General features: G+C 37.4%; 1 protein-coding gene across 2 annotated transcripts; it reads right to left on the bottom strand.

Moving 5' to 3' along the window:
- Positions 1-27448: 27448 nt before the first annotated feature.
- Positions 27449-54467, bottom strand: LOC149165585 (uncharacterized). Of its 2 annotated transcripts, XR_016260758.1 has the most exons (3): positions 52380-54467; positions 28319-28544; positions 27449-27804 (listed from the first exon to the last, which is right to left on the bottom strand). XR_016260758.1 is itself a non-coding variant. In XM_089432320.1 (2 exons), the coding sequence occupies exons 1-2, from the start codon at positions 54152-54154 to the stop codon at positions 28436-28438; spliced, it is 1884 nt and encodes a 627-aa protein (XP_089288446.1). In that variant the 5' UTR covers positions 54155-54467; the 3' UTR covers positions 27936-28435. The 2 variants fall into 2 exon arrangements, 1 of the variants encoding a protein (XP_089288446.1); XM_089432320.1 differs by lacking the exon at positions 27449-27804 and having other exon boundaries at positions 27936-28544.
- Positions 54468-64373: the final 9906 nt, after the last annotated feature.

Genomic DNA, 64373 nt, shown 5'->3' with positions numbered 1-64373 from the left:
AAACAACCTGAAAAGAAGAAGAACATTCAAAGTTATTTTACACCTTCCCAACCTCTACTAATGGCTCTCAACCAAGTCAAATCTGGCACACCTTAGATAACCATTACAAGAAGCAATACAAATATGTTGCTTTCGAATACAAAGCTCATTGGTGGTATGATGCAAATATCTCCTTCAATGTTGCCCATTCACCTTATTACAAATTTATGTGGGATTATGTTATTGTTGTAGGAAAGGGTTTCTAAGGCTCTAGTATGCATGACTTGAGTGGATCTATTTTGCAAAAGGGGCTTTGTCCATAGATGAATACTTGAATAACTTTAAAGATCCATATGCCAAAACAAGTACCATTTTTGAGAAATCTTTTTCGGTGAAATATTTGTGATTTTCACTGAAAAAAAGATTTCATAGAAATTAGACATGGATCACATAAGCCTAAATTCGATCAAGTACCATCTTGTAAGATGGATGGATTGACATAAAAAAATTCTTAGTCATAAATTTCTGTGTTTTGCCCTCAAGGAACCATGTTTTTGAAATTGGTTGATAGCATTGATAAGGTGAAAGATGCAAACTTGTTAGTTCAAATCTTGGATAAATATTTTTATGTCACTGGGGACCATCGTGGATAATGCCTCTATGTTCTTGTTGGTAAGATCTTAGAGTCCAAATACAAGACCATATTTAGAATCTCATGTATTGCACATTGCATAGACCTCATGCTTGAGAACATAGGAAAACAAGATTGGATCAAAAACACTATAGAGCATGCCAAGGGCATCACAAAATAAATCTACAATGACTCATGGGTATTAAACGTAACGAGGAAAAAAATTGGAGGCAAGGACCTTGTTGGGCCAGCCATCACGAGATTTACAACTCAACTTCCTCACATTGTAATCTCTTCTTCCCCAATCACAAAACTTGAAAAAAAAAATTCAAGTGTTGAATGGGATGGATCATAGTGTGTAGATCGCTAGGAATTAGGTTTAATTATTTTATTTTATTTTAAATTGATTTTTCATGACAAGTATGTTGTTGTGGGGTCCTTGACCAACTTGACCAAATAGGTATGAACTCAATCAAATTACAATGGTTTGGTACAGAACTGACCAAGTCATGTCTTGACTCAGTGGCTTGGTACCAAACTGATTCCCAAACTAAGCAGAGGGTTGTAGTTGATTCGATAAAAAGTCAAGTCAGTCAACTCGGCTGAGTCCAAGTAAATATAAACCAATTTTTAAAACCTTGCTTGGGCTTTCTATATCAAATATCTGAACTTGAACAAAAATACCAAGTATGGTCACGTCATAAACAAAGTATTCTAATGCAATACTGAAGAATGGAAATACAGAATGTATGTTTACTAATTATTCTCGTAAACAGTCAGTAAAATGCAGCAGGAAAATCAGATTCAAGAATCAACAAAACAAGAGACAACATTTTCATTAAAGCTACAATACTTCTGTTTCAATAATTTTCACAACCAAGTTCCGAACTCAGGTTTGAGTAACCTCACCCCACTGCAACACCCTTTTCAATCACTTGAAACGCGTGCCAACTAAAATATATGAAAAATCTGTCAGATTTACACTTCCACATAACCGTGGAAAAATAAGTTCATAAAACATATATCTACATGAAGTTATGTTGAGCATAGAGATAACAATAATACCAAAGGTCTAACCATATTTTCAAAGATTGCTTCATAACATCCTTGTCCATAAATTTGAATTGGTAGATCCAAGCCGTCAATGGAGGTAACATGTCAAATCTTAAGTAATTAGCAAAAACCTTTAACAAATCAACCTTAAAAAGCTGTTAGAAAGAAAGCTCCGATAACAACAGGAGGGCCCAGAACAACGCACATCATCAGCATTTCCCCATTTGAAAATTACTCCGACATCTTTAATCAGTAGCCTATTCTGGAAGATTTCGAAAAGAGATCATTTTTGTGTTTCCGGCCATCCCCTTTTAAAATTTTGTAGATGTGCGTTAGTCTGGACAATATTTGAGTCCCGGTTGGCAGAGATCATCATTTCATGGCCACTGGGCATTATTCAAGCCCGCCGGCCCTTGTCAAATGAAGTAAATTGTGTCAGATTTATTTTCATCCAATAAGTTGTCCAAGTGAGCATTTTCACAGCACATAATGCCATCATTTCATCTATTACGTGACCATCTTCCAGCTTCATTGCAAAGTTTGTCCAAGTGAGCATTTTCACAGCACATAATGCCATCATTTCATCTATTACGTGACCATCTTCCAGCTTCATTGCAAAGTCTCCCCAATTTGTCAGCTTACCTTTTATCCGGAAATTCCTTACAAATACCGGAGAACGTTGCTGAAAAATGGTCTTCATCAAATGTAGAGTATCCAATATCTGTTTAATGATCCTGCAAGCATAACCTATCAAATTCATCATAACCGCCGAGAATGCAAAGGCTTGCACTCCACGCACAGCATAAGAATCCATAGAAAGCAAAAGTTTCATTGAGTTCAATGCCCTAAAGGCTGAACTTGACCTAGTAAGGCCTAAAACAGCTTGACCTAATAAGGCCTAAAACAGCTGCATTTCAGGATAAATCGTAAAACCATAGCAAGAGGCACAGCTCCACCATGCAAAATAGTTATACCTACCTCATATGGATCTCTTCCCACAATATTACATGCAAAAGGTGTTATCACATGAAACCCCAATGTACGCTTAGTTGCAGGGATAGCAGCAAAAGCGCTCCGTCACAGGGATAACAAGCAAAAGCACAGTCGAAACCCACACAACATACTTGAAAGAATATGAGATAAATTGCCTCCTTAAAAAGACTCTTGCAAGCTCTGAAATGGATGTAACCATGTGAACACATAAACTCCTATTTACCGCTGACATTACTCTTAAGGATGCCAAGGCTATAATTACCCCACCACAACCGCAAAAAGAAAACACGCAATGGAAGGAGAAGCAAAACGAAAACAAGCAATGGAAGGAGACAGAAAGGATAATCAATTTTGAACAAGGGAACCAATACCAGATATGTAAGCAACCAAAAGAACATAATTCAATATTGCCTAATTTACGGTAGCAACATTTCCCATGTTGTCACACAATTTATATATCGCTGAGCTTGTAAAACTCGCCTCAACCAATCCTCTTTCATAGCTGCAGAATCAAGCTCTGTAACAAGCAAAATAGATGCAATGGCATAGACCCGTGAGGCTAAATGCATGAAAGTTGATGGCATTAATTGTTATTGCAGGTAAACCCAATATTCCAGGTCCAATAGTGCCCACCATTAATCCCACTGTAACCCAGAAATTCCCCAGATGTCCTAAATCTATTTTGAGTTCTTCCTATCAGTCTCTACACCTATTGCATGGGATTCAACCCTGATTCACAGACGGGTTGACAAGCTAAGTATCTTCAATTTTGTCTTGAGCAATGGTCGACATAATTTTTTTCTACTCTACAATTGACAACAGAAAATCCAAAGGTAAGCCCAAATCAAATCTGAAATACCCAGATGGTATAAAGTCCCTACAGAATGCTTCAGTATGTGTTTAAGTTTAGGTATGTTCTATGCTTAGAGCAAATTATTTCAATTTTCACAGTTAGCTCAATATCTTTTCCAGATTAGCAATCACATCAGCATTAAAGTAAACTGCACATCAGCATTAAAGTAAACTGCAGATAAAACATAAACATAAATCGTAGAAGACAAGCCAAGACAAAAGGACACAAGATGTGGTGCTAGCCAGGGACAAACCCCAATGTGGGGAAACCCTTGATCAATTCTTCTTATATGTTCTTCAATAGTTCAGCAGAGAGAGATAGTACATTTACAACAGAAGTCAACACTTTGACTTGACAAGATAAGAACATTATCTTCTCTAAGAAGATGTCTCAATGAAGCTCAACCAAATATGAGCTCACCATGTTAGCTGCAAAACATATATCCGAATGGAAGTTCACCAAGAACATCAATGCAAATGAGTTTATGAAACTCAGAGGCATTTCCCAAATCTGGTCCGGCAGCACCATCATATAATTTCTGAAAGTTAAGATCCTTGAGGTAGTCACGGGCATGCAGTTTACCATTCCATATCCGGAATCCAACTCCCTCTTACTTCTGCAAGTGAGAGGGTCTGCACCTGTCAGAAATAGGTCATTCTCAGAAAGTGTCGGTATGAGAGGTTTATCATCCACAACCTTCAAACAATGGTTTGGATCGGCTTCACTCTTAGTGAGTCTCAGCTTCATCTAACAGCTATCAATTCTCTCATATCAAACCCGGGTTGATTTGCTTCAAGCCATAGAGGGCTTTATTTCACCTGCACACATGAGATTCCCGATCATGAATCTCAAACCTCCTCGCGTTGTTCCAAACCTATGGACCTGCTATATGAGAGGAATGGTTCGTTTGTAAGATTTTCCTTCGGTACCTCTCAGACATGTACCTTCATGCTCCTTTTGAATTCAGGGATCTATGTCATCATCTGACTCACAAACCTTCGGTGCTATGTGTCAACTAACATGGTCTCGAATGGACTTTCTACAATTTGATACAAATTGCCAACCCTGAACCCATGAGTAAAAGCATCTTTGAAAATTTCATTTTCAAACACGTACCTTTCCATCGATAAATGCCACCCTGAAACCTTTGTCTTCCATTGCCGAAATGGACACCAGGTTCTTCTTGCGATCATGTACATAAAAGAGATTATGTAAATGAATCAAGTTACCCTCATTCAATTGAGGGGTAACACCCTTTCCGGGATAGGTGGCATCGGCTCCAAGTATGATCCCAAAAATGTTTCCATCTATACCAAATTAGCGAGAGAGCACCCTTCTATCCAATGGAGTGCCTTGAAGTACTACAATCAATAAGCCAGATCCCAAAGAATCTGAAGGAGAGGGCCAATACAAGATAACACTTCTTTATCTTATCAGAAACAACATTTGATTCTTCATACCTAAGGTTCCTTGCTTTCTCTGAAGAGTCGGACGTTTCCTTGATGACCAACACTGTCATTCCTCTGATCATTGAAGATGTCCCTGGAATGATTGTTATCATCATCAAGTGATGTGTCCCTGCCATTCAAACACTCCTTTGCATAATGGCCGAACTTATTTCAACCAAGGCATCTGCCTTTTCTTCCTCCCTTAGATCCGAACTTCCCATAGAAGTGATCTTCAGGTAGGCCATTAGAAACTTCCGTTGCGGCATTTTGATAATATTCACTGCTTAGACTTCACCCTTGGTGAATTAGAAGAGGGATGAGGAATCCATTGATCCTTTTGTCCTTTCCCAATTGACTTTGGTGATTGCTCTTTCACTCTTGCTTGGGCTTTGTCTTCACCTCAGCTCCGATACCATGTTAAGTTTAGGTATGTTCTATGCTTAGAGAAATTTATTTCAATTTTCACAGTTAGCTCATTATCTTTCCCAGATTAGCAATCACATCAGCATTAAAGTAAACTGCAGATAGAACATAAATCGCAGAAGACAAGCCAAGACAAGAGGACACAAGATGTGGCGCTAGCCAGGGACAAACCCCAATGTGGAGAAACCCTTGATCAATTCTTCTTATATGTTCTTCAATAGTTCAGCAGAGAGAGAGAGAGAGAGTACATTTACAACAGAAGTCAACACTTTGACTTGACAAGATAAGAACATAGATCTTCTCTAAGAAGATGTCTCGTGAGGTAACTGATATGGACTCATGTGATTCCATCACCCTATCATAGTGTTGCACCATCATACCATGTCCATCATCACAGAGCTGCACCATGTTGCATCATTGTTGAGTTGTACCTCATCATGTTGTACCCATTTTGCTATTCTTCGTCATCATGTTGCACACATCACGCTATTGCACCGTATCATCATGCTGCAGCTCCTTGTGCTGCATCTTCAAACTGTACCTTATTGTGCCCATCATGTTGCATCCCCTTGTGCTGCGTCTTGATACACTTATGTTGCACCTTGACTTATGTTGCACCTTGATACACCATGTTTTACCTTGAAACACTTGTGTTGCACCATAAATTTTGTCATGCTGCCATACTGCCTTAGTCATGCTGCCACACAGTCTTAGTAACTAGATAGACTATGATCCCACAGTCATAGGAAACACACAATGCTTGTGTGTTGTAGGAGCTAGGTATGGGTAGCAGTTCCTTTATCTAAATTGTTGATAAGAACCTTTTGTGACAGCACATAGGATCTCCTCATCGGAAGAGACCTCTCTCTTTATTTCACTGGTCTTTTGGGACAGCAGACAAGATGTGCACCTAAAACACAACAACGTCTCTTTCTTACAGCAGATAGGAGGTGTAGAAGATTGCGTTTGTTGTTGTTCCTTACTGTGACTGGTTAGGGCACCCATGTGCTACAACAACCCTCAAACAGTCACCTAAAACATCCCTCAAAAATTGCGGCCTTGTCAAGGGAGGGTCTCCTCTATTTGTGTCATTGTTCTGGGTACTTTTCAGCCCAAGGAGCCTCCACGTTATCCCTATTTAGTTAGGCAAGGCCTGCAGCCTGCCACAAGGATTGTTATCACCTATTAGCCAACCAAACAGTGTCACCCTTACCTTAAAGCTTCCCACAAACAATCCGCAATTCTCCTTACCTAACTTGGCCTCTTTGTAGCATGGAAAAAACCTCCACACAGTCACCAAGAGGTTCTAACAGCCCTAAACCACCCACATTGTCCCTACCTTCTTTGCTTGTTAGGGCAACGAGTTTACTGCCTCTTTTCCAGTGTCTAAGGGTTGTCTCAAACAGCATATAGATTAGGGCATCTAGGGTATGATAAGACTGTGTTTAGGGTTAGTTGTTAGGCCTCCTTCACCGTGCTAGATCTCCCTTTGAACTGCAGCCAAACCTTCACAAGACCTGCAGCTAGGGCATCCTTTTTTTACAGCGAATAGGGTCTCCTTCTAGACCTGCGTTTAGGGCTTCCTCCTCTTAGATTTCTCTTCCACTAAAACCCAAAACAAGTGGAGAGAAATCAAGAGTGAAGTGTGTGTACAAATGACAATCAAGTCACCTCTTTTCATACTAAAACGTTGAAGACATGTGGGGTTTATTTGGTTGTTCGCTAACCTTGACGAATTGTCTTATAACACAAATAAATTCATAACTCCATGAATACTTATGGGGATCGGATGATCTTTAGATCAATCCTACACCTCTCGATGAGAGGGATCCAAGAAAAATATCAGTGGCCACAAATAAGATGACCCGGAGTTTGGCCCTAGTTGCCAATTTTAACAGTATGGCTGCCACCTGACCTAGATGGGAGAATCGCAGCTCTGGCCATGGTTTTGTTAGGATATTCCGACACATAGGAAATAGTTAAGTACAACTTGGTCTAGTATAGAGTTAGGTATAGAGTTAGGTAAAGTGTGTTTCTTTACCGTTGTACATTTTGTAACTTACAATCCGACGGTCACGATATGTAGTGATCCGACGGTTCATTCTCTCCTTGGTATTACCGACACTTGATCCGTGGCTTAACACTCGATTGGTCCATGATTTCTATTTAAAGCGCATGGAGGGTCATTTGTAAGGTAATCCGTGCATGAGAAAAGCTTATGTAAATTTTCATTCTTTTATTAATAAATTGCCTGAAGTGGCCGCGTTGGCTCAGGCCGTGGACTGTTTTCCTCTTTGAGGGTTTTAACCACATCAAAAATACTGGTGTATTGATCTGCGATCTGGTTGTGAGCGGTGTCCTTTGGTGTTCTGTCTGAGGAACTTACCCTGTAAATTCCTACATGGTATCAGAGCTATTTGAGGGCCGCGTCCGTTAGTGATCCAAATCTGAAGCCGGTAGAACTGCATCCGACTGCTGTTTCCTAAATCTGTTGTTTCTGACTGCTTTCGGGCCGAGAGGACTGCTCTATTGTGTTGGGAGCATCTGTTCCAGTGAGGAACCCCTTTCATTTCACGCAAAAAGGTTTCCGATAGCCCTAGCTGCGTCATTTTTAAGATCTGGAGGTATACAGTGTTTATTTGCAGTTTACTGTTATTTTCTCTCTGTTTATTTCGGTTTCGGTTTATTTAGCTTTTTTATTACCGGATCTATACATTTCATTTCTGCGTATGCTCTTTGCCCTGCGACTCTGTGCGATCTGGGCAAATCAGAAACAGAAAGGAAGTGGGTGCGGGGACGGGGACAGGTGCGGGGACGGGGACGGCATTTTTGGAAACAGGGTGCGTGGTTTCGTCGGGTAATATAATAATATTAAATTTTAATAATTATATTTTATAAATTAATAATTAATAATTAATAATATATATGAAATTTGAATTTGTATATTTTTTCAACTTTAAACAAGAAAACTTTAATGATAATCATTTAAACATGCACATCATTGAACATTCAACATTGACATTGAAATTTCAAAATTTATCACCAAAAAACTGTTCTTTTGAATCTTTTCCGTGTAACCATGACACTGTGACAGCTATGTGAGAGAGCTCAAGGCTACTACTAAAACTGAAAATTCAAAATACATACTAGGATAAATGCTAGACTCAGCTATTTTGGAGAAACTTGGGACAGATTTTGTCACACACAGGTTTTAAAATAACTATGCAGCTTAGGTTCATTTGCAAGGATGCCTATCAATGAATCAGGTTGTGGTCGTACAGACCCTTCCTCCTACACAACCAAGGAGTGTTAGCATTTCTGCCTCCTGCTCTAATTTCAAGACAGCTTCTCTCCTTATTGAAATTGCTCATTCTGGCTGGAGCTTGAGCTTGTAACTTTGCTTTGAATGTTTAGTCTCTCCCATATAAAAACACAATTTTTTCATAGGAGATTCTTCTCAACCTGATAGTGGTCTAGAATTTTCTTGATGTCTAATCATCCACCTGCCCCATTCATGGTGTGCTCTGTGGTAAAGCAATCCCAAAAACAGTGGCAACCTTACCCTTCCACAAAACACGCTTATCAGTCTTTGTTTCCCAATAAAATGCACAACAACGATCTGATGGCTTGAGGGATAGTTTGTCTTTGAGTGCGAAGCTCTGCCTGAATATTAATTATCTAAACATAAAACATCTTCGCAGTTTTTAGAGATTACTTGGTGTACAAGTCTATAGAGACCATATATGATTTAGGCATATTTTCCTAGTTTTAATCTTAACATGATGTTATCAGAATGCTGTGAGAAATTGGCAGATTTTGATACTTAATTTAGCCATTGTCCAAAATAGCCCTTCGTCATTTAACAGCATCTGCTGATTACAGCTTATGGCTGGTCTCAATCCTACTTTCTATTTGACCGAAAATGTCTGAACCTGTATGTGTGCATTTACAGTTTATAATTTGATGGTTATTTGGCTCGGGAATGAATGTTTCATTCCAAATTGATTTACAAGAATTCTTAAAAAACAAGACTTGTAAAAAACTTAAAAAACCGGGTGCGGGTACCCGTGCAACACAGGTTTTGATGGTAAGGACCGTGGAAGAATGTTTCATTCCAAATTGATTTACAAGAATTGATTTAGGGTTTTTTGGGTTTTGACATTTGTTATAAGTTTTACCTTTGTTATAAGTTATTTTTTAAATTTCAATAAAAAAAAATTATTTGAAAATTAAATTTGTAATATAGTTTTTTTATGAAGAACCCAACCCGAAGAACCCGAAGAACCCAAGAACCCAAGCACCCGAAGAACCCAAGAACCCATTAAAGGAAAAGAACCCAATTTTTTTTTTGAAGAACCCGGTTCTTCTGGGTTCATCTGGGAAGAACCCGTACCCGAATCCGGTACTTGGGTGCGGGAACCCGGGACGGGTTCGAGAACCCCAGCCCTGGGTGCGGGTACCCATGCAACACAGATTTTTCTCATGCGTATGCTCTTTTCCCTGCGCCTTAGGGTGATCTCGGAAAAGCAGAAACATTGAGGAAAATATTTAGTTTCCGGCCAAAGCTAACTTTGAGCCGCAAGGTTCATTTTTGAAAATATTTAGTTTTTCGGCTAAAGCTAACTTCGAGCCGTAAGGTTCATTTTCTTTGCATGTCCGTGTTGGGTTTTGTGTTTTTTGTTTTGTAGGGAAAAAGAGCCTTCTCAAAGCAAGCACGCAACCCAAAGCATCAACCCCCTCTCTCTCTCTCTCTCTCTCAAATTTTTTGTATAGCTCAATTGGTTCAAAGCTATTCTAAGAGAGTAGAGGTCTTGGGTTCAAGTCTCCATTTTGTGGGGGCGGACTTTTTCATTTCCGCACATTCCTGCACCTCGTCGGCAACTTCAACAACTTTTTTTCAAAAAGCCATAACTTCTTCATCCGGAAGCCGTTTTCAGAGCCGTTTTTTTTAAACCAGCCTAATTTTTCGAGATCTATCCATTGGAACACTTAGTTTCAGCATCTTTAGCTTCAGTTTCCGTTGAAATGGAAAGTCAATACCAAGTTACCCTTGACAGCACCAACTACTTCCAATGGTTGGCCTACATTGAGGATTTACTTAGAAGTAAAGGTCTCTACAGAATAGCCTCAGGCCAAGAAAAGAAACCGAAGGATGAAGATAAGGCTGCTAAATGGGAAAATAGGCAAGATCAAGCACGTGGATTGATAGGGATGTCTATTTCTCCAGATCTTAGATTCCATATTGCAGAACTTGATACTCTTGATGAAGCAATGAAACAAATCAATAAAGTTTTTGGGATTAAAAATGAACTTAGAGCCCATCAACTTGAAAATGAGTTGCTTACATTAGACCCTAATAATTTTTCTTGCATTGAAGATTTCTTGTCCAAGTTCAAGACCTTTAGATATCTCTTGGAAGGTGTTAAAGTTAAGAAAGAAGATAGTAACCTTATCTATTCCATTCTTACAAAGTTGGGACCAGCCTACTCTGTGTTTGTTTCCACCTTCCATTCTACAAGAGAAGCCTTCATTTCTCAAGGAACAGACTACAAGTCCCCTTCCTTTGACTCTTTTTGTGATTCTTTAATAAGAGAACAAGAAAAACTCTTACACCTTGGTCTTCTTAATCTTGGAAACTCTTCCAAGAAAGCGTTAGCCGCCCAGCAGCAACCAAATTGAAAGAATCCTAAGAAGTCATATCCTAAAAAGAATGGTCCTAAACCAAACAAAGGTCCTAAGCAATGTCAGCCCCAAAATGAAAAATCATTTCAACAAAATGATAAGACAAATAAAAACAAAGGGAAGAAGACTGATAGACATTGCAATTTTTGTAATCGAGATGGCCACTTAGAATCAAAATGCTTTAAAAAGATGGAAGCCTTGGAAGCAACAATGAAGAAGCATAACATCCATTTGGGGCAATCTTCAACTTCAACTTCATCTTCAGGAATGGCACTTTCTGCATGTGGTTGTCAAGCATCTCGGTCTGGCTATGCATTAAATGTATCTTCTTCTTCTCATTCTCATGAGTGGCTCATTGATTCTGGAGCTTCTTATCACATGGCCAAAAACAAAGCCATGTTTTCTTCTTTAAATGATTGTAACACCAAAAATATATATGTTGGTGATGATAGATCTCTTAATGTTGTAGGGACTGGAACTGTTCATCTAGACAATGGTCAGTTTAATGATGTATTCCTACAACCTTCTATCTGTATATCAGATAACTCATTCAGGTGAAGGTAAAATCGTTGAATTTTCACCTCATGATGTTGTAATCAAGGACTTAAGAGATCCTAAACAGATTTTGGCTACTTCCATTGCTGATGATTCTACAAGGTTGTATAAGTTTCACAACTTTGGGTCATCAAATCTTCCCTCAGTATTTGTTGCTCATAACGATGAAGTGAGCAAACTTTGGCATGAGCGATTTGGTCACTTAAACTATCGCTCCCTTCAGCATCTATGTAAAGAAAATATGGTGACAGGTCTTCCTATGGTATCTTGCAGAGATGGTGTTTGTTCCGAATCTGTACTCGGAAAACATCATCGGGACAGTTTTGAAAAATGTGCCTCTTGGCACGCCTCAGCCCCTTTATAGCGTGTGCATAGTGATTTATGTGTTCCACTTCCAGTTGTGTCATTCTCTGGCTGCAAGTATTTCTTAACTTTCATTGATGATTTCTCCAGACGCACTTGGGTATACTTCTTAAAACTCAAGAGTGAAGTATTTAACACTTTTTTGGCCTTCAAGGCCTTTGTTGAAAAACAATCTGGACATCAAATTCTTAAGTTAAGATCTGATAATGGCGGAGAATATGTTAAAAACACATTCATCAACTATTGCACTGAGAATGGAATTCAAATGCAACATACTGTTCCATATACTCCACAACAAAATGGTGTAGCTGAAAGGAAGAATCGCACCTTAAAGGAAATAGCTAATTGTATGCTACAATCTAAAGGACTTGGTCTTAGTTTTTGGGCAGAAGCAATTAACTGTGCAAATTACATAATAAATCGCACTCCTACTAAGGCTTTAAAGAATATCACTCCAGAAGAAGCATGGAGCTCAATCAAACCAGATGTAAGTCACTTTCGTGTTTTTGGAAGTGAAGCGTGGGCCCATATTCCAGATGAAAAGCATAAAGCTTTAGAACCTAAGAGTGAAAAATGTACTTTTGTTGGATATTCTGAAGATGTCAAAGGCTATAGACTTATTCCATTTAAGTCCAAAAATGTTATCATTAGAAGAGATGTAAAATTTGATGAAAATATATCGGCCTGTGAGCCTAGTCCGGCGGATGTGCCACCTCTCCCTATCTCTTCTACCTTTGAAAACATTTCTTCTTCAGATGATGAAAGTGAGGATGACAATCCTCCCCCACCATCTCAAGATCCTCCTTCAGCTCCTGAGCTTCCAAAATGGGTTCATGCTACTCGAGATGCAGCAGGTGATCTTGTCGGTGATCCTACAGATCAGCGACGCACACGTTCTCAGTTCAAGAGAGCCTCTTCTTTACTGGCTCAAGCTCCAGTAAATTATGATCCTGACACCTTTGCAGAAGCTTCAGGCCATCCAGATTGGGAAGCAGCGATGAATGAAGAATATCATTCATTATTGGCAAATGATACATGGGATCTTGTTCCTCTACCAAAGGGACGAAAACTTGTTAGATGCAAATGGGTTTACAGAACCAAGTATGGACCAGATGGGAAAGTTGATAAACATAAAGCTCGTCTTGTTGCTAAGGGTTTTTCACAGGTTGAAGGCATTGACTACACTGAAGCCTTCTCCCCTGTTGCCAAAATGAACTCTATCCGCCTTGTTCTTTCCCTTGCTGCCTCTTTCAAATGGGAAGTCCATCAAATAGATGTTAAATCTGCCTTCTTGCATGGAGACTTGCATGAAGAAATCTATATGGAACAACCCATTGGCTTCATACAAACAGACTCCAGCCTTGTATGTCGACTTAAGAAATCCCTTTATGGTCTCAAGCAAGCTCCTCGGGCTTGGTATGCCAAAATGGATAGCTTTCTTTTAGAATCTGGCTTTTCTAGGTGTCATTCTGACAATACTGTCTACACCAAGAAAGTGGGAAACTCTCTTATCATCCTTGTTCTTTATGTTGATGATCTTATCCTTACTGGTAGTGATCCCAACCTTATAAACCATGTGAAGTCTAGCCTTAAAAGGAAATTTGAAATGACAGACTTAGGACACTTACACTATTTTCTCGGTCTTTAAGTCTTGCAATCCAAGGAAGGTATTTCCCTTTCCCAGTCCAAGTATGCTTGTGATATTCTACGTCATTTTCACATGGAAGACTGTAAGCCAGCCCCTTCTCCCTCTCAGTCTGGAGTCAAACTTTCAGTCACTTGTACTTCTCCTGAAGTTGATGCTACCTTATACCATCAACTTGTAGGAAAACTCTTGTATCTAACTCATACTCGTCCTGACCTTTCCTTTGATGTTGGTCTTGTTGCTCGGTTTATGCAAAACCCACATGAAAGTCATTGGAAAGCAGCTAAAAGAATACTTCGTTATGTTCGAGGTACAGTTCAGTTTGGGATTCATTACAGTGCCGAAGCAGCTCCTCTATTGGTTGGTTTCACTGATTCTGATTGGGCTGGTGACCCTGATGATCAGAAGTCTATTGCCGGTTATGTGTTCAATCTTGGTTCAGGACCTATTACATGGGCTTGTAAGAAACAAGCTGCCATTTCTCTTTCATCAGCAGAAGCAGAGTATCGTGGTGCCGTAGAAGCTAGTAAGGAAGCCTTGTGGCTTCGTCAGATCCTGTCAGAGTTTGGCTTTCAGCAGCAGCATCCGACTACACTTTGGTGTGATAATCAAAGTGCCATTCAGCTATGCAAAGATCCAGTCCAACATCAACGCAGCAAACACATTGAACTGCACATGCACTTCATCAGAAAGCTCATCCATGACCATGTTCTTGAAGTGCAATATTGTTCTACAGATGATCAAGTTGCAGACATCTTTACAAAGGCTCTCACAGAGGCGAAGTTCACTAAACTTCAATTTATGGTTGGAGTTCAGGAAGTTGTCACTAAGGGGGGATAGGCTCTAGTGCCTCCTTCCTTCTCCTATTGTGTCATATTTGTAAATCCTTCAATCCTATCCCAAGTTGTTCTTAAGGGGGGATGTTAGGATATTCCGACACATAGGAAATAGTTAAGTACAACTTGGTCTAGTATAGAGTTAGGTATAGAGTTAGGTAAAGTGTGTTTCTTTACCGTTGTACATTTTGTAACTTACAATCCGACGGTCACGATATGTAGTGATCCGACGATTCATTCTCTCCTCGGTATTACCGACACTTGATCCGTGGCTTGACACCCGATTGGTCCATGATTTCTATTTAAAGCGCATGGAGGGTCATTTGTAGGGTAATCCGTGCATGAGAGAAGCTTATGTAAATTTTCATTCTTTTATTAATAAATTGCCTGAAGTGGCCGCGTTGGCTCAGGCCGTGGACTGTTTCCCTCTTTGAGGGTTTTAACCACGTCAAAAATACTAGTGTATTGATCTGCGATCTGGTTGTGAGTGGTGTCCTTTGGTGTTCTGTCTGAAGAACTTACCCTGTAAATTCCTACAGGTTTCATCTATGGTACTCTTATGTTTCATATAAGAATTCGATAAAATGTTGTTCCGGATGTTTAGAACTTTACATTAGCCAGAATTCAAATATACACCACTATATTGTAAGCCTGAGTGTGACCAATTTTCTGGGCCAAGTAAGTGGCAATAACTTGACTAAAATTGAGAGGTTTGCAAGAAAAGGTGGGTGGGAACATGTTGCTAGACAAGTGATGCATTGACTGGGATGGAATCTATGAAAGGAATTTTACACCAAACATGTGGTTTAACTGAGAGATGTTTGTAAAAAAAGGTTGTTGGAAACATCTTGCCAGACAACTGATGCATTAACTAGGATGGAATCTATGAAAGGATTTTTACACCAAACGTGTGACTTAAAATAACAGGTTGTCCTAGGGTTACAAGATGGAAACAAATCTCAATCTAATAGAAAGCGGATTTTCTTGGTGAATATGTGGAACCATGGAACCCTTCGGCTTTGTTCTTAGCTTACTCTTACACGGAACCCTTCAGCTTTGTGCTTAGCTTACTCTTACATTATTTTGTAAGTTTCTAATCCTGCCAACGTATGTTTCTATATAAAAATGGATTCATTTTGATTTTGAGATACTGGAAATTTTGTGTTAAAAATAAAAATAATTGTATGTCTATTAAATATTCATGTTTCCCTTTTTTAAGGTTTTCGAGATCATTATAGATCATCATTGACTAATCATGCTTATAATTTCTCTCATCACAATCCTGATAATCCGGGCCACTCTTCTAATCACCGTCATCTTTACCAGAATTATTTCAAACAACTTGAAAAAGAGGGTAAATGGTAAATTCCCTTTAATTCATTGTTGGGTGCCTTGAAGAGAGCAGACCCTTTTATCAGCATTGGCTGTGTATCGGATCCATGCTAATGTGTTTGCATCCAATTCATGGGGTAACTCCTGTTCCATGATTCCATCACATTAAAACTACTCAACTGAATTTTGCAAGGATGAAAAGGTCATTACGCAGTCATAGCTTTACGTGTAGGTGTTTTCTTTAGTGTTTTGAGAGACCTAGCACCCATTCCAAGAATTAAACCTAAAAGTGTTTATTTCAAGGCGTTATGAAAATAGATGTTGATAATCATATGAGATACCAGTGACTTGAATAGTTAGAATATGAAAATAGTCAAAGCACATTTTAGGTCTTATAAACGCTTGGTTTTTATAACAATTTTGCCAACATTTGCCTGAGATACAAACAAGCTTAAAAATTGAGAACCATACGCATGTTATATTTTTGACAACTATCTGCAAGTGTTTTGCAACTTTCGTTATTGACACTAAGAACGCATTTTTAACCTGATATTGTAACGTACCCGCACTTCCGCTTATCGAAGGTTTTCCGTATAATCTGACACTGATATCATTCCCCTTTTACCCAAAACTCAAATCGTCAATGCCATCATTCACATGACATGTTGACATTGCGAAAGTTATACAACAATTTGGATCCCATCCAAGCAGAGCATATTCTGATATATTCTTCATACAGATAATGCTATCATGCCGGGCCTATTTCTCTCCTTTCATTTATTAGTAAAGAATGTATTCAATAAAGAAATTTCATAATATATTATCATTATCACTTAATCGAGAGGATCAATGAAACCGACTGCCCCAAGAAAGGATTCACTACCCAGTGATTGTGTTGAAAAGCACATTATGCAGTTTAGCATGAGGGTGATGTGTGATTCTATCTATGTCCGATGTGGAGTTATTGCATGTCTCTTCTAAAACAACTTTAAAAAAAAAATGTCAATAATAATAAAAACAGAAATGATTATACATATTTGGTTAGTTTTAATTAAAAGCATTATAAAACCTCAATAACCACATTCTCATTTTGTTCAATTGATTCGTTGTTGTTGCACTGAGAGGCTCTTTGTTACGAACAAAATTCATAAACGTAGCAGAATACTCAAAAGATCTTGAATATATAAATATCCATGATAATACAATAGTATATTACATGAGAATGTATAAAAGATGAGAAATTATTGTTACAAATGAGGGTTCCCTATGTATACCCAAAGAGATACCTTTTCACAAATGGTCATGTCCTTAGAGATATGTCTCTTCAGCACTAATTAATCATTATTTATGATTATTATCATTTATATTATTTTTATATATAATTTATTCATAACATTGTCTTCCTCCTCATAAGAGCTTTGTCCTCAAAGCTTATTGCTGACAAGGCGTGTCATATGTTTCGTGTTTTGTAATCTATGCGCGTCTTTTACGAATTCTTGGAGTTGTCATCTTTGTTGATACAAAATTATAGGATCATCTATGTGATAAATAAAATTGTTGAACCGAGAAGGGATCTAACCATCTTAAAGTAATCTTCTATGCAATTTTGCAGTTATTGTATACTTCATGTGAATTGTTATCACAAGGCTGAATCGCAATGAAATTAGTAGTCTTCAGAAAATAAGTTTGTTGTTTTTGTTTTGAGTGATACAAATATGGGGACTGATTGAGTTATCTTCTATTGTGATTCAGATGTCGATAAGGAGTTATTGTGGTTTGATTTTCCTTTATTTTGCGTGTGGCGATTTCCTGATTTACATCAAACACTGATGTTGTTGAGTTGGTTACCAAATCTTCATTTGAATTTTTCATTGTTTAAATTGTTTTATTATCTTCTTCAGTTGCAATATTCACTGGATCAGTATTCATTCTTTTTTCTTCAACTTGGACAGTTATGTCTGGCGACTTTGATACATCTTTCATGATGAGTTCTTCTATTTTGTTTTTCAATGATTTCATGTCATTTTTAAGTTTCTTAATTTGAGTGAGTATACTTTGGTTATGATTTATGAAACGTAAGAGTTCTTCAATTTCTAATTCATCAGCGTTATTCCCAATGTTTTGACGTTCATGCTTTTCATTTTTTAAATCTCTTATTTGCTCTATTAACTTTTGATTAAGGGATTTTAAGCGCAAATTTTTTCTTCCTTTTCCAATAGATTCTTATTGAAATTTTTCTTGAGACATTTATTTTCTTCTTCTAATTATTTCTTTTGCATCTTTGAACTTCTTCACCTTTTGCAAGTAATTTTTTACTATTGTCCACTAGACGCAAAATTTCTTCGTCCTATGTTTTTGACACATTATATAACATATCTTCAAAGTATTTATATTTATTTTTTTTATACTTCAGTTTTTTGTTCAAGTTTTCCAAATTCTTCCCGAAACAACTCATTACTTTGACATTCTTTTGCAATAAATAATTTCTCACACACTAGACAACATATTTCACAATTTGTATGAATTCACATATACATAATTTATGTTTCACAAAACAAACATATACATAATTTACGTTTCACAAAACAAACATATGGTACAAAATGTTAGCTTATATATGGAACTCACCTTTAATAATCTTCTTCTTTTCACTTCTTCTTTTTCCTTTTATTTCACTTTATATAAAATTTGAGAATATAGAAATATATTCTTTTTGCTCACTCTCTTTTTTTTGTGTGTTTTTTTTAATTAAAGCTTCACACTTCAATTAACTTAACTTCTAAAAAATAACCTGTAAATAAATTTAACCTCTTCTTTTAAAATACCTTTTACTTCCTTGATGAAAATTTCTAAATACTTTTAATCACTTGACTTTTGTCATAATCCAATTGTAATATGTTATGGCAAATATTAAATAACTTCCTTGACCTCGTGTAACTATGGAGAATGACATCGTTTCATTGATGGTCAGGACGTTTGCCAATACATCCATTCAATTTCTCTCCCACGACAGCTAGAAGGATTTTGAACGCTAGTAGGACCACGCGTCTTTGTATAATTTCCGTCAAGTCCGCAATACCCCACGTGATCGCTGCGTATGGAAACCTAGTCGATGTGTATGATATAACAACGAATGACTAACGTTGTGGGTGATACAACAACGGCCCGGTTGTTGAATACGAATCCAACTAGTGGTGGTAGACTATACAGTAGCGGTTGCACATTCGTTGGTGGCTGGTATGTTGGAAGTCATGGCCACTTGCAGCGAGAGAATTTTGCAACAGCAGTTGCTATTGAGCGCGTTGGTTGTGCGGCTGGGCAATTATGGAAGTGCAATCACTGCACAGGCTGCGTGCAAAATAGGTAACACACTTGTTTTTTCTTTTAAGTATTTTTTTAATATGTTTTCTTGTTTTTTTCTGTGTTTTTATGATATTTTTTAAATATAATCATTCTTATATATATTATTTTATTTTATTTTTATAATCTTTATTTTTTTTAAATAAATTGTATATATATGTAATATATATATTTTTTATTTTTTTTTCTAATGGCCAAACATCTAATTGTAAAATGGAGAATTTTCAAAATTATATAGTCAATTGTGACCACAACAAAGTTGACAAAGGATTATTAGTCAAAAGTCAGATCTCACTAGCCTTGATATTAGTTTGAGTGGTCAAAGGATCAAACAACAACAAAGTTGACAAAGGGTTGGTAGTCAAAAGTCAGATCACACTAGCCTTGTCAATAGTTTGAGTAATCAAAGCATCAAACAACACTATACTAAATGTTACAAACAAAATTCATAAACTTCACACATAATAAAATATATAAATATATATGATAGAACAATAATATATTATATATATTATATATTATATAAGAATATATAGAAGATGAGATATAATTGTTACAAATGAGGGTCTTGTATGTACTCAAGGAATTACCCTTGTATATAGTCAGGGAGTTACCCATCACGAATGGCCATGGTCTTAAAAGAGACATGCATTTTCAATATTAATTATTAGTTAATTAATCATTAATTATGACTATTATCATATATATATATTATATATATATATATATATATATAACATTCCTTCCAAAGTCTTAGGGACGTCCATTTTCAATATTAATTATTAGACAATTAATCATTATTTATGAATATTATTATTTATATTATATATATATAACAATGTCTCCACGGAGTGTGGAATAAATGTTGTAATGTCTTGTATTGTTACATTAAGTACACATTTTCACTCAAACACATTAAATAAAAATAAAAATAAAATCAATATTTATAATTATAATTAATTATAACTAATAATCTTAACTAGCCTAGATCTACCAAGTGCTCAAAGACATCAAATTTCTTGAGGTGCAAACTTCTTTCAAAGTGAAAAAAGTACTCTTGTATATACTCAAGGAGTTACCCTTTCACAAATGGTCATAAGGAGTTACCCTTTCACAAATGGTCATGGTCTTAGAGACATGCATTTTCAATATTAATTATTAATTAATTAATCATTATTTATCACTATTATCATTTATATATATATATATATATATATATATATATATATATATATATATTATTCATAATAGTCTCTCCAGGGTCTTAGAGACGTGTTTTCAATATTAATTATTAGTTAATTAATCATTAATTATGACTATTATTATTTATATATATATATGGAATAAGTGTTATAATGTCTTGTATTGTTATGTTCAGTAAACATTTTGACCCAACAAATTAAATAAAAATAAAAATAAAAGCAATATTTATAATTATAACTAACCTAGTTCCCAGATCTACCAAGTGCTCAAAGACATCAAATCTCTTGAAGTGCAAACCTCTGTCAAAGTGAAAAAAGATTTGAACTCTCTCGGTGCCTGGTAGATCTAAAATTAAGATGGAAGATCTGGAATTATCTAGGCTGCTTGATATTACAATCCAGTATGAAAGAGATGTGATAAAAATATTTCACTTTCAATGTTACAGTGATAATAAAATATTTCAATGTTTATGTTAAATAATATAATTTTATATCATCTTTATAGACTTTAAGTAATAAAAAGTTAATATTAATTAGGAAAAAAAAAAAAAGGTGACCTTCAATATTAATTAATATATTTTAATATGTATTAATATTGACCCTTCTAAAATATTTCAATGCTAAAAAGGAATACGTAATTAAAAGGTAAAATAATTTAATTATTTGGTAAATGTGTAATTCATTCCATTTTTATAAAATATTAATAATAATAAAATATTCAAAAATACAAACATGTTATATATATATAGGCATCATCTAACTAATAGACTAAACTACTTTTTGGCTAGAATCCAACAATACAATTTCTAGCAAGATCGTGATTTCTTATTGTTTAAAATACACTTTTGAATGCATAAATGAATTCAACGCTCTGAAAAACCCTAAAATCCTAAGGCACTGGATCTTTGCAAATTAAACATATAAATTTTAAAAAAATTGTACCAAATTTTGAACAAGATTGGCCAAAACAAATACTCACAAAAAGGTCATTTCGTGTATTGGTTAGACTAAGCGCATATATATAGAGAGATCATGTATTTATCAAACACTAAAAGGGGTTAAATCTTTAAAAAAAAAAATTCATGTTTTGCATTTTAAAAAGAGGTATCCATATCAAGATATTTGATACCTCACTATATTTGCTAGATCACATGGATCTAGGCTGGTATATATTATATAGAGTAACCAAAAAAATTAAATATTTGTGGTTTTAATATTTCAAATATCTCTATTTTTACATTTTTGCCATTTTTTAAGGGTTAATTTTGAATCAAACAAATATTTGTTGAAATTGCATATTTAAAATATGTACTTTACACAATCCAAGTATACAAGGGGATTTTCAAGGCTTTTAATCCATTTATGCATTCAAAAATGCAATCGCATGATATAGATATATATATATATATATATATATATATATATATATATATATATATATATATATGATGATCTATTAAGTGATGAGAGAGATCAATTCTTTGTTAGATAGAGTAACCAAAAAAATTAAATATTTGTGGTTTTAATAATTCAAATATCTCTATTTTACATTTTTGTCATTTTTTACGGGTTAATTTTGAATCAAACAAATATTTGTTGGAATTGCATAATTAAAATATGTACTTTACACAATCCAAGTATGCAAGGGGATTTTCAAGGTTTTTAATCCATTTATGCATTCAAAAATGCAATCGCATGATATATATATATATATATATATATATATATATATATATATATATATATGATATGATGATGATGATGATGATGATCTATTAAGTGATGAGAGATCAATTCTTTGTTAGTGTATTTTTTTTCAATTTTGCAAGGTTTTCGCCTAAAAATATTTGGTTCCTATTGGCCCTTGCTAGATTCACCACTCAATTATAAAAACTCCCATCTCGAGAGTTAAGATGGATCTAGGTTGGTATATATCATATAAAATAACAAAAAAAAATTAAATTTTTATGGTTTTCATATTTCAAGTATCTCTATTTTACATTTTGGCCACTTTTCAAGGGTTAATTTTGAATCAAACAAATATTTGTTGGAATTGCATATTTTAACTATGTAGTTTATACAATCCAAATATACAATGTGAAAATTTCACCATTGAAATTCTATTGCAACAACTGGAATTAATTATTGTAAGTGTTAATTAATTTAGCACATTATTGCTATGGCAACAACGAATTAATCACATTGCAATCTTCACAAATAAAAAATATTGTAGAAGATAAACTAGAAACTGAGAAAATATTGTTACACAAATTTTAACACAATTATTTTTGGACAAAATTCCTTCGAGAAACCCAACTTGGAAAATCGGTGCAACAACTAAGGGTTTTTATTATTAAACAACAATGAAAAATTTTGAGTACAATAAATTTCGCCAAACTAGCGAATCTATCCAAAAGAAATACTAACAAAAATTCTCTGAAGGAAATTACCCTCTCTGAGCAATTACAGCACTTGATTACCTCTGAAAATCTAATTGTCCAACCAACACTGCGAAGGGCCTGTGTCAACTTAGCGCAGTTCCTCACATGCTCTACCTGAATCAACTACTAGTCTAGCCATCATGTCTATCGTTGATTGAGAAATTGTCTCTTCGGCACTCTGGAAACACTTGTCGGCCTCTGGAACTAAAAACAAACTTCTTTTCAGCAAAATCAAGTTGCCCTCTTGAGGCTCTGTGCTACCTCTGCACAGCCTCCTGGAGAAAATTTTCGAACTACTCTTTTCAACTCTCCGGAAGTGGAAAAATTCCTCTAGACTCACTGTCTTTGCCCCTCTCTGTCCCTGCTTCCCTTCTCTGGCTCGAACTCTTCCGGCAACTGTGGCTGCTCTTTGGAAAAAATCGCACTGCCAAAGGAAATTGATCTCAAGTATGCGTCTTCATCTACCCATTGACTTCTTATAATCTCACATTGGGACTCCAACAGCCAAGGTTAAAACTTATTCAATGACTGAGATTATTTCCAAGTCGATCCGTGTAAGTTTATGGAGAAATCACACCTTCCTTAATTAATTCATGTTAATTAATCATTTTCCCTAAATTAGACTTGCGAGAAATTTAATCATTGATTAATTAACTTAATTAAGGCATCTCTAGGTGGATTTCCCTAAAACCTTTTACGGGTTATGGAGTCTTGGTGTTTCTTAGTCTCTCTGACAACTATCAAGACTAGAACACCATCTGATGCTACAAAAACTAACACTCCCTCTTAGCAAGGAAGGTGTTTTAGTGATAAACTACTCGAACACCCTGTCTCTACATCATGCTCCCATACACATTGATGTTTGGCCATTGTAACAGCCTACCACTGCCCACCAACCACTGCACAACTCTGATGTTGCATATGTGTTGCTGTTGACACTGTTATACCACTGCCAACTCTGCATTTGCACTGTAACTCCCTCTCAATTGTTGGTGTTGCTACTGCAACAATTGCAACTGAGAAACCTCTGAAATACCGAATCAAATGTGTGTTTGTGTTGCGTCTATCTCTTAAGCATCTTACTGTTACTAGCCTCTACATTGTGCACTAAGGAATTTGTGTTGTTGCTGACTCTGCCACTGAGCCTCCTGCTCTACTGTCAACATTGTTATGTGCTCCTCAACACCCAAATGCAACTAGTCTGCCACTGTCACTTTGGAATCTGACTACATCACTGACACTAATCCATGCTACCACTGAATATTGTGGGCCCCTGTAGCAAGGTAAATGATCCATGAGGAAGACACCTCAATGGACCTTGCCCAACCTCTACGCAACTCTGGGACTATAGCTCCATATCGCCCCACCTCACTCCTAGAGGTCTAGTTGCAAACATGGCAAAGTCTTCCTCCAACCTGGAGGACTTGTCTATTTTTGCAGATGTTGCCTAAGCCTGCTTGTCCTTCTTCCTAAGATGACACTGAGTATTGTAGTGGCCAGACTCACCACACCCAAAGCACTTGACCTTAGATAGGTCCTTCTTCTTCTTCTCCCCGTCCCTAACAAGGACCCTCTAATACAAGCGCCACATTCTCCTCTTCCTTCTCACCTTTCAAACCCAAACAGTTGCTTCCACTGATGGAGCTCTTTACTAGAGCTCACCTCATCTCCTCCTATTGCAGGTCTAACCACATCATGTCCCACCCCGGTATCGTGTCTCGTCCCAATACACTTTGGACAGAGCCCTGTCATTCCTCTAAGATATTGTTTAGGGCCAAACGCACAAGCTCTGTAGGTTGAGGCATTGCCCCACAACTGCAAGTTGATCCTAGATTTCCTTAATTATGATGAGGAAGGGATCTATGCATTCACCCTTCTTCATCGTGATGTTTCTCAGCTTCTCTTGCAGGAACATCTTCCGCTGCTCGAAAGGATTCTGATATAGCTAAGCAAGAGCATCCCACATCTCCTTAGTCGTATTATTGGCCAATATATGTGAGACTATATGGTCCCAGACATCATCCATGATCATCCGCTTCGCCTTTGCCATCTCTTTCTTGTACTCTTTCAGCTAATCTGCATCGGTGAGTACTGCCACAACATTATCTACATAGGTCTTCAGGCCAAATTCATCTAGCAAGAAAGACATCCTAGCCTTCCAGATGACGTAGTTAGAAGCTCCCTCCAACCTATCCTGATCTCTAAGCCCAGTTGTGGCCATCTCTGAAACTGAACCGAAAAACTCCCTCTTTCACCTACTCGGTCGTTGAATATGCTATTCACACTTCCTTCTATAGTGAAACAATCTGCTTGCATCTACTGCCGACTTCAACTGGAAATTTGGATTTCTAGGCTAGAAACTCTCTGAGAGAAATTTCCCTCTGTGTGCACTTCCTCTTCCACTTGTCGTTGATTTTGCTACTGCAAAACCCTTCTACGCCCAAACAAGGAATCTGCTCAGCGAAAATGTTGGATTGTTGCTCCCTCTCCTTGTTTGAATCACTCAATCTGGCAAGCCAAATTTTTCTGCCAACCTACACTAAAAAATCAAACTACCCAATAATTCGCACTGCCTAGCTAGGCACTACGCAACCCCTAGAAAAACGCCATGTTGCTCCCTCTGAATAGCGAATTTTTCTACTTCCACTACTAATCTTTCTCGTCTTATCAAAATCATTTTGATACCATGTGAAAAATTCACAACTGAAATTTTATTACAACTAGAATTAATTCTTCTAATTGTTAATTAATTTAGCAATTTATTTCTACGTCAACAACGAATTAATCACACTGCAATCTTCACAAATAAAAAATATTGCAGAAGATAAACTGGAAACTGAGAAAATATTGGGGCACACACAAAATTTAACACAGTTATCTTTGGACAAAATTTCGCGAAAAAACCCAACTTGGGAAAACCGGTGCAGCAGCTGAGGGTTTTTATTATTAAGGAGCATTGAGAAATTATGAGTACAATAAATATCGCCAAACCGGCAAATCTATCCAAGAGAAACACTGGAAGGAAATTCTCTGAGGGAAATTACCCTCTCGGAGCAATTCTGACACTTGATTGCCTCTGAAAAGCTAGTCGTCCTACTAGCTCTGTGAAGGTCCTACGTCACCCTAGTACAATCCCTCACACACTCCACCTAAATCAGCTACGAATCTAGTCATCCTGCCTACTGCTGACTAAGAAACTCTCTCTCCTATAGTTTGTAAACACTTCTCGGCCTCTGGAACTAAAAACAAGCTTTCTTCAACAAAATCAAATTGCCCACTTGAGGCTCTGCACTGCCTCTACACAACCTCTTGGAGAAAATTTTCATCCTCCTCTTTCTGACTCTCCAGAACTGCAAAAAGTCCTCTAAACTCACTATCTCTGCTTCCCTTCTCTAGCTCAAACTCTTCCGACAATTGTTGCTGCACTCTGGAAAAAAAATCGAACTGCCCAAGGAAATCGATCTCAAGTATGTGCCTCCATCTACCCATTGACTTCTTATAATCTCACATTGGGATTCCAACGGCCAAGATTAAAACTTAATCAATGGCTAATATTATTTCCAAATCGATCCGTGTAAGTTTCTAGAGAAATCTCACCCTCCTCAACTAATTCTTAATACTTATTAATTAATCATTTTCCCTAAGTTAGACTTAGGAAAAATTTAATTATTGATTAATTAACTTAATTAAGGCTTCTCTAGGTGGATTTTCCTGATACATTTTCTAGGTTATGGAGCCCTAGTGTTTCTGAGCCTCCCTGACAACTATCGAGACTAGAACACCATTCGATGCTACAAAAACTAGCATACAAAGGGATTTTCAAAGTGTTCAATCCATTTATGCATTCAAAAATGCAATCCATTTATATATATATAAACCATGATCTATCAAGTGATGAAAGAAGTCAATTATTTGGAAGTGTAATTTTTTTAAATTTTGCAAGGTTGTTGCCTAAAAACGATTTGGTTCCTATTGGCCCTTGCTAGATTCACCACCCAGTTATAAAAACTCCCTTAGATGTCGGAACCAGTTCGTTCAAACAAAATTGATCGATTCTCAATTGTTCTCCATCTGAGTAGCAACATCATCTCCTTTACTAGATCAAGGGGCAATTCAATATGGTACTTCAACAGTTTGCACGATGATCCTCCTATGGGCCCCTACCAGATCAATGAAGGCATCATGCTATTTCCTCTACCTTGTTGAGTCCAACGGGTCAAAGTAAATGACTAAGCAATATTTCACATGTATGTTACTACAAATAAATGAATAATAGTGGAGAACGATAAATCAATACAACTGCGTATAACTAGAAAACCTAAAGTCCAACACGTCATACAAGTCGACATTACTTATCTTTTCATGTGGTGACGATATTTAGTATTTACAGCAACATATTCTGGCTGATGACTGTCAGCTCAAGGCATGGTTGTATTACTCTTTCAGGGTAACTATCTTTAGAAACTCGCTCTTTTGCATGTGATGTTTTGATAGAGTCCCTACTCATCTTCTTAAATTCAGACTAGCTTCTCCACTTGATTTCATCATACATATACCTATGCTCTTTTAGATTGATTCTACAATAGTATATCAGCTCTTGTACCTTACACATTTCATCATATATGTGCTCACTGCTAATAGATATTACGTCATGACGACTTTCTTCAATTAGTATGATTTCAAATGTGGTTTCCTAGTTTAGGAATAGTGTTGATAGTTTTTGGCAAGTGCTCGGAATGAAATATGAACTTTTAACATTTCTAATAGGTAAATATGTCATTTTTTTTTACCTCGTCTACCATGGCAGAACATAATTATCCTTGAATATGTGTTAGGTGATACCGAAGACTATAATTTCTGTTTTCTATGCCAAACAATGTTACGAACTTATCAACCATTCCCAAACTTGTGTGGCACAGACGCAAAATTCATCTGTCCCACAGCTCGTGCAACAGAAGCAACTTGACATGTTTACGCATGAATACAGGGTTCAAGAGCTCAATTAGACCTGAAAATTAAACATTACAAAATTGCATTAAAGGAAGGAAAAAGATAGGCCTAATCAAAAGCAAGAATATGTAAAATTTCCTATCAATTGATTTTATCACAACCATCAATTTTTCGAACATATTTGAAACATAATCAAAAGCAAAAATATGTAAAATTCCCTATCAATTAATTTTATTACAACCATTAATGTTTTCAAACATATTTGAAACATAATCAAAAGAAAAAATATGTAAAATTCCCTATCAATTAATTTTATTACAACCATTAATGTTTTCAAACGTAAGTCGTACACAAATACACTTAAACTATTTAATAGGCGAGGCCAAATATTGAAAACGCAATGCTTTACAAAACCACACCCGGGAATCCTTTTAAAAACCAACCTCAAAAATTGAATATATGTTTGTAAAGTTACATCCAAAAGTTAATGAAAACCAACCTTCTAGAACATGAAATTATGATGCATTTCCAAATTTTTTAAAAAGAATCATTTGGAATAATTTGCAAATTACCTGTGAATTCCGCGATATTTTTGGTTATGATACCAAGCTGTGGAAGTTCAACATTCTTTGTATTAGCGACGTGTAAAGGTGCACCTTTGTTGTGATCAAGATGCATTAATTATCCAACTAACTTGGCAACCTAACTCCAAGAACCATGGCAATGGCAAGGAGCACTATGAGTGTTCCTTTTCCTCCGGGAACTAATTGAATACTTTTCTTGTTGACTCCCATGCCCCTGCGCATTTGGATAGCCTCTTAGTAACAAAATAATCATAAATTGTCAATGATAAAATTAACATGGAAACAAATACAACTACTTCAAGAGTTGCTAAAACAAATGGATGTTACAGTCAAGGAAATAAAAAGATTACAAAGCATTTTATATATGATTATCATTTTATATATGGAAAATTGGTAATGTTTAGTAAATGGGTGTTACAGTTAGGAAAACAAAAATGGTGCTAAATGCTTTGGGTATGATTATCAATTTATAAATACTGGTAATGTTTCATAGGGATAAGGATGTTTGCTTTTCAACATAGCATGCAAACAATGATTGTTTCAAGAAAAAAAAGAGAAAAAATCAAGGCACTCAGCCCATCACGAGTGAAGAACATGCCTAAGAATGAAATATGAGTGAAGAACATGGCTAAGAATGAAATATTAAGTTTATAAGTTAGGGTGGAAACAAAATTAACAACCTTTCTATGAGAATAAAATTAAGTGAAACAACATGTCAAGTGAGGAGTCTCACTAGCCTTGTGCAAATTAGAATAAAATGTTTCTAAATGTCCTAAAACTCAAGTCATACTAAACTATTGATTGGACCAAGTGTACCATCCATGAATCACCAAAGATTTTGCTTCAGATTACTATTGGATATCCAAAGAATGAACTTACACTATGACCAAGCCCACCTTTCCAAAGGTGAAAGACCACCAATATACACATCAATGAGATCATTATCCCACTCTACCATGTTAAAGTCTAAGTTACCAGAAAACGGATACGGGAACGAATACGGGTAAGGGGTTTGAAACGGATACAGCAAATTTTCAAAAAATCTGGATACGATACGGCAGGAAACGGCACATAAAAAAAAAAATATATATATATATATATATATATATATATATTAAAAATAAAAAATTCATATTTCAAAATCTAGATTATCATCTATGATCTATCATGATTCATGATTCATCATCATCAATTCAAGTTTCAACATATGCCATATGGCATAAACATTCAACATTGCCATCATCATTAACGATTATTATAACATTCATGATTCAAGTTTCAAGTTTCAAGTTTCAACATATCATCAAGTTTTTGTTTCAAATTTCAAACATCAAGTTATCAACATGACAAGTTACACAAACACCATCATTACCAAAATTAATAATGCATGCTAATTACAACATAGTACAAAGTACAAAATGAACTATGACTGGCAGTCTACTATCATTACTCATAATTCATATGGTTGTTCAAAAGTTTAAAAATTAAAAGTTAAAACACCATCATAAATTACATTTACATATCATCAAATATGTCTTCATTCATGCCACTATAATGTTCCACTTCCACATCCTCTCTAGAAGTGGCACTAGGAACATTGCTGCCATGTCCACTTGAAGATCCACCTATTCCCGGTGATGGCTCCGAATCAAACAAATTCATATGAGACATGGCATTCAATGTCATATCCAAGTCATGCAACTTTGGTTCCACGTCCCATAATTTGGTGGGCCCAAATTTGTATTCATCTCTCCTGTGTGAGAGAAGGCGAAAGTTTGAATGAACATACACTAGTTCCTCAGCCTTCTTAGAGCCCAATCTGTTTCGCCTCACTGAATGGATGAAGCCGTATGTACTCCAGTTCCTCTCTGCTGAAGAAGAACTAGCAACCTGTGACAAGATCTTAATGGCCAATTTTTGGATATGTGAAAGTGCCCCACCATAGAAGTTCCACCACTCAATTGGACTTAATCTGCTCTTGTCCCGCATACACTCAATATCACAACCCCAACCCTCTGATCCCACAAAATGAGAAAATTGTGCACAAATCCGAAGCCCAATTTCAAGATCTACAAAAAGCTTTCTAAAAGCATTTTTAAATCCTTCTGCAACTTCTAGGTCTTTGTTTGGTGCGCTTCTTTCTGGATCACGTAGCAACTCTACAGCATAATATTTTGGATTCACTGCATAGGCTAAAAGGTGCAATGGGGTGGTCATCTTGTTCCACCTTTTGGTCAATATATCTTTTACTTCTCTGTAAAAGATTTCATCTGGGTCATTCTCCTTGGCATTTATAACCAACCTTATCTTCTCTACCATGGAATCAATGCCCTTATACACCTCTTCCAGATTAGGCATATCTGTGTCAAATATACGGAGCAAATCCACAATTGGCTTAGTAAATGCCAAGAGGTACTCCACCTTATCCCACCATTCATCATCAACAACCAACCGTTTCATTGCTTGTGCTCTATCAGATTGGGATTGCCTTCATTGATTCCAAAAAGAACTGCATACCATTGATTGTAATGCATCTTTCACCTGCATGAGCCTTGTTAAGACTATGATGTGAGAAGCAAATCAAGTCTCAGCAACCTGCAGGTGTCAAATTGCCAATGTTTCAAATTTCAATCAATTTGAAAAATCATAATTTGATTGAATAACCTATTATGATTCACGAATCATGACATTTGAGAATCCAATTTAGATATTTGAATTTAGAGTCAGAAATTAGAATTTATGAAATATTTAATAAACTTTAGACTTTAAAGTATAGGTACCTTAAGGAGCTCCAACTTAGCAAATTCCCTATAGATGCCTTGGGACATGTGGTGGTTTGTGATAAAGGCTTGAATTTCTTTTGCCTCTTCAAAAATAACTCGAATCCACTCAATTTGCTTCCTTTCATGCTGTAAAGCTTGCTTTGACCACTGCCCCTGTTTTAATCAATCTCGATTACTCCATTGATTTTATAATATTCTCTTTTGCTTCTGAGCATACCATGGCAGCAGTATTGATGCAGAAAAGGGATAAAACCGAGCTGCCAATAGCATTTTTCAGTCGCAATATCAGGGATGCAACCCTTAAGTACAACATCATAGAGAAACAAGCTTTGGCTTTGGTAAAAGCAATGAAAGACTTCAAAGTTTACATTTTACATTCGCATACTCCTGCTTATGTGCCTAATGCAGCGGTAAAAGAAGTTCTTGTGCAGAATAATCCAGAAGGTAGAAGAGGTAGATGGATAACAGCGTTATTAGAATATGAACTTGAGATCAAGCCTACCAAGTTGATCAAGGGTCAAGGCTTAGCGAAGCTCATGGCTGAGTCAAATCTCCATGCTCTAGATATCAACCTAGTAGTAGCATTGTCCGACAATCAAGAAGAAGTAGATCTCATTCAGGTATCTGATATATTTTTATCCTCTCCACGATATTCTGATATTATTTATGTTTTGCAACATTTAAATCCCCCTCCAGGCATGTCTAAGGCTAAGAGCAGGTCATTGAAGCTGAAGGCTTCTAAATATTGCATTATGGACAACGCACTTTATTGGAAGGACCTTGGAGGTGTGTTGCTGAACTGTGTGACCGAAGATGAGTCTAAAAAGGTAATAAATGACTTCCACAAAGGAGATTGTGGGGGTCACTTGTACTGGAAGACCACGGCCAACGAAGTACTAACAGCAGGTTACTTTTGGCCTACACTTTTTTGCAGATATCTACCAGGCAGTGATGAGTTGTCACGAGTGCCAAGTTTTCCAAGGTAAAAGAAAACTTCTTCCTTTGCCTCTACAAGCTATATCAGTTCATGCACCTTGTCAGCAGTGGGGCCTAGATTTCATAGGCAAGATTAACCCATCATCATCCACACAACACAAATGGATATAGACAGCTACATACTATTTTACTAAGTGGATCGAAGCGAATCCAACCAAGCAAGAGCCATATTCAGTTATCATTCAGTTTTTAAAAACTAATATCTTGTCCCGTTTTGGTTCTCCTGATAAAATCATCACAGACAACGCTGCAACATTCAAGTCTAAAAAGATGACTAAATTTTGTGACAAATATAACATCGAGTTGGGACATTCGACAGCATACTATCCACAAGGAAATGGTTTGGCGAAGTCCTCCAATAAATCCTTAATCAGCATCATCAAGAAAATGTTGGAGGCCAACAAAAAGAATTGGCAGAAAAAGTTGATTAAAGCATTGTGGGCAGATCGGTGAGTAGTAAGAAATCTATTGGGTTTTCTCCTTTTCAAATAGTGTATGGAGTAGATATTGTCTTTCCTTCATCATTAGCAGTCTCGGTCATGAAATTGTTACAAGAAGCAGGAAGTGAGGAAAATGATATAAAGCACCAAATTAATCAAATGATTCACCTACAGCAGACACGAGATGAGGTATTTCAAAACACCTCTAAACTCCATAATAGGATAAAGAAAATCTATGACCAAAAAACAAAGGAGGATGACTTCAAAATTGGAGATGTGGTACTCCGTTGGGATGCCAGAAACGAGGACAAGGGTAAGCATGGTAAATTTGAAAATCTGTGGAAAGACCCTTATCAGATTTCAGCTTTCCGAGGGCAAAATGCTTTCATGCTAAATGAGATGAATGGAGAACCATGCTTAAGAGGACCAGTCAATGGTAGGCTCCTTAAGCACTATCTTTTCTGAAATATGCTTCTCAGAAATTTCCCGGTTTCATTGTAAATAACAGTTTAACTTTCTGCAAGTGTGAAGTAGAGAATCACTAGAGTTCGGAGCCCGAAGTGAAGGCCATGGAGCTTCACTGATTTTCTACCATTTTCAAAGTTTAGTTGTCAATTAAGTAAGTCAGTATTGAGTCATTTTTCAGTGGATTTCAAGTCAGTTTCGAGTCAGTTTGTGTTATTTGAGTTGTCAACATTTAGTCATACATTTCAATTTAAGTTTTTGACCGTATTGGCCCACATGGTTAGGCACTTGGTCTATGGTGTTCTTGACACCTCCAAGGAACTGTCATCCCCAATAAGGCCGATGTTAGAGTCAGTATTTGCATACTGCCATCAGTGATCAAAACTCCTCTTTTTATATCATATTAGGGTCCCATTCTGAAATTTTTGTCATTCCACCTAGGTCCTCATTCAAAAATTTACTCATTGATGGTAGCCCAAGTCCAACAAAAAAAAAAACCTACTCTCCCTCAAAAATCAATACTTGTTGGCCCACCTTCATGTCTTACTGAGCATATATCAATCATAAAAGCTCATTTCATCATGTCTTTATGTCAGTCAAGTCAACATGGAGTCTGGTCATTCAAGGTCCCATTAGGTCACTAGGTTTCATTTTCCAAGGTTCAATAATACTCCATTTCACTGCATAAGGCTAGCAAAAAAGTATGAGAGTAAGCAAAATAATATCCCTTTTTCATTTAAAGAGGATTTGCAAACATGTAACCATGGTTGCCCAGCTCTAATTTTCATATCAAGTATGAGTTTTATTTCATATTGTAATTTTATTCCAAAAATGGAGATGTAATTTATTTTTAATTTTTATGAAATTTTATGTTCGCTATATGTAATAAGCATTGTTCCTAAGCTGCCAAGTCAAACTCTATATGCCAACTTCATCAAAGCAAAGTCAAATGTAAAGAGTGCCAAACTCCAGCATCATCAATCTGCAAAGAAGAAAATCAAAGTGTAAAGGGTAATTAGCAAAGTTTTCAATGGTGAATTGAAACATTAGAAAGTGGGTTTTAAAGTTAAAAAATCAAATTCACTCAAGTATAAGAGCCTTCATAGCATCAAACTCAACTTCATTTGCCTCCTACCATCGATTGAGCAAACCCCAAGAGATCATTTCTCAATGATCCTGGGCGAAATTGCAAAAACAGAGCAGGTGTTGCGCACTTCTTTCAGGCGCTACGCACTTCCTTCTGGCGCTGTGCACTTCCTTTAGGCGCTACGCACTTCCTTCAGGCGTTGCACACTTCCTTTAGGCGTTACGCACTTGCCAGAGAAAGGGCGCACTTCCTTGTGGCGCTGCTCACTTGTCCAAGAAAGCCAGAATCACCTCCAAAGCTCCACCAACCTTGTATTCAACCTCCAGCAAGTGAGTAACAGATAAAGATAGCATTCTCCTTCCTCCTATAGTCATTTCTTATGGTGTTTTGAAAGTTTATTAAACATTTGGTGTTTTTCTCATATCAAAACCCTAGTATCTCCCTCAAAACCATCATTGCACTCTCAATTCCAAAATTTCATTCCCCTACACTTTCACAATTCCCTTTCCCTAAACCCATCTCCTTCAATTTCCCTTTCCCACTCCTTACTCCTAAAAACCACATTCCACCAACATTATACCTCCCTAGGGTTTTGACATTAAAACACCATGGCAGAAGAAGAAAACAGACCATACAGTGAGGAAGAAGAAACAGAGGTGAAGAGACCACATAAAGGGGGCAGAGTACTCAGATTTGAGCCAACAGATATTAGGGAACCCTTGGCATCTCTTATGGCTGTGACACCTTTCAAATATCTTCACTGTTATGAATTTTGTGAGCAAATTCAAAAGTCCAACACCATGCCATGTTGACTAGACTCTTCATATCTAAACTCCATGACAACCAAGTTACTCTAGTTGGTGTCACTTTTACTATATCCACTGCCGCTATATCACCTGCCATCGGGATCCCAGATGTTGGGGAGAAATGGTTCAAGCAAGGTGAGTTGGAGAAACATTACTATGAGCCTTTCATAAAACCAAGGTACAAAAATGAGAGAAAGAGTTGTTGTCCTTTTTCTCACCTCCTAGACAGATATGCCCCAATGATGAAGATTATCATGAAATACTTTTCATGCGAAGGTAGATTTTCTAGACTTTATTCCTATCACATCCGGCTCTTAATGCATTTCACTATGGTAAATATGCTCAACATACCCTACTACCTTTTCCGGAGCATTGATAAGATGGCATATATTGTCCAAAAAAGAGAGTATGAACATCAAATGAAAAGTCTTTTCCATCATTCCCTCATCAAAATCATAGTTCTCTATCATCTCAATGAAATGAACATTGCATGGAGTACCTTCATAGCCAATCCGATATTCATTGATCCATCTATTTAGAATGTTCAAAATGTGCCTTCATCATCTCATCCTTCCACATCCATTCCTCCTTCTCAGCCCACAGATCACGCATCATCATTAGATCAGTGTCTTTCACCATCACCTCCACCATCACCATTTCATGAGCATATTGAACGATGAGATCAGTGAGCGGGAGCAGGTTGAGCAAGTTGAGTGGGCTTCCTTGCTACATTGGCACACACTTATCAGAGAGGCCATAGGTAGGTGTTTGCCCCATGGATTGTGGGAGGGGCCTTGCCTTCTTCACCAACAAAACAGGTACACAAAGGCAAAGAGAAGATGACAGAGACAGAGATTCAGCATGAGGAGGAAGACCTCCATGAGACAGAGCAGGATTTTGACTTGGTTGACCTAGGTGAGCATGATGACAATGAGGACACTAGCATTGTCATCAAGGAAAAAGATGCACTCATCAGGGAGCTCCATACCAACTTAGAGAGGTCAAAATATATTATTTCATATTATGAGCAAGAAAATCAGCAGCTTCAAGCCAAACATGATGTCATGGAGATTCAGCTCATCAAGGCAAAAAGGGAAGAAATGAAAGCCAAGGCATTGCTTGATGAGGCCTATGACAGGTATGGTGAACCTGAAGAAGAGCAAGAACCAAAAAGCAGACCTAGGACTAGAGGGCTGAAAAGAGCTCTAGAACTAGAGAAACAAAAGGAGGTTGAGCTTGCAAATCAGCTCACATGGAATGAGCAGTTTGCCATCTTGATTAATGAGAACCAGGAGCATTGGCTTGACAAGGTAAACCAAAATGTAGAAAGGCTCCTAAACAAGGCCAATCAACAAAATGACATTCAGAGAAAGATGGAAAAACATTATGCCAACAGAGAAAGAAATGCAAGGGCAAAGCTCAAGGCAGCAAAGGCAAAAATTGAAGCCCTAACTCACCAAGAAGAGAAGAAGAAACTTGATATACTTGCAGAGGCTTCACTCCAAGCCTAGCCACACCAACATCAGCCACTTCACCAATTTTGAGGCATTTTGGCTCATTTTTGCAAATTTTGTCTTTTCTGTGTTTTTGGACAATTTTATATCAGCAACATAGTCAAATGCGCAGCACCCTAGGCGCTACGCACTTTTTTGGGGCACTTTTTGAGCAAATGGAGACCACCACTAAATGCAAAATGAAAAATACATCTAAGAAAACCATGCTTCCAACCTTAGTTTGCAAAACTAGTAGGTGAAAAGGGCAAAAAATAAACAAAAAAATCATGTTTCTACCTCAATTTTGGCCTAGGCGTTGCGCACAAACCAGTCTTGGGAGAAACAACTTTTGGAGGGTCAAATCAGGCCCATTTTGGAAACTAGACGGAACAAGCTTTCCAATGAGCTATCCTGGGTTCAATTTGGACACCGAGAAGGCAGTCAAAAGAAGCTTGCAAGATGGAGGGTGCACTTGACCATTTGCTTGATTTTTCACTGTTTTTCTCCAGATTTGACTTTTATCCTTGGAAATCAACTTTCTACTAATGTAATTGAACTTGTAAATGTAATTATGGTCTTTTTACTATTACCTAGGGTAAATACATTAGATAAATATACTTCATCAAGTCAAATGAATCAGTTTCAATGTAATTACGAAGGAGTCACTCACAGCTCCCTACACTCTAGGTATCAGTTCAGATTTTTGTGGATCTCTTCCTCAACTCAGGGATTCGACCCCTGAGGATGAGAGAAGGTTGTTTTGATGTCTATATCTTCCCTTTCTTCACTCTTTTCAGAGGTTGGACTCAGTTGGATGTTGTACTAGTGATCAGAGACATTATTGTATCAGAATTTGGCCAGTTTTAATAGATGAGTTGCAGCTATTTCTTTGGGATACATGTGGTATGGATGTTTAACATTGTTTCTTCTTTGTTATCATTTGTATGAATGTTTTGTAAGTTCATAAACCATTTCATGTCTGTTATATGGTAATTTTCAAGTTGATAGGCAGAATACATGTTTGCTCATGCTCTGTTTTGGGAAAGTTATCATAATTTGTCCATTTTTCTTCAGTTTAGGAAGAATACATCTCCTATGCTCTTCCTAACTCCTCATCAGTCTTAAACCATCTCACCAAATCACCTTTTAAGTGCTAAGCCTCCTACCTACCTTGCCCCTTTGAATGTCTGCAATCATATCTGATTTGCCCTAACCTAGCCTCTTTGACCTAATACCCTCATCCAGCAATAACCCAATCAAATCAAATCAAAACAACCTCTGCACTTTATACCTAGCCTAAAACCCTAATCCATCCAGCCCTCTTGGCTGTGATTCTTTGGAGAGAGCCCTCTCTGGCCTGGTAGGGCTAGCTACCAAGTCAAAAGATTGGTCTGTGGTTACCTCAGCTGGACTCTTCCTCAGCCTTGGAGATCCAGAGGAGTGATAACACACCTATTGCCCAATACACTTGCATTATCCAACCCATAAAACAACTACAAGCCTACATCCTACAAATCTTGTCTTCTTCTTCTTCTCAGTTAGCCAATGTAATCATCCGGATCCCTACTATGCCAACCCTAAACTTAGACCAATCATAAAGCTCCTTCACACTTTCGGTAAATGACCAATGAATGATTGATTGGCACCTTAGCACCTTAAAGGTATTCATTATATATACAAGACTTGTCTTGCACTTGAAAGTCTATCTAAGCCTAAGTGGACCCAAGTGCCCACATGACCAACTTCAACTGCAACCAATGGTGCCACTGCCCCCTGCATGACTTGTCCATAATCAACCAATGTTCGATGGTGCTACACTCAAAGTGTCGCACACACAAGTGTGCCTATCAAGGGTGCACCCGACAATTGCATCCAATGGATGTGTACTGGATAGATGCATGCCCGATGGATGTGCACCCAACAAGTGCATCCCATAATTGCACTTCGTGTTGCTTGTGCCCAAAGCCACTTCTACCATTTTTCACAACCTCCATGATCTGTAAATTGTCATAGATATTGCACTCAATAGTTTATCAAAACATATGTTACACAATTCTGAAATATTTTATTATGTAGTTTATTTCCTTAGATCTCGTATTTATTATTACCAGCTTAGTACTCAAATTTATGGAAATAATTGAAACCAAAATGAAAAATCAGGGAAATGAACACATCATCCACATAAATGACCAGAAGATGTGATATGGGAAACCAAATACAATAGAAAGCCCATCTAGAAGTCGAGGCATTTGCTCTGCTCTCCTTTTTTCAATTATGAAATGCAATTACAAAGAAAGGAGCACTCACTATGGATTTGTCATGGACTTTGTGGCCTAAATGGTTGTTATAGGATCTTCTCCCTCCTTTATTATGCTTTAATATCCCACTCCTAGATGCTTTGCTCAACTACAAAACAATAACAATACCAAAAGAATGGAACCCCTTCTCTTCCTAGTGGTCCATTGCTTAACATAGATTGGTAGTTTTTTAGGGTTAGGTTAAGGTTTTTGCATGCCTTAACCCTTAATTAGTTTTATGGTTTTGAAGCTTCTTGAATCTTCTTGAAAGTCCACATGTGACTAACCCACGTGTGAGTAAAGGGGGCCAATGTGGCATCCACTTGTCACGCCCCTATCCCAGTGGTAGTATTTTAACCACACATAGGGGGTGCGGCACCGCCATACTTTTTCTTTTCACCAATACTCAAGCACACGGACTACGCCTACTTCAACACTTAGCCAATTTCTTCTCCAAATGTTTCACAATGCAACGGAAATAACATTATCATTCATCTTCTTCAATTATCTTCAAGCATACATATGCAGCGGAATATCAAATACACAAGTATAACTCCCGGTTAAGTCTGCCCAATCAATATATTAAATCTTCAAATATTACGTAAGTACAATATTTTACAAGTCTTCTCCAAGTCCGTGCAGCCACCTGCACACCTTGCCGAATTCGCCAGGCAATAGTGCCCGGGTCGTGCAGCACTGCCACCCGTCCGCACCACCTCTGCCAGAAACCCCAAGTTCGTACTGCCCAAATCATCGTGTAGCACTTCGGCATTCAGCCTTGCCCGCGCTGTCGTTCAACCTCGCCTAGCTCTCCGTTCAATTGTGCCCAGCATTTCGTTCAGTCGTGCCTAGCACTCCGTTCAGTCGTGCCCAACCCCTGTTCCGCCGCACCCAACTTACTGTCTACCCATTTAGTAGTCGTGCAACATTGCCTGCGCTACAACTCATCATGTCTGCCTCTGCATAACTCACCATGCAGCACTTGCCCGTTGGGCGACTGCTGTGCCCAAGCCAGTGCCGGTGGCATTGCCTGCCCGTGCCCCTCTCCCTGCGACCTGCCTGCTTACCCGAGTTGCTTGTGGAACCTGAACTCCTTGCCCAACCTGCAACCCGACTTCTAAAGTTTGTTCTTCGCCTTGGTTGCTTCACTCTTCCCTTTGCTCGATTCTATTTTATGTTGAACCCTATGATGGTTGGTTCATGCCAAATGCCTCCAACTCATCTCTTACTTATACGATCTCCATTGAATGCCATTTCATCTAAAAGACATGTCGCTCGTCCACATTGCACATCAGGCGAGCGCTCGCTATACGTGCTCGCCCACCCCGTCACACATAACTGGCCTAGTCGCATTTAACCGACGGTGGGATTGCACATAACCGATCGTCTCGCCTCCTAGTCGCCCTTAACTGAACGCTCTACCTGAGTCGCCTTTAACCAAACATGGGCGCCCTTCGCACATCTAGGCCCGCCCGTACTATGGGTTCGGTTTTTCAACTCTCTCTAGCGCTCCCGACTCGAAGCCCTGACACACACAATCCCATGGTGATCACAGTCCCATTGGACTCCTCACACCAATAGCTTTCCACAATCCATCTAACGCCTAATTTGGCATTTTAAAATTCAAGTTATGACCTCTAGAAGTTAAAGTTAAATTCATCATTACATAATAGCCCTTTGTTCCCTAGCGATAGAATTTTTCTTCGTAATATTTATTCCACATGCATTGGAGAAAAAAAATCTTCATCATTTATCTACATAAGACCTTTCCCATTATATTGTGTGATAAAGAGAGATTATGCATGTGCATCCATCCTCATGAGATAATTTTATTGCCACATGTCCATACACATGTGACATGTCATCACCTAAAGTCAGGAGCTAACCTGCCTCATTTGTTACTTGTCCTAACTAGATGTCATGCAACCTCATCACTTGACCACCACATGGCATCCTATCATTGGTCACTTGATCGCCTAGTCACCCTGTGTCAATTGTCTATCATGGAGAAATGTCCTTACACACCTATGATGGATTCCTCCCTCACTTGACCACCATATTGCATCCTATCATCAATCACTCACTCACTTGGTCACCACATGTCAATTGTTTAGCATGGAGAAATTCCCTTAGAAGCATATCACATATTCCTTGCACTTGCAATGCCAAGGCTATGATAAATTCTATGTGAGTTATGACAAATTCCTCTTACACAGTTAGACAACTTTATGACAAATTCCTTACACGGTGATGACAGATTGCTTTGATGGTAAAAACGTGTGATTTATTCTAGGCATAGGTTTGGCACATTGTTTAGGGGAGATTCCTTTATATGTGGCACCATTTCTTTGAGATCTATGGCTAGTAAGATTTGTAAACGCTTTTTTCACTTGTCAAGTTTGACTAGACGAGGGAGGGCCCACTAGTTAGGGTTATATATTCATACATGTGAGGGGGTGAACACAATGAAAGAGTGTGAAGGCTTGAGAGAAGCCATTAGTGTCCATCTTGGACAATATTGTAATCCTTCTATTATGTTAATGAGAATATAGTGATCACTTTTACAAAATTCCAACATGTTCTCCATTACATTCATGTGCAAATGTCTTAAACCATAGTTCATCTTTTGCAGCACTAATTCCATCTCTTGATATGTGGTGTCTGCACTTCTAAGTTTTCCATTCAGTGGTTTTGTTTATGTAGATTTGAAGCTTTGTTTGGTGTTTCAATTTCTATATTTTAGTTGTAGGACTAATTCTTTGAGTGTATATCTATGTATCATGGAGATGTCAAATTACACCATGGTATTAGAGTTATGCAAATGATATTCTCCAGATCTATGTATGGAATGCACTACTACTTATGAGAAGGAGCTATGGAGGATCTCAATGGGTGCGATGCCCAACAATGTTTAACAATTGGAAAGTTTTAGATTGCACAAATTTGAGATAAGCATGTAAAATACATTGTCATTAATAAGAGACACATATAAGTACATGATGTAGACCCTCGGATTCGTATTCCAAGAGGCCTTTTGGATCCCTAATGATAATTCCTATTACTTGAGACTCTTCATATTCCATCTCAAGTGAACTCATAACCCTAATGAATTATGTTTCCAAATCCAATGGGGTGTATGTGAGTTCAAGCAAAGAATTGAAATCTAGTAATGGACAGCAATTAATGGTTGAACATGCTCTTTGAATCTAGTGACTTTGGGATGGCCACAAACCATATCTGGGGAAAATGGCAATTTAAAGATGACCACAAACTTTAGAACTCCACTCTAAGGCTCATTAGTTAACTTGACTCTAAGGCTCAATGGTTTCCCAAACATGTCCTAATTTGACTAGAAGTTGAGATCTTTTATTGATTGGAAGTGCTCGCAAATAGTGATTTAAGATGACCACAAACTCTGGAACTTGGCTCTGAGGTTCGATGGTTCCCAAAATGTTTCCTAATTTGGCTAGAAGTTGATGTTTTCTGCTAATTGGAAGTGCTCGCAAATGGTGGTTTGAAAATGACCACAAACTCTTGTCTAGCAAAAGTTGTAAGTATTCTACTAAATAGTGATTTTAGGAAGACCACACACCAAATCACACTCATGGCTCTGACTCTGGCTCTAGCTACAACTCTCTCTGGCTTGAGGACCTGGTTTTTGTTCCTACTTGATTGATAGCACTTCGAAACTTGAAGTCTAACTGTCAATCACTGATGTTATTCCCCCTCGTCAAAGACAAGGTGGGAAGACAAAAATCTTTCTACTACAAGATGGAGATCAAAACATTGATCCTCCATGTGGCAAACCCAATGATAATGATGGCAAACTCAATAAATTGAGTGTGTTGACTTCTACTGAAAATGCACTTGTTTACCATGCAATTCAACTTAATTTCAAAGAAGCACACATAAACTTACAAAAAAAATATTTGCAAGTTACAATTATTCTTCACTACTAGAGTTAAGTTGATTTTCAGAATGAATGTGTCGTCAATGCTTTGAGCCCTTCGATTATTAGCATGATGATATTTCAATGATTTGAAGATCACTGCCCATTCAAATTTTATACCATTCATATATAAACTTATACACTTGTAGGCTTCCCATGAGCATCAACAAGGGTAGCAATAGCTACCAATGCAGAAATAGTGAAGAAAATGGAGTGACCTTTCAAACCCAAGCAAGAGGCACAAGCAACAAAACCACCAATTGCTCCAAACACACTCTCTCTCTAACAGGAAAATTGGACAGATTCCACAAACAGTCATAGCTTCAAACCCAAACCCACAGAGTAGAACACACAATGAAGTCCTCTTTGTAGGGGAAGTCCCCTTTAATGCCATTGAACTCATTGAACTCGTGTTGGGCAGAGTGGCATGTAAGGGCTACATAAAGTTCCATTGGTATCAATCATCCTTCCTATTGAATGAAGGATTGGATTCATTGATACAATCGGGGAACCAACCCTTTAAAAGTACATCTCCATAGTTAAAACATATGTCACAAAGAAAACAACTGAGTGGATCAATGACACTGCGTCTAATTGCATCTAGAAGATCCGCATTTCCTCCCTCGTGTTCAAGGCATTGCACAAAAGTTTGAATGAAATCTTTAATGATGAATTTTTCCACATGGAAAAGAAGGAAAGTTAGGCCAGTATTAATTTTTGGGGCATTAGCCTTTTGCTAGAACTGAAATCATGAGACAACATGCTACAACAAAAAGAAACGAATACCCCTTTTGCTAGAACTGAAATCTGGAGACAGCAGACTACAACAAAAAGAAACAATTATTCCTCAAGATCCCGACCTCGGCCTATCACTCAGCACTTCCGCTAAAATCAAATCTATACACAAATATCTTTTTCTTGAGGTTTTCAAGCAGACACCTCGAACTTATTGCTTTGAAAAAAGTATGGACCGATAAACACTTGCAAACGGTGACTGGAAAACCTAACAGGACGATTCTTCTTCGTTACATTGCTTGAGCAGAAGTCGAAAATATTGAACCTGACAATACCGTAAAGACTGGAAGCTGCAAATAAATAAATTTGGTAGAGAAGATGCAATTCGTCTTCATTGAACCCTCTCACATCTACAAACTTCACGGTGTTATGAACCACCGTGTCAATGGAACCAAAAGGCCTACGCAGTCACATGGATCTCCAACAATCATAAAAACAAGCAAAGCAACAGCTAAAGTGTGAGGATTTATGAGTCAGGAAATGGGCACAAATGAGGAGGAACACATCTGCAGATAGCGTCAAGCAAACAGACGTTACCACAGAGGGGAGGTGCAACGAATGGCGACTGACATGAAACCCTAAGCGAGAGAAAATTGCACCATGCAAAGAAAAGGGCGCGAGGATTTCAACGCTTCTCAGAGAGGCAAATTTGGGAGGCTTGGAGGGGCAGATCTGATAGATTTCTAAGCAAGACCTGCTCCGATTTCAATATTAGACTACACAAATTTGACGAAATCATTGAATACCTTTTCATTAATAAGATACTCATATAAGTACAAGATTTACCAAAAGATCTCTTGGACTCCGGATAGCAATTCCTATTCTTTTTGAGACACTAATATATTCTCTCACAAGTGAATACATAACCCTAATGGATTATGTTTCCAACAGAGAGATCCATGCCAAAGACCGGCACTAGGACCTGTAAGGATTGACGATTGGAGTGCGACTTATCACTAAAAAGGTTGTTTCATAACCTATGATAGGTTGATTTCATTGGTTGATCTGTTTGTTGAAGTGTGTGCTAAATTCGCAAGATGAGTACTCTTGGTATTAAAGAGTCTGGTCATCTAGAGAGTGCTTCGAATTTTGCATCTTGGAAGTGCCCACTGTAAATGTTGTTGGAGGAGATAGATCTTTGGGAGATTGTAGAATTGTTGTTTCTCTCATTGATGTTATTTGGCTGGCTGCACATAAAAAGAGTGTTGCCAAAATGAAGAGAATCTTTATGGATTCAATGAAGGACCATTTGATCCCTCGCATCAAAGAAAAGTCAGATGATGAGATGTATGTAGTGGTAATCACTCTATATTAGAGTGAGAATGCATTATCGAAATTGTTGCTAAAAAATCAACTCACCCGTACACATATGAGTGGCACAAACATAGTAACTAGTTAATGAAAAATTAGACAGATCAAAGATTGATTCACAGCCATTGAAATGAAGGTCAAGAATGAAGAGTTGGTGTATATCACACTAAATCAGTTCTCAAAGCCTTGGGAATCCTTTGTGCAAATTGTCTATGGCCATGAACACATGCCTACCTTTGAGTAGCTTTAGGATGCCTTCATCCAAGAGGAGAGAAAAGAAGCAACATTCATAGCCATAAATAATGAAATCCCAAATATCTCTCATTGGTAAGGTGAGGAAACAAGTGGAGGACCCAAGAAGGGTCATAAAGAACATTCATGTTCTTAAAAGTATGGAAAGAAAGACTTGAGTAGTGTAACGTGTTTCAAGTGCCAAAAGAGGGCCCACCATGCATCGTGGTGTCATAAGAAAAAGAATGCAAGAAAAATCGATGGAAGCAACTTGCAAGTAGTGTAGAAGCTCTAGCCTGAGTAGATGAGTTGCAATCCAAGCTTGAGACCACCTTGTCCATGATATCATTCCTCTCCACTAACACCGTCTCTAGTCTAATGTGGTATGTGGATAATGGAGCGTCTAAACACATGACATTCAACAAGAGGCCTTTTAGCAAACTTCAAAAAAAAGAGGTCAACATACAAGTAGAATTAGGCCATGATACCACATTTTGGTTACCGAAGTACGATTTGTCCCTTTATGAATGCCATTAGGGATATTCTTGTGTTGAATAAGGTTTTGTATGTTCTTCGTTTAACTAAGAATCTTTCCGTAAATCAACCATGATAGATCTTAAGAATGTGGTTGAGTTTGTTGATAAGTAACCCATCATAATAGATCACAGTGAGAAGGATGGTCAAGTCTTGGGCAAAGGTGTGCAAAAAAGTGACCTATATAGATTACTCATAGATTTGATGAAACATGGTGTTTTGCATGACTATGACAAGCTAGGACAACTCTGGCACAAGAGAATTGGTCACCTAGGTCCTACACTATTGAACACTACCACTCTTGAAGGACATGGTGCAAGGATTGTCAAATTTCAAGATTCAAAAGCCAACAGTACGCATGGGTTGGGTTGTGCACTCGACAAGCATGTGAACATTGTGTTTTCAAGTAGTGAGCATAGGTTGAGCGAAATTCTTGATCTAATTCATTTAAATCTGTGTGGACCTATGTCATTAGCTTATTTGATAGCATCACTTCCCAGACCTACACTCAAAGATATTCAAAGTTCCAAAACCAAGTGTAAGTCTAGAGGCACATAAGAAGGTCACCCACTATCACCACAACAACTTTTCCTTTCACTTTAGGTTAGCTCTCCTCCAACACAAGGGAGGATTCACTTATAAGAATCTTTAAGATGTTCTCTTGAAAGAAAAGGGATGATGGTTTGCCAAGACTAATGCCAATCCAAGCGAGTTCAAACTTATATGGAAATAAATGTAGTTATGTTGTTATAAACAGGCTCAAACTAACCATGTGAATCACTTTAGTCTAGAGAAAATTACAAGAGGGCCCTTCCAAAGATGCTCCTCACATCAAGTACAAAATCAGCCCAAGTAATAATGTGTGACCATGAATAATTAAAGCACAACCACATATGAAACCATAAACGAATTAGAAAGAAAGGAAGAATCCCTTTCTATAGAGTGAACAACAAGAATACATCATTCTCCAAGTATGATTTCACTACGAGATCAATAAAACCTAGATGTGCCACACTTAACCTTCAAACCTAGCTAGGGCATCCCTCAAAAGAGAGTTGGTTGGCAGCCCTAATCAAAAGATTACATTGGAAATATCCTCAAATAAACACAAGGACTACAAAAAGCTAAAGGGAGGGTTTCACCTCAACCCTAACATCTTCTTTTGCTGCAAGGCTACCCTTTTTCAAAGATTATTTCAACAAATTTGTACAACTAATTTTCAGTAATCAAATCAAACCAAGAAAGAGAAAAAAAAAAGGAAGAAAATCACATTAGAATGCCCCTTAACATCTTCCTCCCAAAAGATCTTCAACAAAGCTTGGAGGGTAACTCCCGCAATTCCAACCATGCCTAACTGCAAATGAAAGCTTTATTCTTTTTATTCCTCCTCAACAATTTTACAATAAAATATTATTGAGTTGCTTCTAAATCCATTATTCCCTCCATGAAATAAAATATTAAAATACACAAGAAAATCTAAAAGTCTTCTTCAAGCTACGCAAGGGGTATTGATTTTTGGTTGCTTCAAGTTGTTCTCCTAAAAAGAGGGTACATGGGTGGTAGAGAGTATTCCTTGCAAGATGGGTGTGCCACCAGGGAGGAATTCCCTCACACCCGTATGACAAATTCCTTATACTTATAATGCTTGACATCTTCTTTCTTTGGTCAATATTAGGTTCACAAATTCTATGACAATCATGACAAATTTTCTAACACGGTTATGATAGCTTTATGACAGATTCCTTTCTTGGAAGAATGTGTGAGGACTATTATAGGTGTAGGTAAGGTAGGGTGCATTGCTTGGAAGATATTCTTTGCATGTGGAGCCCTTTCTTTGAGGTCTATCATTAGCAGTTAAGTTTTGTAATTGATTTTTCCTCTTGTCAAGATTGACCATGTGAGGGAGGGCACACAATTAGGGTTATATATTTAATCATGCGAAGTCTGTCAACGCAGTTTGAGAGTGTGAAGGCTTAAAAGAAGCCATTGTAATCTATCTTGGACCGTGTTGTAATCCTTTTATCGTGTTAACAAGAAGATAGTAATTGTTATTACAAATACAAAGTTCCAACTTCTTGTTCATAACTTCATACATTCATGCTACACATTTCTTACATTAAAGTTCATCTATTGCAGGACTAATCTCATTTCTTTATCTGCGATATGTACACTTCTAAATTTTTCATTTAGCACTTTTGTTTATGCAGATCTAAAGCTTTAATAGGTGTTTCAGTTTTTTGGTTTTAGTTGTCTTAAAGTACGAGTATGTGTATCATGGACATGTAAAAATTAGGACGCGGCTTGCCACGTATTAACCACCTCAATTCTCACTAGATCTTGGGTCTTAGAATGTGCCGAGAGTTTTTGATGTGAAACAAAGGTAAGTAGGGTGACGGTAAAAGATTGATGGGAGAACAAATCACCTCCATCCCATGCCCAAAGGAGTAGAGTGTGGAAGGTGGGAAAAGGAAAGGCAAATAATAGACAGGTATGAAGTCAAGGAGGAGTGGAGGCAAAGTGGTGAAAGGAAAAGCAAGCAAAGGTAGGAGCATGGAAGGAGAAGAGCGAAACATCCTTAACCTTTGCCCTGTGCCCAAAGGAACTGAAGTGAGAAAGGCAGCAATGACATGTTGAAGAAGGAAGGCAGGAAGGTGGAGAGTCACTAACAAGGAAAGTGAAGGGGACAGAGGTAAGGAAGTATGAAGGCGGGAAGGAGTTAAGGCAAAGTGTGGAGGTGAAATGAAAGGTGAGAGAAGGTAAGAGCATGGAAGGAGAAGAGTGAAACATCAGAATCTAACACTCTCCACCCAAAGGGAAATTGAAGGAAGGTGGAGGAAAGAAGGTGAAGACGAAGGGCAGGAATATGGAGAGAAAGTAAGACAGGAAAGCAGATGCAATGGAGATAAGTGAGGATGGAAGGGAAACATAAACATGGAAGGGGATGAGGCAGGGAAAGAGCTTAAAGGAAGGAGATTAGCAAATAATCCCTACCCTATGCCCTCCTCCCAGATAGAAGGAATGCAAAGGGAAGGGTAAGGAAGGCGAGAAGAATAGAAAGGCCACCTCATACCTCGGAAGATGGGGCTTAAGGCCTAACTCTCTGGTGGCGGAGGATGGACTCTCCATGATCCCTACCTAAACCCCAAAACTAAGGATGGACTTTTGGCAACCTCAACTTAAGCCCAAATAAAGATTAAAGGAAGATTAGCTCCAAGGTTTTAAAAAACCTAGGTCCAATAAAAAGGGCTTAGCCCCAATAGGGACAGAAGATGGACTTTCCACAACCCAACCTAAGCCAAAAGAAAGATAAAAGTACTTAGCTCCAACGATTTAAAGGACCTAGTTCTAATAACTAAAAAGGCTTAGCTCCAAGTCTTAAGGATAATAAGATTTAAACGAAGAGAGATGAGGAAAAGAAAGGAAAATGGTGCAAGTCTTTGCACATAGGGTAAAAAAAAAGTGAAAATGATATGAAAAGCCGAAAATTATATGAATACTCGCATTACACAGATCCTTAAAAATCAGCCCATTCGACCCTATGGAGAGAATCTATGAGCAGCCCAAGCACACTAATACTGCATTGAAGTCAATGACCCTCTTCATGCTCGTGCCCGTGAAAGACTCTGCGTTGAATCAATGGCCTCTTCATGTTCCTGCTCATGAAAGACAAACTCGGTGACAGACATGCTCATGAAAGACAAACTCGGTGACAGACATGCTCATGAAAGACAAACTTGATGCTAATTCTGCCATCGTTGGTTTGAGGTCAAGTTGAACATGCTGCAACGAGGGGCAGCTCTGAGCTACAACACCATAAGCAAGCATTGTGCATGTTATCGATTGTTGATTCAGAAATGACACGGTTAGTTGTTAGCATCGTTTTTCCGGTAGATCATTTCTACTTTGACAGAAGATTTTTCGTCCCCTTCCCTATAGTGGTTACCGGAAGTCAAACAAAAATACTAGGTATTATTAGATCACATAATATTCCGATGTCATACTCAAGAATGGTGACACCGGATTTGTGTTGATGAGTATTTTTACAGTAATCTAAGGTAACAACCAGTGAAAAATCAGAACTCCAGGAAAAACAAACTGCTCAGAAATATGTTTTAATTATATTGGTTATAATGCCCTCCCGCACCCCACTCTCTAGCCCGGGTAAAGAAAAGAAAAGAGAAATTAAATTTAGGCTATGGCTCTTTTTTAATCGACACGTCACCTACTATCACAACATGTCCAACAAACCTGACCTAGACTTCCCGCACGTAAATATCCGTAAACCTCGGGAAGTGTCTGCCCTGCCCTACTACATTTAGAAGCCAGAACAGAGTATAGAAATGAAATATAATTTACAGAAATAAACAGAGTATACACATAAATAAATTGAATGGCGACAAGCTCCGGGGTACCCATAGGACGCCCCCCTGCCTCTAGGATGTCCCTTCCTAAAATCATGGACCATCGAATTCCCAGAAGTCACTCGATACATCAGAAATGTTTGGGTGCCCTATACGAAAGTCCAAAGAGGGCGCCAAAACAGGCACAGGACATTCCCCATCCCGGCGTTCCCAGATGTCTCTCGACAAATCTGGAACATTTGGGCGTCCTTGGTGTGCCAATCTATGTTGGCCAAGCGTGGATCCATTGTGGCCAATAGCAAAGGAAAAGCACTAACCCTGTCAAATTCTTATAGTTTGATGTTTGTTTATTTTCATTCATTATTTGTTGTTTTCGGCTGCATGTGCTATTTGGATCATTGAATTCGGATCTTGGTAGTCGCTATTTGAAGGTTCAAAATTGTTGTTTTAAAGTTATTTAAAAAAGGAAAAATAGTTTATAGCCGAGTTTGAGTTTGTTTTTCAATGTTTGGACTTTGTCACTTTGTAACGGAATGTATAAGTTTAATTCTTATATGTTAGATTTTTTTGGCATATTTTTAGACTTGAAAATTTGAATTATGTAGTCTATATAACTTAAATGTTATACAAATTTTCAGAGTGTTAAATTTATTTACACATTAAAAAATATAATTTAAACAATAAAACATCGCAATCTCATCCAAAACTATATCATCTGATTCCAACAACAAAAACCTAAAACATTTAATGGTTTGAAAACGTGTGCTGAACATTTCTTCCTTTTTTGAAATCTCTCTCCTCATATCTTTTCTGCAACTGAGTTTGCAAAATGTTTGGACGTTGCCACTTGGAGCGAGTTCACTGTTTGGAGGCCCACCCACCCGTTCTATGATGGGGCTAAGTTTGATGTTTGTTATTTCCCATTTAGTTGATTTGGAATTGGACTATGCACCTGTTCATTTCCCATAACTTGTAACATTTTATGATTGTATGGCAACAGCGTTTGGCCTTTGAATTAAATTGGTGTTTATGTTTCATAGTTTATGTTTGATTTTTAAAATTCATATGAATAATTCTTTCAAAACTTTGAATATTTTTTTCGTTTTTAATAATTCGCAGTCTACTATGGAGGTAAGTTTGTTGTTTGTTCCCACCTAGATAGTTTGGACTATGTACTATGCACTATTTTGGCGCTTTGACATATTTTAATTTGGAAATTGGATTATGCATTTGCGCATTTCTAATAACCTGTAACTTTAAGATTTTATGATAATAGTATTTGGTATTTGAATTAAATTAATATTTATGATGTGGTATAGTTGATGTTTGATTTTTAAAATTCTCATGAACTTTTTTTTTATAATATTTTTGGATTTTTTTAATTTAAATATTTAAAATAATAATTTTGCTATTTCCTAAGAAATAAATTTGGCAGTATGGGGTTTGCACTCTAGTCGTCCTCAACACCCAAGTCCCCATTTAAGAAACTCGTACAATTTAGCTAAAAACCTGAATGCTTTGTGAAAAAGGGAGTTTTCTAAATTGATTTTAGACTAATAACTAGTCATGTAACCCAGCAACCAAGTCATAATTTTCAGATAACTGGACCATTTGTTTTTAAAGTATCTGATCAGCATGGAAAAATGTTGCTGGTTTGGTAAGGTCACAGATGTCAATCAGTTGAGAAGGGTTGGATTTGGCTAAAAGGCCAATTTGGAACTGGAAGGTACAAGGTACTTGTGTCGCTGATCTCACTCGCTTTCAGGCATGGCAGTCAAGTAGGAAAATGATTATTTTGTAGAGGGTCTTGTGGGATGTCAGTTCTCGTTCTTGAAAGGACTAGCATTCTTTAACTCATGAGTGTACCCTTTCTTCTTCTGACCATCTCACTATTATGAAGATTGTTGGTCTCATCCCATAGGAGGATCCATTCAAAATTATCATGATAATTGGGAGTGGAGTTTTGGACACCCCTTGGTTAAGTATGATTCTTGAAGATAGTAATACATTCTTCATCAGTGCCCACTTCCATCAGCTTGGTCCAGTTCTTAATGCACAGTGGGCATCTTCTGATGCAAAGAACCGTTGGATCCAGAGATTGCATAAGTATGTGGGCAGTGCAGCTGTCCTACAAGCTCTGAGTGTTTGCCTGGCTGGTGATTTATCAAGGCCTATTGACAATTATTTAACCAGAATTATCTATGACATGAATAAATACATGTTTATTACACAGAAACAACATTCATGCAGTTGTCAAATCCGATTGAAGCAATTTCCAGGGCTTTGAATGCCTTGGACACACTATAACAACCCTTTTTCAATCACTTGAAATGTATGCGAACAAAATTAAAAGAAAACTATGCGTCAAATTGATATCTATAGATACTCGTAGAACAAAAATTAGTTCATAAAGCTCATAGGTATACATAAAGATATGCTCAACAGATAGATAAAAATTTCCAAAGATCCAACTATATTTCAAAGAGTGCTACAGAACATACCTGTTCATATAACCGTAACGATGGATCCAAGCCATCAGTGGAGGCAAGATGCCAAACAGGAAGCAGTTAGCATAGACCCCTGCAAAATCAAGCGCTGCTGCAAAAGCCGTGGGAAAGAAAGTTCCAATTAGAATGGGAGGACCCAGAACAAGACAGATCATCAGCATTTCCCCCATTTGAAAATTATTCGGACTTGAGACTTGTGGCATGTTGTGTTTCTGACTTGTAATGGAAGATTTCACACAGAAGTTCCTTTTGTCCTTTCCAGCCATCACCTTGTTAAATTTTTGTAGATGTTGGTCATTCTGGGCATAATTTGAGTCATTATTGGCAGCAATCATCATTTCATGTCCGTGACTAGGGGTATTACCCATTTCTTGCTGCCCAAGGAAGTCAATTGTACCAGATTTGTGGTCATCCAGTGAGTTGTCCAAGAAAGCCTTTTCACAGCATTCGTTTCCATCCTTTTTATCTATTACATGGCTTCCTCTGCCAGCTCCATTGCAATTTTTTGACATTTTGTCAACTTCCCTTTTGTAAGGAAAATTCTTTACAAACTCCTCAGAATGGTGCTGGACAAGAGACTTGATCAAATGCAGGGTATCAAAGAGTTGTTTAGGGAAGCTGAGGGCATAACCTATTAAAGTCGTCCCAAGGGCTGAGAATGCAAAGGCTTGCACTGCAGGTACGGCAGAGGAATTGACAGAAAGCAAAAGTTTTATTGGGTCCAATACCCTGGAAGCCGGACTTGACCTAGCAAGCCCTAAAACAACTACATTCCATGATAAAACCATTGCTAGAGGTACAGCTCCACCACATAGAATAGCCTTTCGAACCTCATATGGATCTCTTCCCATGACCTTGCATATAAAAGGAGTTATCACATGAAACCCTAGTGTAAGCACAGTTACAGGGATAGCAGGCAAAAGCACACTCGGAAACCACGCAGCATGTTTGAAAGATTCCCAGATAAAATGCCTCCTTAACAATACTCCAACTGCTATAAGCCCTGAAATGGATGTAGTCATCAGGACGCATAAACCCCTATTTACTCCATCGATTACATTGAACGATGCCAAGGCTATAATTCCCCCCACCATACCCGGAAACAGAAGACAGGCCATGAAAGGAGGCAGAAAGGGCAACCACTGCAGAACAAGGGAACCGAGACCAGCAATGCAAGCAACCAAAAGAGTATAGTTCAACATTGCATAAATTACTGCAACAACAATTCCCATATTGTCACCCAATGTATGCATTGCTAATCCTGTAAAACTCACCTCATCCAATCCTTGCTCTTCCATGACTGCACAACCGATCTCTGCGACAAGCAAAATAGAAGCAATGACATAGACCCATGAGGCCAAAATTGTCAAAGATGATGGCAAGGGACCTGCCTTAATTGTTGCTGCAGGCAAACCCAGTATTCCAGGTCCTATAGCAGTGCCCATGATCAAACCCACTGCAGTCCAGAAAGCACCTGAATATCCTGAATCTCTTTTGGGTTCTTCTTCCTCATTATTATCAGTCTCTAGAGTTGTTCCATGGGATTCAACTCTGGTCCTAAACAGATGCGCTGATGGGCTACATATCTTCGACTTTGCATTCAACAATGTACGACAGAGTTCGTTTCTACTCTCCAAACGAGTTGATAATAGATAACATGAAGGCAAACCCAAATCAAATCTGCAATGCCCGGATCCTTTACAGTCTCTGGACAATGCTGCGGTCTGGCTCAGGCCGAACCCCGATGGTAGCATCCGAGCTCTGAGCATGGTTACGATGAGGTGGCTTACAGGGCTGTCTAGAAGGTTTGTTTGGAACCTTACATCAAGTCAAAATTCAATCAAAGTCCACAATAGTTTTGAATGTCGGACTGTGACCAATGTCCAAGGCCTCGGAAATTGGAATTGGTCGGAGAACGCATAATATGCCAGGCCAGGAAGTTTGGCGACACATTGAGCGGAATGGAGAGTGTTGCGGTTGAGAACATGTTGCAACTTAAGGTTTGTGAAGGTGCAAGCATGCCTGCAAGCATTCTCATACTCTCTGACAGAATCTTCTTTTTGTCCTCCACGGAAATATGCGATGAATTTTGGACATCACTCTAACGGAATCAATGATTTTTACACAAAACTTGTGGTTCAAAATTACAAGTAGTCCCATAGGTTAGCGCAGACATGTTCAAATTTGATCTAACACAACGTGATAATTTTAAGTGCGCAACCATTCTCACGCATTTGTTTTGTTTAAGTTAATGTTTTTGGTATTTTGGGGTTAATAGCGGCTAGAGGCACTATATCGCTTAATATGGGAGAGAAGTAAAAAAAAAAGAAAACTCGGTTAAAAGAGTAATATTATATTATTAGCACTGAAAATTAGAGTACACAAATTGACTTCATGGTCCCCTGGCTTCACGGAGACCAAAGATGAGAGCGAGGGGTGGTGTCAGAGAAAGCATCAGATATAACCATACAAACATTATTTATGATAGGCTCACCAACCTTACATAGCAAAAACACAGGGAACGTAAGAGCGACATGTCACGGAGGGTGGTGAGGGTGAAGTCTAGGAGGAACTGTTGGGAAGTTGTCTCGCTCATGCATATGAAATTCGATGTGCTCTACTCGGGCCTCCAAGTCGTGCAAGTGGTCATTGAGGCGTCTTTGGTTCTGTCGAATGCTCTCGAGTTGTTCTAGAGTCTCATTGAGACTAAATTGAATGTTGTTCATGTAGGCCACAAATTCATTCTTGTCTTCAAAACGGTGCTCCCTTATGATGTCCAGGTTGGTCTGGACACCTCTCAGTTGTTTAGCAATTGTTTCCAGCATGGCTGGAGCCTCCACTCTGACTGGAGAACGCCCATGAGCATGAGCAACCTCACCCGCTCATTCTCCACTGATCACATCCTCAAAAGCCGAACTCAAGTCACAAGCTTGGTGCCCAACAAGGTCATGATGCCCACCTCCATGGCGGGGATGACCACGCTGGCGAGGCATGGTTGGTGGCACCCAAAGATTGCTTACCAAAATGATCGAGGATAACTCTACCACCTAGAAGGAATCGACCACCAACACAACCCCAAGCAGACACAAGCATTGCCACAACCTCCATGCTATGACTTCAAATTTTTTCCAAGCCAAACCTCCCATTTAGCCCTTTCTACCAACACCCTTCCAAAACCCCTGGTCAACCTTTCTCCTCCAGCATTCCATAACCAAAACAAGGGAGGGCTGACAACAATTCTCAGCCCAAAAGCACACAACAGCACACCCAATACCACAATAGTCACAACCAGGTAACAGCTAACCAGGGTCTTGTAGGTCGCCCAATGACCGGTTGTGCCACCACCCTAGTGAATTTTACCTGAGGGACACAACAGAAACTGGAACCATCACAAACTCTGACTACCCTAAGGAAAATTCTCTTCAGAATGAGAACGTGTCCACAAACTAGGCCATCCACTCCAAAGGACAAGCGGCAGCGTCACATTACTAACCACCATTGGAAACAACAACTCAGAGAAAGACGAAAACTAAAAGCATCCTATTACAAGGAGATCGTCGAGTACCCACTAGCCCGAAGTAGCCCTCCTACGTTAGCACCTGGGGTTCCACCACAAACTACCAACCTTACAGCACTAAAGAGGAGAGATACCTCCAAATGAACCAGGATCCCATTTATTATTATTCTTATCTAATTATTATCCAATTTTAAGGTCACGGTCAAGCCAGACACCAAATTGGTGTATGAGACCCCTTGTTTGTGGGACAAGGGACCCACCTCCACACAGCGATTTGACTGTTAAGTCTACGAAGACATACATACTCTACCCCCCTCTGGTTTTGAACCCGAGGCCTCTTATGAGGAAACACAAGCTCTTAACCATTAGGCCCACTCAAGCACAAAAGCCCTTCTAAGAAGCCACAAAACCAATATCTGAGCTCTCCACAGAATTCCAGCTACCCCATGGCCCTGGCAAGCTTGTATGGCCTTCAACGCTCTAGTTCACCACCCTGCACTCCGAGTTCATCACCCAACATACAACAGTCATTGCACTAACGCTTCTACACAATATAATGTACATAGGTGGGTCTAGAAAGTTTGGCAACCTGTCATCCCATCGTATCTATGTATACATCATCCTTAGCTCACCTACAATGTGCCTCGTGGGGCGTACCCCGAGGTGATTTGACCAGATTTTTTGTCACCCCCATTGAGGGAGAGATATTGTTACATTTAAAAATAGTGAAATAATAATTTAAATCAACAAATTAAAAATAGTGATAGCAAAAAAAAATTAATGTTAGCCATAATTAAAATACTTCAATTTGCACTTTAATTTACACAACTTTACATAGAGATGTAAAGTAAGTGAAAGTTAAAACAAAAGACACCTAACATTTTAGTATGAGGAACAAATATAATTTCTTCACCACCTAATATGGAGATAGTTAAAAAAATAATTTTAAAAATGTAATTTCTTCACTAATTAATATGGAGATGATAGGGAATAGTATTATTGATAATACATGATGTGTAATTCATTCTACATTCATGTGATATTTAAAACAAAAATATATTAATAACAAAACATTTTTTTATTGTCAAGCATAAGTAAAATATTTCAATGTCCATATTAAGTAAAATAATTTTATATAAACTTATATAAATAAAATAAAGTAATTAAAATTAAAATTAACTAAGAATATGTGTGGAGTTGATATATAAGATTTTAAAATATCAATAACAAATAAAAGTTTAATTTAAGTAAACAAAATATTTCAATACTCAAGTTGAGTAAAATATTTTAACATGAAACATATATAGACAAATATTGAAAGAATTCTTATTTCATTAATTGTTGCTTTTTAATTCAAAGTACAAGGGATAATTGTATTTCTTTCAATGTTTAATATAAATTTGACATTAATATTTTAGAAAATAATAATAATAAAAATAATATATATAGATATGAGAGGGCATGTTTTAACATTTTAATGTGGAGAAAGTAAATTATAAATAAAATATTTCATGTCAATTACATATATATTATATCAGTGCAGATCCATCTTAACTCCAGATATGCCAAATGCCTAGAGGTCTTAACTCCAGATATGCCAAGTGCCTAGAGGGATCAAATCTCTTTTCTCTCTAAAATGTGTTTGCATTTTAAGAGATTTGATCCCTCTCATGGCTTGATAAATCAGGAGTTAAGATGGATCTAGGTTGGTTTAATTTAATTTGTATTTATGAGAGATGGGGAAATTATTATAATTTAGTTGTAAAGCAAAAGAGGAGAGTTATTACTCACTATTTTATGTGAATGCGGATTGATTGGTTATCCTTTGTTAAGAAAAATTATATATTTTTTAAAATAATTTTTTATTTTTATTTTATTGGGTCTGGGACAAATTTCCACTCTTATTATTTTATTTTAGATTTTGAATTATTAACATGTTGGTTTACATTAAAAAAAATGTCTTTTGAAATGATTTTTACGACTATAAGAGATGTTGTAATGTCAAATTACATAAAAATAAAAATAAAAATATACTAATAATTAAAATAAAATAGTTTATTTACATGGGTAGTTTTTGGATTCTAGATTTTAAATGTAATATTTTCCATTTCTTAGTAAAATTAGTCATTTTTTATTGTGCTCAGACCAATATAAACAATAGAAATAAAATAATAAAAATAAAAATAAAGAAACCTTAAAATAAACTATAAATAATTGTTTGAGTCATTGTATTCACCCATGGTTTTTACCATACTATTTTTAACCCATGGTATTCTTCTTTAATGTAGGCTATTTAAAAGCATGGATTTTTTGTTTCTCCAAATAGAAGGATTTGATTGGGCCTTTGAGTGGTACCTATTTGTTGTAGAAGGATTTGATTGGGGCTTTGAGTGGTATCTATTTGTTGTATCCCTGCACATTATAATAATCATTTCCAGATAATGTTCCATGGTTAAACATTGAAGCCGAAGAATAATCAGAATCAAAACAATAAAAGGTGAAAGGCCAAGTATCTTCATTTGTTCGCTTAAATTACCCTTAATTTTATGAAGTTCATTAGCTTCTGCATTTTTTATGAAAATTTGGTCCAATTTACCATTTAAATCACTTGGTTGCAAAGGTTTTATTTAATAGAGTGCAATAACATGGTTAAATATTGAAGCCAAAGAATAATAAGAAGTAAAACAATAAAAGGTGAAAACGCCAAGTATCTTCGTATCTTTACTTGATTTACCCTTAATTTTGTGAAATCTATTAGTTTCAACGTGATTTTTTATGAAAATTTGGTCGAATTTACCATTTAAATCACTTGGTTGCAGATGTTATCTAATAGGGTGCAATAATCATAAAAGACATTTCAGATTGTTGAAGATCTACTTGCGCAGAATTCTAGGAAACCAACCGAATATAAAACCAATAATGAAAATTCATTGATGTTTAAGGGAAGAATGTGTGTTCCAAATCAGTTGTCTATAAAATAGTTTATTTTAGATGAATTCCACCGAAGTCCCTATACTGCTCACCCGGGGTATCAGAAACTATTTTCTGTGATCAAGAAAATTTATTATTAACCTAGTATGAGAAAATACATTGCAGAATATTTGGCAAAATGCTTGGAATGTCAGCAAGTCAAAGTTGAACATCAGTACCCTGCAGGTTTATTACATCCGTTACCCATTCCATAATGGAAGTGGGATACGATTATTATGGATTTTATAACAGGATTACCCAAGTCCAAGAAATAGAATGACTCTCTTATGGTAGTAGTCGATAAACTGAGCAAAGTGGCTCACTTTATTCTTGTTAAGTCTACCTACCAAACATCTCAAATAGCAGATGTATTAACGAGGAGATATTTAGACTACATGGTATTCCTAAAACCATTATCTCAGATCAAGATGTAAAATTTGCATTTGCATTCTCGAAGGCACTCTTCACAGGATTAGGCACTCAAATCCATTACAGTGTTGCTTACCACCCCTAGAGGGACGAGAAAACTGAGCGATTAAATTAAGTAGTCGAAGATATGTTGAGAATGTATGTAATGCAATAGTCAGGCAAGTGGGAGGAATATTTACATTTGGCGGAATTTGCCTATAACAACATCTACCATGAGTCGCTAAAAATGAGCCCTTACGAAGTCCTGTATGGGAAAAGTTGTAGAGTTCCTTCTAATTGGGACAACCCTAAGAATAAGCTAATCCTAGGACTTTATATGCTCAAAATTAGTGAAGACCCCATTGTTTACATGTAGTAGGAGGTCAATAATTTGCTACAGAATATCGCGTGCAACAATTCTAAGATTTTCCCATTCTTTGTATTTCCATTATTATTTACATTTTGCTGATATTTGACTATGTTTATGGTAGAGTGGTTGATTTATTAAGATTGATATTAACTTTTCTCTCCTTTTTTTATTAATTTTATTTTTGGCCCTTTTTCAGTTTATAAATTCAATATTCATTTAAGTTGAGAAAATTAAAAGTTCAACAATTATTTTGAGATTTATTTTAGTTAGTGAAATGAGAGGGTTAAGGAGGTTGTTTTAACAATGAAAGGGGATATTAATTTTGTTATAATTATTATTAATTAAAAAATATATTTTAATTTTATAGAAAGATTTCAAATTATTTTTAATTTGTTAAGAGTCCATGTTCTTGGAAATAAGTAAATAAGTTAAATATTTAAGAGTTAAATTCTATTTTATAAATTGTTATTAAATTATTTTAACTGATGTGGTTTTCTTGGAATAATAGTGATGAGTTAATTTACATTATCAATACTAATAATAAATTATATTTATATTTACTCATTAACAAATGAGTTATGATAGGTTTTACCACATTCTTAAAAAAAAGAGAAAATACTTTGAAAGTAGTTGTTTATGATTCATTTCAATTGTTTAAATGAGAGGGGTGATGAGGTCATGTTAACGATAAAATGGGATATTGCTTCTATTATAATAATAATTATTTTTTGTGAATGAGACTTCTATTAATTGCAAAAATGTTTTGCATACAACACCAAAAAATTAGTGGTCTCACCCCGAACGGGTTTGTTGACCATCGATAATTGATCATTACAAAACATCCAAAATAAACTAAGGGCTACTATCCATATCCGAGAAGGCCAAAGACACCAAAAAACCTGTAAAATACAGAGCACACCAGTCACCATGGCTAGCCGTCGGAAGTGATGGATAGTGGATTATCAGGCCATGTCCCTAGGGGGAGGAGGGTGATACGGGCAATCTATATGCTGCTCCATATGAGTCAGCCATGCTTCCAACTTGTCTAGTTTTTCCAACAGCAGATTCTATCCATGCCATACCACAACCACACGCTCATGAAGGTGGCATTGGAAGTATTGCAGCTGCTGGAGTGTTGTCATCACAACCTCATGTTCTTCACGACGAGTCTTGTCCTAAGCTTCCAACATTACCTAAACGGAATGCATTAATATCCCGAAAGAGGTCGCACGACGAGGAGGGCACCCACGCCCACGCCCAGCAAGGCTCCCACTGACACCCCTACCACTAGGATAGGTCATTCCACCACCACGACCATGACCCCCGCAAGAATGTTTACCTCCTCCACAACCATGGCCAACCTTCATGCCCCCATGTCAAACATTTCCCTCAAATCTAGGAAGAGAAGGGGAGGCTTTGACCCAACATGAGGACCTCAGAGACGACTTCATCTTTGCTTCGGCCTCACCAACACCACCAGAGAACCAACATACATGAATATTGACAATTAAACTTTGTCAAAGATTAAGCCATGCATGTCTAAGTATGAATTAAACTTTGGTTGCCTCAAAACCACGTCGAACCTCCCAGGGAGTGCATCGACCCTGCAACTGACGACGTGTAACCACACCAAGAGGAGTAGAAGGGATATTTCCTTTCCTGAACTGCCACTCACTTTCAAATTCACAATTTATCCCTCCCAACCTGACTTCACTCTACCAATTCCTATCAAGGTGTTGTGCATCCGTGCACCAGACACCCAACCTCCACAACTTCCACCACAAACAATATTTCGCCCACTGCTAGATATCCCAAGCCAACTTAGAGCACTAACAAATATGGGGTTGTCGTTTCTTTACCGCGACTAGGAGGAAGAGCTCCTTTGCCTGCCAGAGTTCATTAAGCATCCCAAACACTAACACAGTGGCCTCCCAAACTAAAAATTTAAGCAAAGGAAATATAATTCTCTAGAACACTGAACAAGCCAAAACCCAGTATGCAAATGTGAATATTGAGCCTAAAAATTGGTAATACCCTGAAAGAACCCCATGCACAGTTCATTTGAGCAACACTTGATCTTGATAAAGCTGGTTTGACACCCACACCACCCTAGCCTTGTTTAAAGACCAATATACATAGAATCCAAACGACTGAACGCATAATGAAAAAAAAAATCTAAGATGAGCAAACTTACCAAAAGGACCCCACCACCTTGGAGTCCAGGTTCGCCCAGACCGTCGAAGTCTCTCGGATCCCTGTCTACGCCATAGTCGGCATGCACCAACTTTCTTTCGAGACCCCCACTGGTATACAAAAGGAGCCACAAAGCTTGTTTTCCACAACGAATTCACCTTCGAATGTTCTGGCTTGGCTTCTTCCCAATCTCTTATACCCATCTCGTTGTACTGCCACCATCCCAAAGGGGCTCGACTGTCACATGCTTGCAAAATTAATGAAACAATATGGGGGGGGCTCACCTACCCTCGCACCACCTTGCATTAAGCCTCGAGTCATATCTCCACGCGGGAGCAATCAACTATCCAACTGTCCTCCTAGGCACACACACCCCCATGGAGGCTCTATTATAGTTATTATTAATTAAAAATTATATTTTGATTTTACAAAAAGATTTCAAATTATTTTAAATTTGTTAAGAGTTTATGTTTTTCATAAATCAGTAGATAAGTTAGCCTTTTAAGAGTGAAATTCTACTTTTTGTAAATTATTAGTAAACCAACCTATATCCATCTTAACTCATGATCTACTAAGGGCAGAGAGAGATCAAATCTCTTTTCACTCTAAAAGTGACTTACATCTCAAGAGATTTCCCTTTGGACACTTGGTAGATCCAGAGTTAAGATGGATCTAGGTTGGTTTAATATTTTTGTAAGGGGACATATTTCCACTCTTATTATGTTATTTTAGATTTTGAATTGTAATTTTCTTAAGAGATTAAGAAAGATAAATTATACAATTTAATATAAATACTACAAAAATGTATTTTCAATAAATTTATTCACAAATATGATATAAATATATAGTTGGATTGAGATCCAACGGATGTTAAACGTGGATAAGGAGGTTGAGATATTCTCTCAACAAAAACCCAAACCAACTTTAAAATTATCATGTAAGCATTATCTCCAAATCCCTCCCTTAATGCTTACATGGCAAACATTGAAAACACATATTACAACAACAAGAATAATCTTTGTCTGATCGATCTTCATCAACACTCACATCCACTTTGGAATCTCGCAAACACTGCTCTTTCTTCACGTCCTCATCTTCGAGTTGTCACTTAACTTCCATTTAAAAACATAATTGCCTCTGATCATCGTTGACGAACTTGCATGATCAATAATATTGATATACTTTATTCTGCCAAGTTACATAGCGTGTTGTAGTTGTCCAAAAAAAAAACAAGTAACCAAACCATCCTATGGACAAACTCTCATTTGTCAGATGACACAGCTCATTCTTTCTAACAATTATCTATGAGAGTTGTCTAGGTACTAAATGTGTTCAAAATTTGATCATACAACTTGACCTGTCTTTACACACACACTTAACAACATACAAGGATAACTTGTAGTTGATATTCTTGCCTTTACACGACCCATCAACTTTATAACAAAAGGTAAACATAACCAAATTAGTGATATGTTCTCATGGCACTGTATACAACAAGAACCACCAATTTGAATTACATTACTCTATTCATTAATTGACTCTTCGTTATAAAATTTTACAAAATAAAATATAACACTAATACATACTTTAAAATAAATTAATCAATTGATGTCAAACAAGTATATGTTAATGATCTCCTTCGGTGCACATTCTAAATTTGAATCACAGAGAGTGTAATATGGAAAGATTTATAGTGTAATATCGAAAGATTGAGCAGAGCGTGATTGAAATTAAAACATGTTTTTTCAATTGTTCAAAGTCACAAGACTCCTGCTTCCTACAAAAAATAAGGAGTGTGACATTTATTTGGGAGGACATTACAAAATCCATTCCTCTCAGGAATTTTCCATTGATGAACACTGCAAGGACACCCAAATACCACCATTGTAGTTGTCAGCTTTAACCTAGCGCCACACTCGTTCAACAACTCTACTTTCGTGGTCACGATCCAAGTAGCAGCTGGACAAAACAAAACTTGAGTTGAATGGCCGAACAAAAATGTAGAAAATCTGTTGGTAGGTTAACTCGATAATGCAATATAAATCAAAACAAAATACTATAACCTACTTCTACTATCAATTTGTGGAAGCTTAAAGATCGAGCTGAACAATATAACTAGAAGAAGAAGAATCAATGGCACAATACACATGAAAATACTTTGGGGAAATCCTCAGCTAAAAACCCCACACTATTGTATTATCATACATGGTGGAAATAAATAGGAATTATACAAAGCCTTAGCTCTCACAGCTAGCCAACTCTCAGTACAATCCTCACAGATGCTCACAGAAAATCTTGGCTTCTCTTCAGCCTTCCTCTCTACCCTCCAAGCTCCTATTTCCTTGTGTTGTTCCTTGTGGATGATTAGCCTATTACCAAGTGGAAAACTTCCTTCAAAACTGCGCAATCCTCAAGGATAAATCCTTGACTGCATGCATGAGTTTTCTCCATGAGAAAACACATGCAACTGATAGTACACTATCCTTGAACATTAATCTCAACTGGGTCTTTCTCAGAATAGACATGCATG

The sequence above is a fragment of the Pinus tabuliformis genome, chromosome 5_1 (genome assembly GCF_031772625.1).
Source record: "Pinus tabuliformis cultivar Carrire ecotype Pingquan chromosome 5_1, CPIR1, whole genome shotgun sequence".
Lineage (NCBI taxonomy): Eukaryota > Viridiplantae > Streptophyta > Pinopsida > Pinales > Pinaceae > Pinus > Pinus tabuliformis.
The sequence above is the reverse complement of the archived record's forward strand: the minus strand, read 5'-3'. Positions and strand labels throughout refer to the sequence as shown.

What these genes read in the sequence shown, in the direction of transcription:
- LOC149165585 (XM_089432320.1), bottom strand. Translation starts at nt 54,154, where the DNA reads ATGCTCAGAGCTCGGATGCTACCATCGGGGTTCGGCCTGAGCCAGACC. An exon ending in CGTTACGGTTATATGAACAG is followed by an intron (nt 28,545 to 52,379) that starts GTATGTTCTGTA and finishes CCAAATGCGCAG; the next exon opens with GGGCATGGGAGTCAACAAGA.